The following is a 54984-nucleotide window of genomic DNA, read 5'->3' on the forward strand; positions in this document are numbered from 1 at the left end:
TCTGGTCAGAAGAGCTAAACTCACTGGTCCTTTTATCCAAAGAGGCCCAGAAATGCTACCAAGACCTACCACCTGATAAGGTAATCTTAAGAACAAAAATATGTTGAAAGGTTGTTGACGTGTCACTCCAGCCTTTTGGATACTGCTTTTAAAAAATTCTGATCTAGAGTGAACTCACAGAGACAAGTGTTTTTTGAGTTGAAGAATTGTAAAGTTGCGTCAACCAAGCTCATAAGATCCTATCCACAAGCACAGGAGATGGAGGCCTGCAAGAGAAGGTTTTCTTCTGTTTCTTGTGATTAAATATATTCTTTGAGTAACAGAAATGGGCAGCATGACTGTAAAAAGTAATCCCCAAAACTAATTGAAAAGAGACATCAAACCAGTATTTCTTTGCATGCACGCTGTGCCTATGCTTGTCTACAAAAATAATGACTTGGAAACATTACAAACACAATCAATGTACCAAAGTGTCTGGTTTTGAACTGACTGCGAGTCACAGAGGTAAATGTAATGAAAGACATTTAGCTTTCTCAACTACACACACACTCCCAAATGCATGCGCGTGTGCACATACGTGCATCGTCTCCCAGGGAAATAATTATTTTCCGTCTTGGCTCGTCTTTCCCAGCCAACTTCCAGCACTGAATCGGTGTCAGAGCAGCACAGGAAAAAGGCTGCGAGCTGTCTCCCTAACTTGCTCTCTTGGGCATTAACCGTAGTGAGTCGTGTCTGATGGACAGGGCAGAAACGGAAGTTTCCTCTGTTTACTTAAATAGCAGCAGGAGCAGTGGTCTGCAAGCAGGGTGGATGAAGGATCGACACAGTGTTGAGGAAGTCAGCAAGGCTACATGTCAGTCCTCAGTCGTGTTTCCATCACTTCAGAGGACATTACACTGACTTACTTTCATTTCCTGGAGACTTAGCCTAACCATAACCACTATTTGCCTTACCCTAACCTTAAACCAAGTCTTCACTCTCATTTAATGATTTACATTATGGGGACTTGCGTTTTGTCCCCATAAGGAAGGCGAGTCCCCACAATGTGACTATGTAAACAAAATTAGTAATACGCTCTCTGAGGCCCATGCTACTTACCTGCGGACCTTTTCACTGCATTTAGTCTGGACAAAGAGGAAAAATAGGATGAAGTGTAGGGAAAAGAATGTGTAAGTATTCAAAGTACAGGAGTACTATCGGCTTAATGTATTTAAGTAGCAACACTTTTGCAGCTGATGGAGCTACTTTTAACTAAAGCTTGACTGATAATGGATTAAAAAAAAATATTATGATGGGGTTTTTTTTAGGTTGACACTGATATATATTTTTGAAGTTTAAAAAATCTGATAACTATATTTTGGCTGTTTTTAGTTATTTTGACATAAACACATAATGTAAACAAACAATCTTGATACAGATTTTAAAAATGTATTAATTTTTTTTTCCTCTGGATTTTTTTTTAATGCTTAAACTGTTCTTTCTTTTGTTTAAAATGTCATTACTGCATTTATCTCCTAAAACTTAATTGAACGTGATTGCTCATTCCATTGTACTTAAACCTAGCCCGATAAATAAATAAATATTATTTATATAGATAAATATTTTCTGCCTTGTACAGATGACTTATATCCAATATGTTCCTCTACAAGGAGTCCTTACAGATTTCATGGCATGTTGCATGAAGAATAGCTCTAATACCTAATTTAATTGTTAAGCTTCAGCTCTCCCCAAGAAATTCTGAATATCTTAAAGCGAGGGACTAATTCCTTGTTTCTCCTGTTTTGTACACAAAGGAAATGCAGTGCATATATATGTCTATAACCGTTATCCACGTAAACCCCTGAGTCTTTCCAGCTGTAGGGCTTCTCTCAGATGTTGGAAATACAGACATGTAGAAGTGCAGCAAGGGATTAGTGGAAATGAATCCACATAGGATTTTCTGTATAAATATACACAAGGATGGGATTTCAGTGCTGTTTGAAATGTAAGTTTTCCCTGCTGTGTTCTCGAAAGCATGTCATTTGAAGATGCATGTTTTCTGATTTCATTCAAATGAGACAAGGGGGGGCATGAAGGTACTTTGACTTCTAGATATGATTAACATTTTATAAATTGAACAGCCTGGGAGCCTCTCTGACCTTCTTTGAGGAATTATCCATGGTGCATCAATGCTGCATCTTGACTCATGCAAAAAGGGTGGACATAGACTGACTTGTCATCTCTTCTCAGCATCATGTTTCGTTACATTTGTCCTTACATTGGCCATCTGGCTGCTGTTAAAGGATTGCCTGATAGAGGTGTGTTGTATGTGTAAAAAGTATCAACAGAGCTTGAATTCAGAGAATAAATCTAGTGTAATATTAAATGCAAGGGGAACAGCAGAAATGTTTGACTTTTTTCATTTGCATTTCTCACTATCACCGCAACATCCTGTCTACACGTTTCTCATCACACTTCTGTCAGCTTCAGGAATGTGGTTACAACATTGTTTCTTCATAACCTCAAGGCACAATTCATTATCTGTGGTTTTGAGTCACCAACGTTGGGATTGGTGGATCCAGTAACGGCAACAATTTGGATCTACTCAAGTGAGAAATTGGTTTATCAAGCTTTTACTGCATATATCCGATCCAAGGCTTGCTTTGTGTCAGTTTTAATGGCACAGTATTTGTGTTATCCGGTTTGTAAGCAAGCTACTGTATCTCAAGGTAACATTTCACATAGCGCATAACATTTCTGTCTATGCTCTAATTTCTGTCACTTTGTCTCACATTCCCCTGACTGTTTTGGTAGGACCTTGCTCTAGTTCACTTTTATCCAACTTTTTCCATCCAAATTTGTTGTATTCATTGAGCACTGTGTTTTAGAAATGGAGAAATCATATTCCAGTGTTGTTCCATTACCTTGTTTTAGACGAGGTACATGACTACAAACTCTCATACACTGTTTATTTGTCATCGCTCCGCTTAATATTTATTACCCACATCAGAACCGTGACATTACATATTTTTCAGGGCTGGGCCGGAGCAGTTTCACTCAACATGAAGCTAATGTGTAGCCAAATGTTGCCGATGCCATTTGAAAAATAGTTCAGAGTTCTTGAACATCCTACACACAGTAAGTAGAGAATGTACTCTAATGTAAATATAGTTCTGCAGAAAGTTATAATTAGGGCGGTATTAGTTCTCAAAATTCATTAACTGCCAAAGATTTCTGGATTCACTTTTAAATATACATAAACTGTGATTAGACAGATTAAGTTACCGACGGGAATTCCTGTACTGAGCAGTTTGTGATATTGTATGTGTAATTAATGTAATCCTGTTTATCTTGACTAGAGTTTTTAGGAGAGGTCTTTGTATAAGCTTGTAGCTTCCAACCTTTCCTGCATAAGTTTTGTGTTTACTTTGCATTCATGTATATGCAGGTAAGTGTGTTTGTATATATTTGAGTGTCTTTGTGTACATATCTTTTTATAATATATATATATATTTTTTTTTATGTGCAAATAAATACCTTACACCCCTAGTGTAAATACTACTAGGAACCAAACCAACACAAGGAGACTATTGCATCTGTGTCTAGCATTATAGAATTAGATCATTTAGCACCGGATAGACAAGACATTTGCATTAAACCTTTACACCACCCATGCAGTAGAAAAGGTTTTCAGGTGCTGGGTGACATTCACAAGGTTTGCATCCATAATGCTGTGTGGAACAAGCAGTTTCCTCTGTTTACACTCATATATTTAAAGGAGACATGCGTAGCATTGACTCATTAATACATCACTGTCAAAAGAAACCAATATTTTCCCCTTGGCTGCTATTTCTTCATTCAGCAGTCGTCACAGAGATGCAGGGATATTTCTAATGTTTGGTACTACAGATTTTATTTTACACCACTACTATATATATATATATATAAAATTATTTTACAGTTAATGGTTCTGGATAAAATGCCCTTAATGTTAATTTGTTTTTAAAAGATAATTCAACAAAAGAATTACTGTTCACAATACAGTTGCTGTAATAAGCCTCTGACTTCATTTAAGATGGCAAAGGACTCCATGAAAGAAAGAGAGAGGGGGGGAAAAATGTGTAATTAGAAATAGTTTGTCCTTTTCTAGGAAATAAAGGAAAGGGGGGGGGGGACTTAAAGCAGCCGAGGAGCCAATCACTGAAAGATAACTGTACATACAATGTAGCGCTGATTGCCGTTAAATTTCATTGAGTGTGAAAATCCTACACATAGGAGTATTATTTTTGTCTCTACGTATGTGTTTATGTGCTTGAAAGGGTAGGAAGTTGGTGCTCCAAGGGACAGCAGTATTGATTGCAGGCCTTAGGCTGCTCTCTCAAAGCTCACACATCAGTTTTAGCTCTGGCACCATTGACATTCAGCTGAAATGAGGAGGGGGGAAGCATGTTGATTATACCTGAGGGAGACAGCAAGGGCATGCCTTGGAAATGACCAGCAGCTACATCAAATGTGCATTCCTTTCTCTCCTGCTCATTGTATGTTCATTTATACACAATCTGATGACTCAAATGTATGTGTGTCATTCATCAACAAAGCATTCCTTAGAGTAGGTCCTCAAATAAGGAGCTACACACAACACAGCATCAGAGGCGTTTAAAGCCTGTGGGACAATGACTATTTAATGTTCTCATTTGGGTCCATCCTTCCATTGGAGGATTACTTTAAACAGTTTGATAGCTGTGGTTGTCTTTTTGGTGCCTTGGAGACAGGTTGAGGGTTGTTGGGGTGTATTTGTTAAAGTCATCACACTCTTGGGATTTTATGCGTAATTAAAGTTAGCGTGTGAATCCGGTTCCTACGTTATTGGAATCCATCAGTCTTCCTGTGTCCTTTCTTTAATATACTACACATTCTGAGGGGACAGGCTGTTTTTCTGGAAGAGGTGATGAAGTGTAATGTGCCAAAAATTGTGTGCCTATTTTTCATGTGTCAGTCAAGGTTTGTGGCTTTAGAAAAGCTTCTTATATTGCCACAAACGTGCTGCCTTTGCCATCATGACTGAAACAATACCATCACTGGGTTAAGGTAATGTTAATACTAATGATACTACTTTTTTTTTATTTGGGTCTGGGATATTTATCTTTTGTAGTGTCATTTATAGTGTTTAGAGCTTTAAATTGGAAAAATGTATAGCTCTAAACACTAAAAATGTTTTATTTGACATGTTTTTTGGTTGAATGTTTTTCGTGTTTCCTTAGTCTTCTACATTTGCAGACTGAATCTTTTTAGGTTTAGGACTGTTATATTTTATAGATATAATATTTATTTAATCAGGAAAAATAATCGAGAGATTAATCAGTAAAGAAAATAACCATTAGCTGCAGCCCTTATTTTGAAGCTTAGCTACATTTTTGGGAACCACTTTCTAATAAAGGGTTTACAAGTTTAGCCTCTTTTTTTGTATGTATAAATGATTCATAAATCCTTTAGTAATTATAGATAAGTTAAAAGATGTCTAAAAGAAGAAGGGTCCCCATGACCAACTAAAGAGATAAGACAATGAAAGTATCATGCTAAAGGAAGATAAACACCACCCAATGGGATTTTTCAAAGTGGCAACTCAAAAATTGCTCATATTAATGGGTTAAAACTGCTCTATAAAGCCTTAATAAATGTTTTGTTAACATTACTAAAATCATTATCTAAAACTTATAAACGTTTTTATAAAAAGGTGTATAAGTTGGAAAAAAATGTCTCTAGTCCAAGGTTTTCAATTTTGGAGTTGTTTGTTTATAGAACTGGGACTTAACTGATGGGGAAAGCAGTACCAGTGACAAGCAACATCCAGTCTTTTTGACATTTGCATGCCCTCACAATTTGTTTTTTAAATCTACTTAAGCTGTCAGTATGAAGGACTTCAGTGGATATGTCTAGCCACTCCTTATTCGTCCTTATTTGGCAAACCATCAGCTATCTGTGGCAATAAATCGGTTCCTCTTGTCTTTATTTATGCTCCAAAGATGTATATGCCATCAACCCTTATAAAATTCTGTACAGAACTGTCTTATTTCAGCTTTTCCTCCATTTTAGTAGGCTGAAAAAATAATTTGGAACACACACACTGGGTACATTTTAAAAATCTAACAGAGAGGATAAAATAGAAACAAAGGCATGCTTGAAAACACATACACTTTCCCGTGCATACACACTCTTTTTCATTACCTGGGGAACCATACAATACAGAGCAGTTGATTAGGATTGCCAACAAAAGGACAGTGGGCTCCAGCTCCCTGTCTGAATTCATTGTTATTAGCAGTAGAACACCAAGCCCTTCTCAAACTCATTAGTTGATAAAACAACCCTCTGATTTCCCATTTTTAAAAAAGAGAGAAAAAAAAGCTTTACAAAGTCCCTGAATCACTGATGTGAACTGATTACTTATTTTGATTTTTGCAGCATTTACAATTTGCTTTTATTGTAAAATTTCTGATTTCCCCCTTCAGTTTAAGGTTTTTCCCTTCCCTCTTGGGATTTCGAGCTGATGGGGTCTATTAAAGGGCTGAAATAGAAAAGTAATTGTGTATGTGTGTGTGATGCAGTTATTCTGACTGAATTTCTTATGCACTTAAATAAGCATTTCTGTGCAAGACCTCCTGCATACTTTTTCAAAGTAATCAACCTTAAGCTTAAAGAGGAACAAATCATTTCTGGTTTCTGGCAGAATAACATTTTATTTAAATTTAGACAAAAGGAAATACATATTTGTGCTTTGTGCAGTTAAATGAAGAGCTGTGTTTATATACACTGTTATATATTATCTGAATTGAATTATCACCACTTATTGAATATTAATATCAAAGACCCCCCCCCCCATTGGTACCCATCTGCTAATCTAAAGGTGTAAAAAAACAAAACTAAACAAAAAAATATTTTTGAATTTTCAAAAACATTCATTCAAAGATACCTAGTGTCAAAATTCAAGTCAGTGTCTCATCCAGCCAGGATCAACATCAACTTCTCTGAACTCTTATCATTTCAAACAAAAGTCATAAACCCACAAGTACCAGCAGTGTTCTGTCTCTGTTGTAATCCAGATGAATCAAACCTAGACAGAAACGAGAGGGCAATCCCAAACAACACCAGCCTGAATCCACGTAGCTTAACCTTGTCTTTCGGCTTAATCACTCTTCATCTGAGATCCTGAAGACGCACCTGAGCACAAAGTTTTTAGCAATGGTTTTTAGAAGCAGATATGCTTCTTGACACATTTCTATATTGTAATGTAGACTGACAGGCAGTTTTGGCTCTGAGAAAAAACCTAAAATGTAGCAACTGGGGTTGGAGAGAGTGTTTTTACAAATTTGCATGGATGTCCTCGTGTCGCAGCACTTTATAGGTGATCCAGTAGAAGATGTTGAATATGAGGAAGCTCAAGGGAAAGAAGGCTCTGGATATGGTGTCAATGCGCTTGGCCCGGTCCACAAAACGCTTGTGAAGTACCTCTCCGTTGTATATGGAAACTGGAGGTGGGGGGGTGAACACAGTTGCCCCTTCCACAGCGGTAGCATCCTTGATCTGTAGGGTGTGACCCAGTCCATAACCCCGGAAGTAAAAACCACGGCTCTCCCTCACCAGTTCCTCCTCCTGTGGAGTCAAGCATAGGGAAAACAGATTGGCCTCTCGCTGTCAACAAGAATTAGCATGCAGCTTTTTACATTTCCTCTCAGTGGCTGATTCCCAATTGCGTTCGGGGTGTAGCAGCAGAGTGCAACAGAGTCAGAACATCCGCAGAGGAAAAAAAAAAAAAAGCATGGGCCACTCTTGAAAATTTCAAATTTTGACTTCAGGGATAAATCTTATTAAATACAGTAGATGATTTGTCAGTGATCGTGTGTAAAACAGGCACTAGTCTCAGTTTGTGCCTCTCATGTGTTGCCATTAAAGTATATTCAAGTCACAGAGGTAAGCATTTGTTGAAAAAATGTGTGATGTGTGGAAAAACTCATATGGTCGTTCAGCTACGTTCACTTGCAGCTGTTCTATAGGTATTTCCAAAATCCTCAAAGACTCTTCTGACCATCTAGATGAAAAAATATTTCATCCACTGCAGGGCAAAAAATATTTTTTGACCTATTTCTCAAATTGCGACTATATTTTCTAATCCAGGTAGCTGGAAATGACACATGTCCTTGCTCATGTGGTACAACAAAAGAAAACACATTTTTTTGTATGAAAATACAAAGTAATCATTACACAATAACTGACAACAAACTTTATAAACTTTGTTCACGCTGTATAAATTAAGCAAAGACATGTAATTGGTACCATCTTTGTTTGAATTAGGAAATACAGTTGCAACTTCGGAAACGGGTTAAATCTTTTTTTGTCGTGTAGCAAGTGGTTAGAAGAGTCTTTGAGCATTTTGGAAATACCTTCAGAATACCGTAAATGTTGTTAAACAACCTTCAAACAACGCTGTGTATTTATTTTTCAGAAAAACGGCTGCTTGCATCTGTGATTCAAATGTAATGGTAATACATGAGAGGCAGAAACTGGGGCTAAAACAGGCACTAGCCTTAGATAAACTTTCTTTAATCAATTAAGCTTTTTGAAGTTTCGATGACACAAAGAGGGGAATCGGAGGGCATTATCATTAGACGTTAGAAAGGAAATTATAATTCTGAAAATTAATCAAAAAATTAACCTCCATCTCTCCTTTTCAGCTCTTTTCAAAGTTGCAGAATGATAGACCTTTCAAAATGCCTATTAATAAAAAGTCATGATCTCAACCCCACCAAACTTGTACTTGGCCTTATGCTTTGATGAATGGCGGGGCACTTTTTTTTTTTTCCTCTCAGTGAATGAGACACTGTTCCCGCCCTCCTGAAGAGAATATTAATAGACATGCAGCTTAACTGTGACATCCCTCTGACACTTTGAGAGATTCACTTTAGCAGGGGAAAGTGAAGATGTGGGATCTAAATTGGATGATTAGTAGTCAGTGTGATGTACCCTGAAAGCTCTGATCTCCCCCCCCCCTCGTTTTTCTCTCGCTGACCCTGGCAGCTCTCTGGCACTCACATCTCGGTGCTGGACAGATTTGGCAGTGAGACACTACCAACTCTTGTCAAAGGTCCAATGCTGCTAATGTATTTCAGACCTGCCTCTACTGTCTCGTGCACAGTATATTCATTTAGTCCTTAACTTGCCTTACCTCTGATCTCTGCCAACAGCCCTTTGCTTGCACCTTCACTGTTTAGCTGAAGACGAAGCTGCAAACTTAATTTACTGTAAACTTCCTCCTTCTAACAACTGCCTAGTTGTGAGTAACTTTATGGTTACTAACTCTGTTGCCCCAATGACAAATTGCACCATACAACAGGGGGACAGGGAGTTGTAGATCTTCTAGCACAGCTTAATTATCCCTCCTACTCCTTCGTAAATGATACAGTACGTCATGTACTTAAGTCTAATGGTGCGTTTCTCTAAAGATAATAGGTGCTTATCGTCTGTGCTCTCAGCAGCAGCTACACACTTTGTGATTGATCAGTTGAGACTGTTCTGATTATCACATTGTGCTCTGTGGAGAATAAAGTTACTGTGGAGGTGGTTGTTTTCAGGAAGTAATCAGTGGCAATCTGAGTTTGCCTGTTTTAGATATAAATAATGTAACACTAAACTAAAATAATTGTAAAAACTAAAAGGAATAGTTTGACAGTTTGGGAAATATGCTTATTCTCTTTCTTGCCGAGAGTTAGATCAGAAGATTGATACCACTTGTATGCCAGCATCTTAACTTAGCTTAGCATAAAGACTGGAAACAGGGGGATACAGCTAGCCTGGCTCTGCCCAAAGGTAACAAGTTTCATTTTTACACTTTGGATTTTGTGCAGATTAAACAAACTAGATGTAATCTGTTAATTGGTGATATTTAGAGGTGCTGGTAGGCAGATTTCATTACCTTCTGACAGAGCTAGGCTAGCCGTTTCCCCCTGTTTCCAGTCTTTATGCTAAGCTAAGCTAACTGGCTACCACTGCTGGCTGTCATATTTACCATACAGACCAGAAAGTGGTATCAATCTGGTCATCTAACTCCTGTCAAGAAAACGAATAAGCCTATATCCCAAAATGTCGAACTATTTATTTAAATTAGAAGATAAAAAAAAAATAAACAAACAAACGATTTCTCTGTCTTTAGTAAATGCCAACAGTCTTGGAGAGTGTTATGGAAAAAAAGGAGAATCAAAGTTTGATGACAAGGAGAGAACAAGAAGAAATGTGTGTTGAATTTAAATATAGCTTATAAAAAGGTTACACATTGGGAGAGAATAAAGGGGAAAGAATTCCAAGTTAGTAATGTTGGTGTAAAGGGGAAGAATGTCAGAAAGATAGGGCTATAGTGACATGGCGAGATCAGCACAAAGTGGGTTTGGTTGTGGGGGAGATGGCAGAATATATTCAAGTTTGAAGTGAAAGTTGCACGACATAATCAATTTAGAGGACTGGGAGCATAGACAAAAATTGTGTTTGAAGGTCAGGGTTGACACAGGGCTACATTTTTTTTACCCTGGCACAGGCGCTGCAGTGCTGATTCAGATTCCTGTAGGTTGAGTTGTTACCAGGGATGTCATTCGCTTTCCTCAACGACTCAAAACTCCCAGGTTGACTGGCAAACACCTCCATTGGAAAGGGAGGTAGACAAATTAAAATTATTATAATATCAGTTATTTCTCCTTATTTCATCTTTTTTTGTTTCGGGTAGTCTCTTGTAAGAGAAATTCATTTGTGTTGAATTTATATTTTGTTTTGGACACGGGCCTTCACATTGAGCTGCGAACAAAAATTCCCCCTGCATCATTTAAATGAAAAGCACTACCTGTGTCATGCCAAAAATAAAATGATTTAAAGATGCAAACTTCAAATTCAAACAACAAACTCAAGCAGGCGTTCTCTGCTTTTAATTAAAGAGGCACTGTGAGTGTGATAATACAGGACATTATCTGAGGCTGTTAGTTTAGGGAACTGGCTTTGAAGACGAATAAAGAATCCTCAAGGAGCCAGTTCAAGTTATTTCTGTAAAGACTATAAATGGAAGCTCTTTTTTTCTCTTTTTTTTGTAATTTTGAAGGCTGTGTGGATATACTTGCTATAACTGTTTTGGCTTAGAAGTAGAAAGATGCCACTAACACAAAGCTGGTAAAGTACATTGATTTAAACCTGGTCAGTCTGGGATTTGTACACTCCATCAGATTCCCAACCTCTCTCTAGTACAACACATCAGGTCATGTGTCAATATCTCTCAGATGGATAGTTTGCGACCTCAAACTCCTCAGTGGGAGTAATTGTGCAACTGATGTGGAAAGGGGAAGTCCTTTCCTCTACAGACCATCATTTTCTCTCTCCTGTACTGATGTAGGAGGGCAGACTGCCCAGTAAATCTGTTGGACTCTTCTGCCTTTACAGGGAACTCTGCCATGAGTCTGGGAAGCTGCCCAGCCTGTGAGCTGTTTAATGGGATTTTCAAGATGTCCTGTCTGTTTCTCTTGAGACAAACCTCTGTGTGTCACAAAAGGTTTCTCACCTCTCTGTAAATGCTTTTATTTGTCAACTTACAAGCTGTTTGCCTTGATAATTGTCAAGATATGGATCAAATTTAGGGGATGTATCTTTGGATGACAAATGATACCAAGATAAAAAAACAAGGGTTCCATTTTCTACTAAGGCATACTTTATAGGGTTTGAGTTACAACTAATGGCTTCTTGGTCAATTTTATTGATTAAGCCCAATATCACACATTTGCCTCAAGGGGCTTTACAGATTATGACCCCCTCTATTCTTAGACCCTCAATTCAGATAAGGGAAAAACTCCTTTTAACAGGGAAATAAAATGGAAGAAACCTCAGGAAGAGCAACAGAGGAGGGATCCATCCTCCAGGAGGGACAGACATGCAATAGATGTCACGTGAACAGAACAGACCAACATAGTAAAATTACAGTATGGACAACCAGGATGACAAAATTATAGATAGTCTGTAAACATATATGAAGAATTGATCCAGGAGGACGTAGAAGCAACTTCCAGGTGCCGCCAAACAAATAGGACCTGAGCCACATGACCTTCTCTCCACCATGGAAATGTTGCTGAAGGTCCGAGTGAAATTACATTAAAACATAATGTATTAATGCTTTGTTTTTCCTTTTCCAGGACAACTTGCTTTTTGTATTTTTAAGCCCTTTTCAGACATGGAATATGTAACAATGTTGGCTTCATCTATCTGTTAAACCGATGGGTTCTTGCCATTCAGACATAGGTTACTTTTACACCAATGTTTCTCACGGCTTCTTTCAGACTTAACAGCTCATTTACGGAAAGAGCGAGAAGCAGAGAGAGAGAGAAACAGAAAATGCATTGAGTTAAAAATGTTATGATAGCAAGGAAGAAGGTTGTCTCTTGCTCTCCCACAGGCTGCATCACTGATGGATTTCAGGGTTCTTGCTATGAGTGATAGGATCTTACATAAACATACAATTTTCTGCCCCCTCCTGTTTGAAAAGTCACATGTCACACATTTCGCTACTCTGATTGGTTGTAGGTCTGGGCCTACGTCCAGTCTGCAGGTCCGTCCACCATGACGTGCTGGCCAAGCAAAGGAGCACCTTCAGCGGAAGACTCATCCCACCAAAAAGCACCACAGAGCGCCACAGGAAGTCATTCCTGCCTGTGGCCATCAAACTATTTAACTCCTCCCTCTAAGGGTTGGTCTGTTTGACCCTAGGTCACTAAACTGGACATTGAGCATTACATCTCCGCCATAATTAATAAATTGTGCAATATTCTGTGTAATACCTCCGTGCAATATTAGTTTTCCCCTTGTTAGTTTTTTCTTATTTATTGCTACTGAAACTATATACCTCAATTACTCTTCGACAGTACATGCACCTCCGCTTATTAATATTATTTATTACATAAGGAGTTACATTGTATTTTAGACTGTACTTTCATCACCAACCAGTAAACCCACTTGGTACTTGACACTTAGTTTATCTTATACTTATACCGACAGGATACTTAATTTATTTCTGACCTGTTTTATAGTGTTTATTTTTTCTAGTACTTTCTCCTGTGTGCACTGACGTAAAGACGAGCTACTGTAACAAAGAGTTTCCCTACGGGGATCAATAAAGTATTTCTGATTCTGATTCTGATAAAACTCAGATCAAACTGTCAAACTAGGCAGTGCTGATCAAATATGAATCAATATTCTGTTACTGCATTGCTTATTTCCTGCCTCAAATGTTTACAGAAACACATTTTAATGTACTGTTTAGCTGTAATTTGAGAGTTTGTGACCTATCTAAAGAAAATACAGCTATCTGATTAGTGTTTGTTAGCTCGCCATATTAACTTACCGAACCGGATATATTATGGATAACTTGTGTTATACAACAGTAGTGAAAAATGCAGTCAAAGTGTCTCAAGCTGCTAACAGGTCAGAATACAGAAATGTATCAATGTTGCGGTGTGAATGCAGGGTTAGGGTATCCCAGTGCCATGGGGTTGGTAGTTGCTCTGTGTCAAATTTAGTGACAGTGGGAAAGGATCACGAAGGCTCTTCACAGGTCAGTGCTCACCATGGAAACGAGCTGAACTGAAATGAGCAGATCTTCCTCATGTAATATGACAGCCAGCTGTAGCGTGTTGATGTTGTCAGTTCCTGAATATACAGCGTTCCACAATAACAAGAGGCATAAGTCAATGTTATAGAGGCTGACAAGGGTGTGTGTGTGCTCCACATGCTTACTTTTTACAATCTGCTAGTGTGTGTGTGAGAGAGATTTACACTTACTATTCTTTGCTGCCGCTGCTTTTTCCTCAGCCTGATGAACTCCTTGTGTTGCCTCGAGACAAAGTTAACTGCTGCATACTCCAGCAGGGCAGCAAACACAAACAGAAGGCAAACCGCCATCCAAATGTCAATGGCCTTCACATAGGACACCTGAGAACAGACAAGGTCATAAACAGCCAATCAATGAGGCTAATGGAAAATCTTTGGGTTGCTCACAATCTACCCATTCCTCAGCTCTGACACGTAATGACACTTTGGGATGGCCAAGAATTGTAATGAGTCAGTGTGATGTGGGCAGTTGACACATAGCCCGGAGACAGGTCACGGCTAAGACTTAAAGAGAGCCCTGGCAGAGTCGTTCATGAGAGAAGATGTGTCACAGCAAATCAGTGCCAACGCCCACTGAGCAACATCATGTGGAACTTCACTCAATTGAACAGCAGTTTGCTGACTGTTACAGATACATGCATAGAAGTGGGGAGAAAACAAGAAATGACACATCAGTAGGGTACAACCATGTACCTCTTGTGAACACTAGAAACACACTTCCACTGTATTACAGTCTCATATTCCAGCTGTCTTTTTATTACTTTGTTAACATGCCATTTAATACCTACCAAACGACAAATCTAATTATTTACCCCTTCCTCCCATTCCATTATCCTTTTAAAAATAACTTTCTTTTTCATATTTCAGGCAGTTACTTCGTTTTTGGTAACCACTTGTGTTCAAGCACAGAAGTAATAGCCACTGAAAAACCACATGTTAACAAGAGTGTAGCAAGACTACCAAAAATAGTATAAGTGTACACCTGGAACCTGATTTCAAGGTTTTTTAATACAAGGACAATCTGTACTATATTCTCTTAGGTATTTCTAACACTTTTATTCATCCATGTACAGTCTATACCAATATGGTAGACAAAATATTACAAACACCTTTCCTTAGAATACAGTCCCATACAACAACACCACAAACTAGCCTCAGAAATGACCATAAACATCTTTCACTTACCAACAAATAAGTTTCACAGGTAGAGGTACCAGGTATTTAACACAGGAAAGTATTTGATATCTTTACACTGAACAAGCGTTCCTGCTGTATTTTTCTGGTTACTCACTTTTTGGTACTGTAAAAAGTTTGTGTACATTGGTAGTATTTATATACATTGTAGCAGGACAGGCCTATATTTTGATTTTATATGAGAAATACACAAAAAACAAAGCTCAAGCCATGGTGCTTCGTTGAAGTATAAAAGTTTAAAAGGCTTTATTATTATGGCTACATGATTAAGCACAATGTGTACTGACCGTATCTGGCCAGTAGTGACTTAAAATAGTGGATGCCCCCAATGGGTCCCTAAGACATATCTGAGGGGTCACAAGATCACTGGAAAAATCTCCTCCTTACCTAATCATTGTTGCCTGTAATTGGCAGGCAACAAGATTTTATTTTTAAGATATTATGATCTTAAAAAACTGGTGAAAAAAATCTCCCAGTGCAGTGAGGTTTCTACTTATTTCCAATGTAAATCTATTTGTTTAAAGTATTTTCTAAATATTTTTTTCTTAATTCTAGAGCTGCAACCTGCCTTCTGTTTTATCTATAGGAAACGGATTGAAACCGTCACTGTACCTGCAGATTTTCTCACTTGTGTTTAGAATTTAGTTTTTTCTTGTTACATACTGGGTACTTTCATTGTTATGCGGATGACACACAGTTGTACCTCCCTGTCAAGCCCACTGACCTTAGTACGCTGAGTTCTCTGCAGGACTGCCTGTCTGACATAAAAAATTGGATGTCGATAAATTTTCTTCAGCTCAACTCAAATAAAACTGAAATCCTTGTTATTGGGCCCCAACGCATCACTAAACAAATACTGCCATCTACTGGTAACCTGTCACAACATTTCAAGCCTGTTGCACGAAATCTTGGTGTCCTGTTTGATAGCAATTTATGTTTTGAGCAACATATCACTAAGCTTGTCCAATCATGTTTCTATCACCTCAGAAATATTGCAAAAATACGATCTATTTTAAATCTTAGTGATGCAGAAACTGTTGTGCATGCTTTTATCTCCTCACGCCTTTATTGTAACAGCCTGTTCACTTGTCTTAATCAAAAAACTCTGACACGACTGCAGACTGTACAAAACTCAGCTGCTAGGCTGTTAACCAGGACCAAGAAGTATGACCACATAACACCTGTTTTAGCCTCTTTACATTGGCTCCTTGTTGGTTTTAGGATTGATTTTAAGATCTTGTTGATTAATTTTAAGGCTCTTCATGGCCTGGCCCCAGATTATATTTTAGACCTTGTAATCCCTTATGAACCTTCACGTAGTTTGAGATCTTCGGGCAGGGTCTCTCTGTCTGTTCCTGAGTCCAGGATGAAAACTAAGGGGGCAGAGCTTTTGCTATCAGGGCCCCGAGGCTCTGGAACAACTTGCCCGAAGAAATTAGGTTGTCTGAGTCAGTGTCTTCGTTTAAATCTCGTCTCAAAACACATTTTTATCTGAAAGCATATCCTGATTTTACTTGAACTGGCTGTTTATTTTACTGTTTATTTTATTGTTTTTCTGTATTTCATGTGTTTTATTTCTTTATATTTCGTCATTCACTGTGGTATTTTATTTTTCTTGTTGTGAAGCACTTTGTACTTTGTTTTGATAAGTGCTCTATAAATAAAGTTTTTATTATTATTATTATTATTATTATTATTATTACTTTGTTTCATTGCAGGATTTTTAGAGGCCTGAAGAGGTCAATCTAAGAAGGAATAACTCTCATCCACAATAAGGCCAGAACCTGTGAGGAGGGCTATGGAGTAGATCTCTTCATTTTAAGGGTTCACAAGCCACAAAGTTTGGGAAACATTGGTTAAATCTGGGTGGGGAAAGTGAAAGAGCAGCACTCCACCTCCCTTATTACCACCACTGAGGTGTCCTTAAGCTAGGCGCTTAACCCCCACCTGGTCCAGTGGAGCTGCTCAGCGGATGGCAGATATGACTGTGGTTGTACTGGGCAGCTTCCAGGTGTGAATGTGTGTAGCTATGTGAATGTGAACAAGGCGTTCCTGAAAAACAGAGCCTGGCTCTCTGCGATTATTCCTCGGTTAAATATAAAGTTTAAAAAAAACTTCCTCAGGGTCAAAATGAACACAAAATGCAGTCAAACTCTACAGCCACCAGTGAGTGTTAACTGGTAATGTAGCACCAGCCTGAAGTGCTGTTGCTATAGTTACCAGCAATCTAATATACCTTGTGCACTGATTTAGAACGTTTGGTTAAACTGGAACTATCGTCATGGTTTTCTAAAACACATTTTTAATGGACGCCTACCAGTGTACCTTTGCCGTCCTCAGTGGCCAAAAATGTCTGTTACTTGTTTCATGGAGCATTTGGGTCAGCCTTGTCAGCTTGTCAGTAAATATCAGGTATGAAAGGTAATGGAATTTCTAAATCATGTATAACTTTTTGGGGGATATGTCAGAATAGTCTACAAGGTTCAAACGCAGAATCCTTTTTATTTGATTTTTTTTCATTTAGTCACTGACCTTTTTGTTCAGCTGACAGCATTATATTTCCTCTCATACATACTTGCTTATTGGAGGAAGAGAAGCATATGCTTACAGTTACAAAATATGTTTATTGGTTTTGGTGACCCATATTTCAAAGTTCTATAACAGAGAACTTGTGTTTTATTTGTGCTCCATTGATTTCCAGACACAAATATCTTAAATAGCCAAACATCAGGTTTTTAAAACTATGACTATGTGTAAATACCTCACTAAAATGAGGGGGAAAAAAGTGTGACTCTGACGGCAATTCATCCCCTGCATCTCTTGGTTCTTTCTCATCAGTTTTCTCAGTAAATAGTCCGCCTGCAACAAATAAAACACCTTCCACTACGTACAAACCATCATACATCTTGGTCACTAGTCTCCAGACCCACCTTGGGCAGTGAGGCTCTTGAACCAGAGCTCTGTGTGGTCATCGTCAGTACAGTGGTAATGCCCAGACCCACTCTGGCTGGTGCAGCATCCATGTTTATCCAGAAAGACACCCATGAGAGGATGACGATGAGGAGGGAAGGGATGTACATCTGGATCAAGTAGTAGCCCATCTGACGTTCCAGGTGGAACTTCACCTCAATGCAGGTGAATTTACCTGCAGACGCATTACATAGTACATTCAACTGTCTTGCTTAAAGACAGCGTTGTTATTTAATTACACATTGGGAGAATAGAATGTAGATATGTATGATAAAGATGTAGAGAAATTACATTTTGGTTAAAGCAACTGTTCTTTTAACCATACAGCAAGTCATAGGTTAAATCCTAACAAGAACCAACAATGTACAGTGTTGTTTTGGTTGTTCAATCTCTATGGTATACCTGACTCATTTTACATGCCTCCGGAGAAGAAATCAGCTGAAGCAGTCAATTATTATGGATTTTCAGCTTGGAGTCACTTGTGTCTCAACACTTTAAATGGAATTCATTATGTACCTGTGTTGTAATGCTTAGTGCAGTAGCCCAAATCCTTCTCCTCTTTTAGCACAAACTGGGGGAGGGTGAGATCATCAGCCACCTGAACGGGGTTCTCAGACAGCCACTCAAAGATCAAGTCATTCATGGTGTAACCAACTGTGAAAAAGGAACAGAGGAGATAAAGAGGAGAGAGAAGATCTTTAAATAAGGGAGAAATAGTAAGAAATGTGTAATCTTTTTTTAAACTTCAGCTTAGATTATATAGAATAGACTTCAAATTCTCTGTTATTTACTTGAAACTACACTCCAGCATTTTCTACATCATATTGATAATATTTCAGCAAAGAACATCAAAAAGAGGCTATAATGAAGGGGGAATCAGTCACAGGATATAACATTAACATTTCCTGTTGCTATAAGTATTACAAAAACAATGCTGTTTACTGTATATTTCAAAATACTGCATAAAATCAAGTGCACAACTGCACTACCTGTTAAATATTCTTATCACTTTTGCTGTGATCCCCACCCCCTTCCTTGTCCTTAACCTAATTTCGTTCCTACACCACAACTGGTAACAAGGTCCCAGTTATAGTATTAAAATCTGTGCATGAGAAGCATCAGAAACATTGGCTAATGAAACTCAGAGAGAGAGAGAGAATGAAACTTGGAAGGTTGTGGTCATGTAATGTTGCTTTTGCCCATCTGTCCTGCTACCAGCTACCCTCTGCCATCATGTTTGTCACAGTAAAGGTCATTCACCACAGCTACAGTCATGTTGTCGCAGTTGCTTGAAGGTTACAGAATAAGGGGGGGGCATGAGGAGCATATCTTCCTATGACAGTGGGATACTGTATGTGCAGCACACACTGAGCTGATTAATGTATGAAATATTTCCAATGCTCTTTACCATCCATGTGCACCAATAGTAATGTACAAACTGTAACATAATGGAATATATGTTTATTTTTGCAAGTGAATATACGGTTAGTAAAGCACTTAGACCACTCAGGATAAGTCAATAATTATTTTGCTTCCACACACAGTTGATTTGCCTGCTCCTTTTGAGGTTTGCACTCCTTCTCACAGCTGCCTGATTATAGGTATATTAAAAATGCATGCCACATGCAACAACAACGCAGCATTCTTCTCACATCTGAATAATACTGATGTCTACTGCGACCCTTTTTTTAAGGCTTGAGCTACAAAGACATCAATTATTCAAAACCTTATATCCTATCCTGCACCACACGCCTGAAGAACAACACCACTGAAACACACTTATCTTGTTCATGAGGAGAATTCACTGTCAATCACGAATCCTGCTTTAACAAGCAAGGGGAATACCAATGCTTTACTAAGATAATGAAATGGTCGTCTTTTCTTCTGCCTGCAACAGCTAAGAGGCTTCAAAACATAACTGACATAGTGTTCAAGGTGCAATATTGCAAAATTAAAGTCATGAAGCAGAATGTCTGGTATATCTTAGCAAGGTAGAGTAATGACTGTTAGTCACATGCCATCTTCTTTTTCATGTTAAAATCTATCTTAATGCAGCCACGGTTATGCTTCAGATTTACAGTCTTAGTCTTGCTTTTTACTTAAAGTGTTAGTTACAAAGTAGATTTGAGGTTACTGGACACTAATGGCTCAAGGCAAAGCGAAGTGGTATAAGCTGTATATATGGGGCTTTGATGTGTCAGAATAAGGCTGAATCTTATGGTTGGTTCTATTTTTATATCTATATAAGCCTGTGGCATGAAAGGCCAGAAAAGAAGATTGGCCTTGGCTTTCTAAAACCCCAAAGATAACTCTCCTCTTTTTTTTTTCCTTCTTTTTTTTCTTTTCATCTCTCTCTCTCTCTCTCTCTCTCTCGCTTTCTCATGTTGAACAGACAGTGTTTCCACAGCTCCCATAGTGGCAGTAAAACCTATAATGTCCTCTTAACATCGAGCTCTAGCCAAGGTGATCACATCCTTGGGTGGTGTACTAGCACTTGTCAACAGGAGGCCAAGTATCCTCACCAGGCCTTTAATCAGAAATGATTACGTCTCCTCTAATGGCAGTGTGATATGACACACACACACACACACACTCTGCTGCTTTAAGCACACATCTGTTTCTCCTTTCCCTTACATTCCTAAAGGGTAAAATGTCTTAATATTTTTGTTATGATGGCTGACATACATTCTGCACTAAATTTATTGGATTTTTTTATCTGTTTGTTCCTGCGTTAATTTGCAGAAATAAATCATGCTGCCTGCTGCACAAACAGGGAGAAACTAGTTCTTTACAAACCAATACCTTGTTCTTGGTGAATCAGATAAGGACACAGTTAGAGATACCAGCTTTCAGCTTGACTTATTTATTTGTGAGAAATGCTTCTGAAAAGGTGCAGTGACTTCATGGTACGAGTGCTCCTTCTGTTGCCTCCCTTTTTCTAGACTCAAATTCTTTTGTCCCTATGACGGGAAATTAGGTCACCTCGAGGCACAGGGGGTGGGTCACATAATAAAAGGGACAAAAAATTAAAGTTTTATTATTTATATCCTGGAAATTGGTTTCATGAGGGAAGTTCCTATCTCTGCTAAATGCTAGGGAAGACTGAAAGGGGGAGAATATTATTCTTTCTCTACGTTTTATCAATGTAATAACAAGGTTTCAAATATATTTTTATATATATATTAAACTTTTGGGTTTCAACAAATGTACAGTAAATTTGAAAAAGTAAAGAATAGTAAACAACTGACCGTTCGCTTAGCCCCACCACCCCTTACTGTTGCTACACCTGTCAAGCTTTCCACTCTACAGATGCAGTTTAGTTTACAGATAAAATGGTGGCAGATTTACCACTAATTTTTCTTAGTCATTTTTGAAACAATGGGTCCTTGATTTCAGACAGTGGTAGATAAAAGCAGGCTCTCATTTATAGCCAGCAACCGTTGATTTTTGTCTAGACACAGTCAAGCTAGTTCACTAATTAAGCTAACATTAGCTTCATAAGTTGGTTAAAAACACTGTCTCTGGCTAACTTAATGTTTACAGCTTACTCATTTTAAAATGAAAACCCTGTAAAGGGGTCTTAAATATGAAATATGCTTCAATTTTAACGTTAGACGATTGCCTTGAGGATGATTAAGGACTAACCAATGTGTTTGGTGAGAGCCACTAATGTTAGCCTACACTCTGATTTAGTAACATCCATAACTGGCTTCCACATAGTGAGGACATACTCCACAGTAGCTGTGCTTGTCATGAACAGGGCTTTTTTAATGTAGCCTGTAACCCCACAAAATAATGTTGCATGAAATGCTCCTGGCATTTGGAAGTCATACTGGGTTGCTGTAGGTAGTAAGCTAGTTAGCCTGACATGCTAATGTTTGCAGCTTACGTAGGAGCAGATGAACACACGGTTTAATCCATTCCATAAACTTTTTTTTACCCTCTCCAAAACTAAAAACATGAGAGCAAAACACCATCCGAATTCTTTATATATGGGTTACATTTACGATACTGTTCCTGTCTCTTGGAATTTAGCAAGGTTAGATACAAGCCAGGCAAAAGGTAGAAAATCAGGAAGAGGGGGGAGATAAAAGAGGAAAGTGAGACAAAAGGAAGAGGTAGAAGAGATGAAGACTCACAGCTTTCAAGCTGCATGGTACAGGTCTGAATGTCCATTGGGAAATTCTTCAAGTCCATAGGGCAGGACAGGGTAAGAGTCAGCCTGAGATAGAAAAACAGATTGGAAGAGAAAAGAGGAGCAAAATGGGATGTCAAAAGGCACAAAAGGGATCAAGTAAAAGACACCAAAAGACAAGGCGAATTGAAAGGATAACAGATTAAAAAGAACAGTGAAATAAATTAGTGCCAAGCTGCTTTGTTTTTACAAATTATGAAACCGGAGTCTTTAGGTGTTGCAATAAAAACAAAACAGATTTCCCTTTTTAAAAACTGTAGACTGGAAAACATATTGAGTTACTCTGCCATTTGATTACTCGTCGCACCACAGTAATGGCAAAGTAATTGGTGTAGGTATCCCTGCTTTTATTTGTTGTGATGTTGATGCATTAAGCCTTCAAGAATCCTCAGAAAAGAGAGCGAGAGCTATTTGGAAGTCTGTCTGGAGGAAAGCTGTGTAATTACCTGCTGTAATGCATTGCCCAGAGGCGAGACAGGAGCCGCCAGCAGTATACACACAGACACCCATTTGCTACTGTGTTATGATGACACAATATCTTTTTCACCAGCTGAAGAACAAACTACAAATACTTAAGTGATTGACTCGCCTAACGTTGCCTAAATTGGATCATGTATTTAGAGCACACAAAGATGTTTTGATCCATAATTACAAAACATAGTTAAACAAATCTAGAGGATGCAGTAAATCAGTGGAATGAGGTGGTGATTATCTGTATTTGCAAAATACAAATAATACAACATTTTTGCATAGCTTTAGTCCACATGTCGATTTGTTTACATTTCCAAGATGTATGTTGCAGTTTAAAGTTGTAAAATGGGAACTCATGTGACATGCAAGGACTAAAAAGGCATTGTGTCATTTAACAAATTTCAACTTCAAAGTTGCACACTTGCCACTTGACATTTTTTCCACGCCTGCACCGATTTACTTAGTATTTTGGTGACCTGCCATGAGCCTAAGTGGGTGGAAAGTGCTGTGTGGTATTGGCAATGCAGCAATCTGCTGCAATTGTGGTCAAGAGGTCATGTATGAGTGGGATTTGTTTGCCAGCTGCCTGCTTGGACCAGACCAAGTTGCACAAATTTTCTTCACTTTGTTTGAGAGAAATGTACCCAAATAGACCTCTCCAAAATAACACAAACTGTTTTTATGTATATTATGGTCACTTGTTTCATGTTGATCATATGAATTAAAGTACAGACATATTTATAGGCATACCAAAATTTGAAATGTTTGTCATTATGGCAATAATACTACCAAGGCAGTCTCATGCACTGAGATACAAATTAATGTCCATCTTCAGCATCAAAGTGCCGCTCATTTTCAAAAGAATTTTTCTCAGTTAAGCCCTTGATGTCATTCTCCAACTGGCCATAACAGTACTCAATGGCTCCAATCTTTTTGGGAATATTATTTTTAGTTACCTGATGCTGTACAGAACGCTGCCATCTTGGAAAATCCGTAGCAGCTTGTTATCAGTGGTGACCTCGTGGAAATTTGCCCCTTTCTCATTTGCAAAGAATAAATCAGGTTTCCAGATGGAGTCCAACATGGATGGATCCAGATCAAGGGAGTCATCTGGATATTCGCTGTACGCCAGACGAGGGTCATTCCAGTTTTGCCGTAGAAATACATTGAGCCTGTAGTCCTGTGGAAGAACTCAGGGTAGTTAATGGAAAATATATCATCAGTGAAGCTTGTAGTACAGATGGAGAGCTTAGAAGTGGATCATTCTGCAGTCGTGATTTGAGACGTTTCTGGGAATGTTCTGTTACTGGTCACCTCTGGAATCCATTCTAACAGATAATGAATTTAAGCTGACCAAAGCTGTTGTAATGAAAGATGAAACTATGATGAAACTTAACAGTCACCTATCTTGGATGGTATATCAGTTTATTATATATATTATTATTATATCACTTTTTTAGCAATTTAAAACTTTGTTTCATATGCAATGATCTACATGACAAAGAAATAGACTACAATGTACATGTGTCCATTGTGTTTTATTTCCTTATTGATAAGTACATGAATTCACTCAGTTCCGCTGTTTTCTTTTAGCTGGGCAGCATCATGATGTGGGGTGCAGTCTTCACATTGAACAATTGGTCTTGGAGGATTTGAAACAGCCAAATGGTTGATTGGTAAGTAGAAAAATGTCATTTTCTAAAATAAAAAGTGAAATTGTACCATTTAATGTCTACATACAGTATCTCCCAATCAAATTGATAGGTGCAAGATTATCCATCTTTGTAATATTACCTCAGTAGTTCAGGATAATAAAGGCATCACTCTTGTTGAAATGCCCCTGCTTAACCATATTCATCAGATTTTACTAAAGTAACTGATTGAATAAGATGGTGTACTGTTTGTTCAACCGTTGCAGCCATGTGCTGCTGGTGAACAGAGGGTTGGCAATGCAAGCCAGGTCAAGGACAAGTACTGAACACAATCACTCCTGCCTGCAGCCAGCATACATGACTGACTAAATTAGAATTCTAATCTGTGCAATTAATTCAGAATTCATTTTTGGGCATTGTAGATTGTTCCTTTTCTTGCTTGTTCACTTCATTTAGCAGAATAAAAAGCATGCTTCCCCATACAATGACATCATTAGTGTTTTCGTTCTCTGGGCTGACCTGACTTGGAGGTCTGAGCCTCTGGTCCTACCTCAGACACCCTTAAACAGTTCACTGCTGTATTGTGCTGACACAGCAGCTATAACACTGTAAATGCGGACGTGAGGACAGCCATTTTTCCCTGAACTCCTTGTCCTCTCTCCCATACCTCTTTTCATTTACTTTCTCAATTTTTCATTTTAATTGCAGAGTGGACAGCTCATTATCAGCATGTCAGTGACCCATTGGTCTCTGAAGGTTGCACTGTTATGCTCCAGGAAACACAGAAAGGAGGGAACTGCTTCAGCACTGAGTGGATTAGGAAAGAAGTTGGTAGGAAAGAAAGAAGATGGAGTGTTTCAAAATTTCTATATAAATCGTACGGAGATGCAGCTAAAACAATACAAAGCGTAATCCATAATCATGTCTAGAAACAAATAAACCAGTGAGATTTTTAAACATAATAATGCTGTTTTTTTAAAACACATTTGCCTCTCTAACATATGTGAAACATTTGAAATCTCCAAGATCTTCTTACCATTGTAGTTTCTGTGATGGACCCAAAGCTGTTGATGAAAATATTACAGGTGACATTCACAGGAGGACCTGAGGGAGGAAAAAACAGACTGAATTTACATGTTTTCCCTCAGATGGGATTCATGAAATTATGCTGCCGTCCACATCAAAAATGCGTATTATACTGTATATCTCCTGTGGTTTTTTAAGGTTTACAGCAGTTTAATGCATTACTTTTCATCCTCATTCAGTCATTGTGACTGAAAATGTTACTACAGTGCAAGTCATGCCAGTTCCAGTTCTGCTGTTGAAGAGCCTGCTCTAGTATGTGTTTTTCCGGCCTGTAATTCAATTTCCATTAAAGCCAAAAAAAAAAGCTGAAACCCAGGTCAAAAATTTTAAGAAAAGAATTCTAGAGAAATTACAGATGAAGGTGGGATTGTTAAAGGTTCTGTATACGAGATTTTGAACATTAATATAGCTGCAAACAACTATTTGCTATGTAAAGATATAGTGGAGTAATGGCGTCCTGAGCAGAGAATGACATCACACTCCGTGTGTGTGTGTGTGTGTGTGTGTGTTGGCTTTGAGGAGAACAATATAATGGCTGGTTCTTTTCTCATCTAATGCAGTGAATAAAGGATTGTTGGAACAGTGGAAAGACTAACAAAGATGGTTTTGGTGAGTTTTATTTAGTTTCTGTCCAGTTTGAATGAAGTGTGTTTTACAATGATCTGTGAGGTAAAATTACTGTTTTTCTCAATGGAGTCTGGTGGGCTGTAGTGCCCATTTGTTTTTGTCTGAGATGCTGGGGCTCTAGTGTGAAATTTCACGGCTGTGAATGTTGCATACAGCTCCTTTTTTTAAACTAAGAGCAAGGAAGGTCACAGATGTGTCTGCCCACATTTTGGTGTCTGAGAAAATTGTCAGTGTGCAACCCTGACTTTTGAAATTACGTTTATATGCTACAACTTTGCAACAGCAAATACATTTAGTGAGAAACGTCACCTGAATTCCATTTTTATCAACATAATGAAGCATTTTTGCAAGCGTATTTGCAAAATCTTCACTGACAACATATTTAGTCTACAATATACTGGTAGTAGCTCTCACAATACAACATCCGCTCACATGCAACTAACTATAGCATGGCTAACTTTTCTTATAGTTATGTTTAGGCACTAAGCACTTGGTTAAAGAAGGTCATGGTCTTGGTTTAAAAGCCAATAGTGACTTGAAGTATGACATAGGATGTGTGTATGTTATTAACATTTAACCAAAACAATGATTTTTTCCTAACCTTAACCAAAGTGATTTTGTTGCCTAAACCCAGAGATTTTCAAACTGAGGTGAAAGGGACATGTGCATGCCGGTTTTTGTAGTTTGGCTCATTGATTTTGCCCGCTTATAAACATGGTCAGCAGTTGGAGCAGCAGCTGTGACACAGCTCATAGAGGCAATTAATATTACTTTAAAACCCTTAGTGCCTTACTCAAATCTCACTCAAATCTATACACACATACATGATAGACACATAATTATAGATTCAGTTTGATGTTCACTTTCTGGTGTTATCATTATATTTGATAACCATCACGCATAAATGTCCATAAATCCACTTAGAACTCATAGGAAAAAAGACGCTCCTGAACGATTTTGAAGTCCAACTGAAACCATAGTTTCTGACAGAACAACATACAGCACATACACATGAGGATGGTCAGCAATTGAGCTTTCACAGCACAGATCCACTGGTCTTTGTTTTATTTTCTAGTGCTTGTGCCTTCTACTGGATTTTCTTGAGGGCTACTGTGATGGTCTGCCTTGGCATTTGCTGTACCTTTGAAGTTGGGTCTGATGCGGGCATCATATCCTGATGTTTTCCCCATGAGCTTGTCCAGGAAGTCAGAAGGCGACAGCTGTGGTCCTACCCTGCCGGGGGGCTTTATCTCCTCCTTACAGGAGCTCAGTCTGACATTACCCAGGGAGGGAGCGAGACGGGGAACAAATACAAAGAGAAAGAAGAGAAAAGATTTGGGAAACAGCAGAGGAGGAGGGTGTGTAAGTATGAGAGGTAGCAGTGGGGGATGGTGGGGAAAAAAATGAGAATGAGAAGCCAACAGCTATCACCAAGTCAGTTCATCATCAAAAAATACCCAGCGGTGGATGGGGAAATGAGGGTGAAAAATGACGACTGAATGGCTTGCCTCAGCTGGCAACTAAAGCTTATCTATTTCACATCATGTCTGAGACTTTCTGTGGTTGTTAGGCCCTAACTACAGAGAAGCAAAACAGAAGCAGAGGTAAACTTGTCCCTCCCCTGTGCTTCCCATTGCTCGTGGTTTAGCAGGGAAAAGGCTTGACAGATTGATGGCTCAATTGTAATGCTATAAATGTCACACTGGGGTGAGGGAGGAGTTGATACAAGCTCCAGTGAGGCTCAGGCAGCCACTGACAGGAATAACCAACAGGCCAGTGAAAGTAAGGAAGGAAGGGAGAAAAATCTTACAGAAAAAGAGAAGAAAGACAAAAAGAAACTTATAAAAGAAAACACTGTTTAAGCCAAGAAACCCTGGTTCATGATGTATTTGATTTATTACTGGCCCCTGCTGTAGCACAGCTGATTACACCCCATGCTTTTGATACAATTGTTAACAATTCACGATCTGTCATGATCTGAAACTCTGGAGTACAGATGGCAGGTTCAATCCCCTCCAAGGCACAGCTTTGCTGATGCCTTGTGTTCTCATGAGTGTGTGTAGCCAGTCACTGATCCACCAATCTTACTGCTTCTTAGCTGTTTTTAGAGTCACATAAACTGCATTGTCAGGGGCTACAGGATTGAGGACTTTGTGGAGAATATTTTTGGGACTTCAAGAGTAAAGCTGAGCTGATCCTAAGAGATCGTCCACTTTTAATAGTGTAGGCAATAATTAGAAATTGTTTGGAAATTAAGATATTGTGATGGCTATCATTTTGACTACTTCACTGTGTTATAATTATGAAGCTATGGTTAAATATGCTATTGCATGTTATAATAAAATATCCCAAGATTGGTCTCAGGGCTCAGCAGCTAATCGCACAATATTAGTCCTGGGGGGAACAGGCAATACAGAGGGATATAATCAGTGGATCTGCCCCCACTATCTGAGCCAAGACCTCCACTTCCCTGTACTGTTAATGTACTCTGGTTGAGTATTTCCCCACAGAATAAACTAGCTTTTAAGAAGGTTTACTTTCAAAAGATTTTTGGCCAATCCTTGTGCTTTCACACAGATTGCTTACTGACACACCTACATTTAAAGTGTCCTTGCTCACCCATGATTTGTCAATGCCTCCCAGTCTTCAAATGGAAAGCAGCATGCCATCAATTCCTCAGTGTTCTGAATTGACTGTGCCTGTCCTTTGATATCTGAATTTGATGAATGCAACCATCTGTATAAATCAAATGAGGAATACTGTAACTAAGTGTGGTGCTGGCAATGATTATACTGTAAGACACTAAGTAGAGTGCAAACCTCTGCCAGAACTGAACAATTCTACACCTTGCAAGGCTGCAGGTTGCGTCAAGACCACCTCTAATTTGTTAAAGTGGCCAAATTCCTTCTTCTTTTTTTTTCTCTCTTTTTTTTTGCTTTCCGTAGCACAAAACATACAATTAAATGCATACAGATGGGTCACAAATTAAAGGAAACACCAATATGAAGTGTCTTAGTATGGAGTCAGGCCACCACAAGCCTCCAAAACAGCTCCAGTGCTCCTTGCCAAGTTTGTGGAACTTTATTGGAGGGATGAACACCATTCCTCCACAAGATATTCCCTCATTTATATATACAACCTTTATTTAATCAGGTAATCTCATTGAGATCAAGATCTCTTTTGCAAAAGAGACCTGAGTACAGCAGATAGAAAGAAAAACAAACATAGCCAGACATAACTAAAGGACATAAAGCATCAGAGATAGTCACAGACATCACTAAATAGATTTGAAGATGAAAGTTTGTTATATAATTTGGTGTTATGGAGATGGTGGTGGAAAGCATTATCTTACATGTTGGTCTAAAATCTTCCATAGGTGTGAAACTAGGTTGAGATCTGGTGACTGTAAAGGGTGTAGCATTTTATTCACGTCATTTTCAAACTTGCCAAACCATTCATTGAGCTCTGGTGCACGGAAACATCAGCATTTGATGTTTCTCCATTCTTTTATCCAGGTTTTTCCTTTAATTTGTCCTCTGATTAGTGCCTCCAAAATGATTCATTAGGTTTCACATTCTGCATTCTGAACATGCACACAACCAGTATGTATGTTGCTGGCTTGTTACAGCTAATGTCTGTACACGAATACAGTACTGCAAAAAACAGACTGCAAAAAAATTTACTGTGCATACTTTACTATGAATTCACCTTTTTAGGATGTTAAGATACAAGACAATGGGATCTTGTCATTCTTGTTTTGCAACCAGCAGGTAGTTCAGACGTGATGTTGATCTTTCACTAGTGATAATTTTATTTCTTCCTGGCATCAGGGACAATGTAACTATGTTACTGTACTAATTAATTTTTACAGTATGTTTGGTCTCTATCTAACTGATCATTACCTGATCTTTTTCTGGTTTGTAATGACTGTCATTGAATAGTTTTCATTTTATCCAATGCTTTGCACAGTTTCAACCTTTTTATTGGAAGCAATTTTAGCCTGCTGAATAGCCGTGCACACATAATGAGGGCTGAAGAATTCATCATAGTAATGTACCAAATCTCATTGCTAACCATCCAATAGTTTCCATACCTGGAGCCACGCTGCTAGTACAGTATGGCTATTGGCTAAAAATAATACAAGCACCCAGCATCTTTCTTGATTTGTTATAATCTGACTGTACTTCACTCCTTCAGGCTAAAGTCCACTCTATAGTGTTGCTGATTTTACAGTATATTGGTACCCCTTTCATTCTCTCTCTGTCTCTCTCTGTTTCTGTCACACACTCAGTTATAAACTCACACAGGGAGATGTATTTATGGTCAGACTCTTACAGTAAGCCATTGATAACAATATGTCTTGGGTTGTGCTTGTTTTGTGGATTGACACAAAACTAAATAAAAAATAAATAAATAAATAAATAAAAAATAAATAAAACCAGACATGGCAGATAAAATGAGAGTAAGGTAAAAGAATACAAGCAAGGAGGCAGTCAAAACAATAAAATAAGATCAAATAAAAACAGACATATCAAACATTTCCAAAAGCTTTCACAAAGAGAGAAAGAGGCTAGAGGCTTAATGTGTCTGAGTTCAGTAGGCGGAGAGTTCCATTGTGTGGGGGCTCTAATAGCAAAAGCCCGATCACCCTTTGTCACAAACTGTGACCTGGGAGTAACCAGCAGGGCTCCAACCGCGGATCTTAATGGTCAAGAGGGAACATACCTAGTCAATAAGTCAGAGGTGTAATTAGGAGCAAAGCCATTTAAGGCCTTAAAAGTGAGCAATAAAATTTTAAAATCAATTCTAAATCTAACAGGGAGCCAGTGTAGGGAGGCAAGCACAGGGGTAATGTGATCGTGCCTCTTTGTCCTGGTAATGAGTCGAGCAGCAGTGTTTGACAGACCGCCAAGATTAGCACCAAAAGAGCTGATGGAATTTCGGGGACTGAACAAAATAACCTCAGACTTAACATTGTTTATATTTAAGGAAGTTTTGGGACATCCAGGATTTAATATCAGGTTGTGAGATTAGCTAGGCTGCTAGGATCTGTGAGTTTTAACAGCATGTATAGCTGAGTGTCATCGGCATAAAAATGGTAATATCTTATCTTAGTATCAAGATGGATAGATCAGATATGGTTCTGATGACAATATATTCTAAACATCTGCAGAATTTCTTTTTTTCTGGTTCTGGATGGATTACTCATGCTCAAGTTTGCATTAATTTCTGTAATTAGCAAAAACGGATCAAAGGAGGAAGTCAGATGAGGAAGTCTAAAGAGCATCAAAGTCCATGTTGGGAGGTGGACTGGGTGGATGGATGAGTCAAACACAGGACTTTCACCTGCAAGACCGGGGTTTGTGTCCTGTGTGAAACCACAAGTTAACATTGAGTTATTTTATGTTATGCTTACTTTATTTTAATTGATGTAGGTAAGTTAAGTTATGTAACCTACATAAGTCTAGTCACGTGATTTACGTCACGTGACTTACTTCGAGTTCATAACTTAACTTACTTATTTTAACTGTGAGCTTTTCCTAAACCTAACCAAGTAGTTTTGGTGCCTAAACCTAACCAAACTATGACCATTTCACAACATTAACCACATGTTTATTGTTACCATGACAATGAAGGTCCAGTACACCTGTTGCTGGTTGCTGGATATTCGTAGGATTATGCACGGAAAATGGTGCATTACTTTTCGTAAGATATCTACGAACCATTGTATGAGAATAACTTGTATAGGAACTTTAAGAACAACAGCAAACAGATTGTTTTGGTTTGTGAATAAGGACTATTTTTCTTGCATAATGCTATTCAGAGAGTAATCACAGTTTAAGTCTCTTTTTAATGAGGTATATAGCTGAACTTCTCACCCTGAGCTGTGGGAGGAGCTGTGGATTTCTGCTTTCCCTCTGGGCCTACATCACCTCTCCATCAGCCCTTACTATTGTGTATGGTGTCATCAGTGCTTCAATATTGGCTATCATATATCACAGAGAGGGTAAAAGAAGAAACAGCCCAAGTCTGTTTACAAGCATGTCAAAAGTGCTTGATCTTTAAGTTTTTGGCACAAACACATTTGTTTGAAAATTTGCATCTAGAGATATGATGAGGCAGTGCAGCAAGTCAAAAACAAAAAACTGGACGCTTACCAAAAATGTATGTCTTTATTGGCAAACAATATAGTATATGTCTTATGCAGTTGTTTTTGGATATTAAGTCTTTTGAGGTTAATGTACTGTACAACAGTTAATCTGGTATATCTACAGTTTCTAGTGACTATAAAACTACAAGTGGAACTGCAAGTGGCTCCTCAGACCCCTTCAAAGCTAAATTATGTGATTCTTTGTCTGAATGATGCAATTATTAAGATGCTCTTTGCTGACATTTAATGAGCCTGACCTTTTGCTTCCCCTTACATCCCTTTCATCCGTGCCAGACTGCTGTCGAGAATATGCAACAACTTTTTCTTTCCTTCCATTATAGAGCAAGTTTTGGCACTCTTGTTAGTGACTCTATTAGTTTTTGAAAGCAAATCTGAATCAAAGCTGAAACGTAATTGTATACACACACTTTTAAGTACTAGAAAAACAGAGGTGGTTATACAAATGTAGAATTCAAACTGCTGCTCAGAAATGATTGAAAGGCTTTCTTTGTAATTTCAGTTTCATTGGGGTTTTTTTGGGGGATTTCTTCAGCTATGAGAGGTAAACACTGTTATGACAAACAACAGATAAACCATGGGAAGCCACTGTATGTGCAACTCATCTGAGGAGCTACTTGGCATTTCATTATTGTTCCTCCCCACCAGGCTTTTCAAAAAAAATTTCAGTCAGCCATTAATTTTAATCAATTTATACACATGACCAACAGTTCGGGAAAACTGAATGTAGTCATTTTCTGCAAACATGGATGCAGCATGGTTGCATTGTTTTCCAATTTTTCTCATGTGCAGAAAAATGCTCCTTCAGCAATAGCCAGCATTGTCCATAATCATAGTGACCAACATTGTTTATGATGGGTGTTAATCCAAAATCATTATGTTAAGAGTTCTAATCAGGGACACACTATACAGTGCCAAAAAAAAGAAAGCAAACCCTTTGGAATTCATCCATAAAATGTCATCTGATCAAAGTCACTGTAATAGACACATACACTCTATGTAAACTAATAACACTCAAAAAATTGTTTTCCGAATTGACATATTTATTAAATAATCTCAATAAAAATCTGAATAGGTATGTGAACCCCTTCACAAATTACCTCTAAAAAAGCATGTACATACAATACAATTTTTGTTAATGGTTCGTTGTGCCTTATTCTGTACAAAATACATGAAAAATATTGGTAACTGACACTCATCTCAATCCTGGCCTCAAATCAATTGGGATTCTGTAACATGAACTGAAGAGAACCATTCATGAAAGACTTCTTGAATATCAATATAATTAAACAGTTTTGTACAGGGAAATGGTCTAAAATTCCTCCCGGCCAATGTGGAGATGTGATCAACACATGGAGGAAACATTTGGTTGAGGCAGGGTTGAGGGTTTACTTTCTTTTTCCAACCTGACTTAAATGTTCAAGCAAATAATTCAATAAATACACCAAATCATGCAATTGTTTTTATGTTACTATTTCAGGCAGATGTAGCTTGTCCATTATTGTGACTAAAGAATATCAGAGCACATTTTATGACTAAATTATGCAAAAATGCAGGGAAATCCAAGGGGTTCACTTACAACTTCTTGTCACTGTACATGTGTTCAGCCCAACCCTATCAATGACAACATTTGTTTGTTTGCTTTTCACATTCAGTGCCAATGTTTTTGTCACTTTCTACAATATCTGGGCATGGCAACTACCGTGTGGTGAAAGTTAGAGAAAGATCATGGTGATTGCAAATAAACTATGGTGAGGGTATGCTTAACAGAGCTTGTCCTCCCAGGAAGAACGGCTGATGCAAGTGGCCCAAAACAGCATGTGTTTATGTTCAAGTGACAAAGCCCTCTAGTGGCTGTAGTAATTGTGACGGGAGCAAGGGAAGAACTAAGGTGACGAAGTGCGGAGGTCGGGGTGGATGGAAGGGTCAACAAAACATCTGACTTTAACACAGGAGATCACTGTTTCCTGTTTCCAACTGACAGTCAATGTTGTTTTTTTAAAGTATGGCCACAGTCGTTCCCTAACTTTAACCAAGTGTTTATTATTGTAGCCATGACAGCGAAGGACCTATAACCTTAACAAAGTCATAATTTTAACCCAAACCATGATCTTTCCCAAACCTAACCAAGCTGTTGTCAGATCATAAAACAGATTAATTCTTCCAACAGTGATTGACTTATGTCATCCTGCCGATAGGGACGTCAGATCAGAAAAAGCTTGTGTGTCGATCTAGATGGCATGGGCAAATAACATATTTTGTTGTTTAATTTGAAGGACTAGGGCACACTACTTCCTGTATTGGCATTGAATGTTGGCTCTGGATTTAAACTGTGAGGTGTATGGAGAATCGTCCAGTATGGATATAATTCCTAGGGATACTGGGCTGTTGCAGCTAGTGTTTGAGACGCATGTTGAGTTCCAGTTATGATTATAAAGTCGCAAAGTGGGTAAATGGATTGTAAGCCAATTTTAGCCGCTGACCATTCACAAGCTTCCATTAAGGTATGAAAAGTAGAAAATCCTGTATATAATATCTAATGTTTAATTTCAGTGACCAGACAGCTCAAGCAAGGAATAAGAGGCAGTTACAAGGAATATATATAACCATACACAGTAAAAGAAAAGAAGCTGGAGCTGTCATTCTGTATACAGTACATACGGCTCAAATGTATGAGGACATAAATGGACTGGGGAGAGGTGGGTAGGGAGGCAAGTTCAGCAAGAGACCAACATTTCTGCTTCCTCTCTTTTCTTACAACATAAAGTCTCAGTATATACTATAAATATGGACAGACAAAAATGTTAAATGCTTGCCTTTAGATGTATATATTTAGTCCACAAAACTGGTTGAGTGCTTTTCACTTAGAAACAACAAGAAGCATTTTTGTCTGTAAGTTATTGTTTTAGTCTGTATGGCTTTAACCTCGTTGAGCCTCAGATTTAGAAGCAACCGATCAAAATGATCTCTAATTAGATGGGATGGGATTCTGCTCATGGAGTGCAAACATATTCTGTTAATTGCTTTTTCTTTAAGAAGCTGGTGATCAGAAAAACACATCATACCACAATATGGCTGTTCCCTGGTTTCCTACAAGGAAGCACTGGGGGATATCAGGGCCATTAGACATCCATGCATGAACATACTAACTTTTTAGTGCCATTAGCATAATGGCAAAGAGAATAAAACTGCTCTCTCCGCCTGTTGAAACACATCACTAATTTCCTACTTGTCAAATTGCACTTGACATCCAATTGAGCCTTAGGTATTGCTCTCATAGAAGGGCTCTCATTGGAAGTTGAATGAAGGGCTTTTAGACAATCAACACAACTTTCTATCAGGCCCACCAAACCATATGAATTGACTCATGCCAGTGACAAGCCTTTGATCAAAATACATCCAACCACAGCATGCTTTATGGTAATACAATGACATGACATTTTGTTTTTGTCTTTAATGACCTGTGTAGCCCTTATCTTCACACTACTGTATATGATGGCCAATGGCTACTTCTGTCCCCCTTTGACAAATAGGCTCTTTGGGAATGGGATTTGGAGCACACTGCAATTTACCCTTGCACATTTATCTTCAATGACATGACCACTGCCACTCCTGCACAGTGACACCTCTAGGTATGGAAACATAGATATAGACAGAGCTTCCTGCAGTAGACACCTTCTCACTGAGCCTGGCTGACGCTGACTAGTAAACCACATCTGGATGTCCGATGAAAAGTGGAGACATGAATGGAAAAACATACTAAAACAACCCATAGAGGCCCAAATGGACGCAGTCAGAATGTAAAACTTGGTGACAAAATACATACTGACATACTACACCACACATTTTGTATGTCAACAAAAAGCTAGAGTTTAGTAGGGCTGAGGTGAAATGAAAAATTGTACTGAATACAGAGGTCATTGCATGGCAGATTACTAGAAATTCTTCCGTTGGCTTTATGATGTCATTGGAGAAACCTACAGGGCATCCATGCATATTCTATCTACAGTAGATAAAATATAAGATGGATGGATTTGAAATTACTCCTGAATTTTTCAGACAGTTAATTTTTCATATGACCTTTATCTGTCTAGCAATATCTGTCATTATACAGGAGGAGGTTGATGAGCAAAAGACTTATTAATGATAGATAGATAGAAACCAACCATGTGTTGGTCTGTGTCTTAATACTTTCTAACTTATGTAAATGTTTAAAAATGTGTCACAAATATATACTTTCATTTTTTTAAAAGGCTAAAAAACAACAACAGTTTTTTTGCCAATGTTAGTCAATAATAGCACATTTGTTAGGGACTATTTCCTGCTGCAGATTCAGTGCACTTGCACGTATTTATGTACTTGAAATAAATTACCCATGTGCATCCTAATGAAGGAACATGTCAGCCTGCAACTGTGTGGCTTATTAATGTGTTTCTGAACAACAATGGAGGTCTATGGTACAGACAATTACTATTTCAGGCTTTGGCTACACATGCAATACTCATTAGTAGGATCAATTCATTGTTGCTTTTGGTCTTATTCATGGGCTTTGTTGACTATAAGAAATGTGGAATATCACCAGACTTGTAGTGTCTGTTGTGTGTATACATACAAAATATAGCATACCCCTGTCCCCATTTCTCAGTTTGTACATCCTTGATTCCTTTCCTCGCCTGAGATGCGAGTGGAGGGGGCAAGGAAGAAACACGAGGAAAGAGGAGTCAAGGCAACAGGCATTTAACAAAATGAGACATCCCTGCTTCAGAGCCATCAATTAAATATGACAGGTGGCACAGCTGCATCATCTGTCCATTGTCACGTCTCTTTTATATGTCAGAGGTGCCCAAAAGACTTCCGCAAAGGATACACCTGTGCATCCTCGCTCATAGCTCCTCCTCTCTCCTCGCTCCTCTCTCCTCGAGATGCATTTTAGGAACTGAGACATCCTTCAAGATGGCATGCGGAGATCGATTTCCGGGTCACAGGCAGGAGGACGAAGGAGAAAGGAGACGATGTGGCACAAAATAAATTAGATGAGCCTATAGTGTATATTACATTGCTTCAGCAACCTTATCATTATTTATATACATCTCAGTATATGTTTGGATAGAAGGGTTATACAGCTGAAAGAACAGAAGAACAAAGATAGTTGGTGGATTAAGCATACTTTAAACAGTGGCAGAGGACTTATTCCCATAGATATTGTGGTGTTTACTGGGCTTGCTTTCAATTCCATCCCTATCTTTGAACTATTTCTCTTCAGTGTTATCTTTGATCTTTTGTTTGTAGTAAATATAATTAGCTCAGCCATGAGCCAATGCTAATGGTAGAATCTACTTGTTAAAGTATATTTAGCTGTCTCAATGCAAACCCCAGGGTTTTATGATTTAGACTAATCCATGCTAACCTAGAGTAAATCGTGCCATCGCTCATGGGAACTAATTTGCAATGCAATCTTTAATCTTGTGGGAGTGAGGCTTGACATCTCTGGAGTACCCAGCAGAAATTATGTTCTAGGCTTGTGCCACAGTAATGAGAAGGGCACAATGAGCTGCAGCTTGATGACAGATTTATGTTCATGATGGCCTGTTTCTACTACACTGAACTCCAACTACCACCCTGGGCTTTTCCCATGCTGCCTTAACTAATCTTCAGCACTCTAATACATTCTAGTCTAGTGACTTAAAATTCATATTTGTGTGAAATACAATATCTTTGTGATATAATTCTTCTCTCTGATGGATTTCTGAACATTGAAAACTGAAGAAAAAGGTCCTACACTACACTCTCCAGCTCCTAATTGTTACATGTGCTGTTAAATGTCATGACAGAATGAATTGTTCAGCACACAAACACTATCTAGCAAATATTTAGCTATATATATATATAAATAATAGCTCATCTCAGAAAATATTCTTACGCTTAAAATTTGGGAATTTGAGGAACTTAATTTCAATTCACACATGCATGTCAAATGTTCAAGATCAAAGATCCATGAGAGCTCTGCGATTAAAATGTATGCTTACTTTAGATTACATTGTATGGGAACTGTCAAACAATGGTGATACCACGATTGTAGTAGTGTAATCTCAGCCTTCAACCTATATTTTGATCTGGTATTGTCACTGCCACTGCTAGGTGGTTGTGTGCTTTTGTGCCTGTTTCATTGCACCATAATCCTTGGAAACCATGTAAATGGAGCCCTTAGTGGACTAATGTACTTCAGTGCTCATCCTCATGCCCCATTCGCCACACATACAGAGACTGGAGATGGAATGGGATGCCATTCATGGTGAATTTAACCTTGAAAAACATGCTGGTGCCACCCACCACGACTCAAACACTCAAAAGAAACTCCCAGCAGAGTGACATAGGGAAGTTGAGAAACGTTCAGTTTTATGCAAATGACCTCTGATGCCTGGGACAACAACCTTACGACAAACAACTGTGCTCATTTTGACATCCCCGTGAAACAGAATCACTTAATTTGTTTTCTTCACTCAACTACGATAATTAAAGAAATGAAGGAAAAGCAGATTATTACTATATCTCTACGATATAACTTTAACAAGCTACTAGGATTTGAATATGATAAAAAAAATATGCATTGGAGACCCATAGCACAGGTGTAGTGGCAATTGGAAAAATAGACCTGTCACTTTAAATGGGTATGTGTGAACGTGCCGTTATAATAGCCAATTGGTTGAACACTTGGTTGGCTAACCACATACTTGTCTTAGAGGGGAGCCCCTCTCGTTTAGTCCTTTTGTCCCTGTTGTGTACTATAATTGCACTGCACATGGTATCAAATGTATATTCTTAGCTAAAACCTAAAGTCATCGGTGACATTTGAATCAATGGTGACTCAACCAAGGCTCCTTTCCAACTGCCCATTAGCACTGAACTTTGAAGGAAAAATATGTATTTAACTGCATGTGAAGTGTTCAGCATTTACCTCCTGTTAGCTCTCCCCAAAGCAAAATCAAACAAACAAGGTTTCCAACAGTGGCAGTTTAAATGGCAAGCTCTGTGATAAACCTGAGGAACTGACCTTTCTCCCCAAGGGAGATGAATCTAGCGCAGAGCTCCCTCAGTCCTACCCATCCTCCAGATATCTCTCCAAGCCTCTCTGTATTCAGGCCACCTCTTCCACATCTAAGATCTGATATCAGCACGGATTGCCTCCTGTCAGTCTCTCTGAAACAGGGCTAGCAGGATTTCTGATAGAGAAGAGACTATACTGACTGCAAAAGATTGCTTTGATGTGTCTGCTTAGGGGCATGAGATGGACTGTGGCTTTATCCTCGTACAGTAGTCAGCTTCTCACCACATAAGCTTTAGGTTTTTTTGTCATGTTTCTGGGCACTATAATGTGCTAAGATAAATACAAGATACAGCACATCTAGATTCATGCAAATAGAACAAAGTGTATGTATACTGTATATATATCTCTTTCTTTGTGTCAGCTGCACATTCAACACTTCTAGTAGTTTATTTACCCTATCATAGCTGATGCATGCCTTCATACCAATTTATGCTGTCGTTATGAGCCGTGCTGTAAGCTGAACAGTCGTGTTCACATGCAGGGGGTATAAACACCATGATCAAAGCAGGATGTTTGTCTCTCTCATCTTCTCCATGTACTGTAGTCAAGGTAATGAAGTAAGATTGGATTTTTCGCAACCAAACTGGGATGGTAATGGGATGGTAATTGCATGACATAACGAAGCACTACGGTGTGTGTGTGTGTGTGTGTGTGTGTGTGTGTGTGTGTGTGTGTGTGTGTGTGTGTGTGTGTAAAAAGAGGGTTTCAGCAGCTGTGTGAGCCTCCACATGTTGGGCTCTGCATCCCACACCCCTCCCATCCTTCTTCCCATCTAGTTTTAAAGGCCACTGGGAAATCTCTCCAGCTGGATTCTTACAGAGGTAGTACAGTCTGTGTACAGTGAACATGTAATTAGAAACTGTGGACTGCTTGACTATGATGATTAATGTCTTCCATTTGCTACATGCACCTGTATGGATAGAGGTGTCAGCTCCCATCAGTCACAGTGTAAATCACATCCTCTGATAGCATATGCTTGTTTTCCTGTTACCTGCAGTTAATTTGTCGCTACCATAATCTTTTTCTTCTATTAGCCATTTGCAATCTGCTTTAAGCGGCTTATGCAATGGTGTTTTCCCTTCTATATATGATATTAACCCTTGGTAAGTCTTCCACATTTATGACTTTCCTCTGGCTACTCCCTCATGGTTATTAACTGCTTATGGTTGCTGCTTATGGAAGAAGTAAGGTTTGGTGGCTTTGTCATTTTGCCCCAGGGACCGTACCACCAGTTACTGCATTAAAAGAGAGACATGAGAAACCCAAGGGCCTGTGGGTGAATCAGTGTGCTTGGCCCCAGTTATGGTCCACCTGTGCCTTTAACCAAAGAATAAAAGCTACTGGGGTTTTGCTGTCAATCTGTGAAGTGAGGTTTCATCCCTGAAGAGGTAAAGCAGATACTCATTTAGAAAATGATTCCCACAAACACACACACACACACACACACACACACACACACACACACACACACACACACACATACACAAAGACAGCCACTGCACTCTACATGACCCATATTTTGGATAAGACAGTGAGGACAAAGGAAGTTGTAGGCATAGCCGCTGGCCTGTTTCGCTTGATCAAGCTGTTGGCTGGAACCAACAGCGTCATGACAAAGCCTCCATAGAGCTGGGTCTACCAGGGATTTTCTGAATCATACCCATAAAGGAGGCAGCCTAACAATGTTTTGTGAAATGCTAGTTTCTCATTTCACTCATGCTGCTAATGTAGAATTTCTTCTAACGGTAGAAGTTTGGTTGGTTGGTAATCTTTGTTGAGAACTTTGACTGGATTGCTTGAGAACATTTTGGGTTTTGTGTAATTATTCTGGTACATTTCTGGCCACTAACAGATGTGGACTGTATTGTTACAGTTTTGGAGGCAAATGTCAGGTAAGCCATATTATTCATGTAATGCTTACGTTATCCTTATTCAAGATAATTACTTTTGCAACTGTTATATTCTGCTGCTTTTGTAATATTTCCAAATATAATAATTCCTTTATTGTTGATGAGCAAGATATATGTATTTACCCACTTCAAGTCATCACTGAGAAAATCATTAACATTTTTATGCACTGTTTTCTGTTTCCTACCATGAAAACCCCATGCTGGTTTTTGTAATTATCCTGCCTCAGAAAAATAAAGCTGTCAGCTCTAACAAGAGCAAAAAATCCTTGGCCAAATCATCAAATGTTTTATGTAAATGTAAATCTTTCTAACTAGCTAACTCATACCAACATCTATTTTATGTTAACAGGTGGATTTTTAAAATCAGTGCAGTGTTCCCCCTCCTGAGCACCAAAAGAATGCAAGTGAAGTTATTTAAATATTGAATAGTACACACCAGTTAACACGTTTTCTCAGTGTCCCAAGTGTTTTGGAATGAAGCGATTTTGTTCAAAACCTCTTCCCAAGTGGTTCCTTCCACTACCACTGTATTGGGCCAAATATACAGTGATATTTAATGTTTGAAAAAGTAGAGAATTTGAGGACTAGACATTTACAGCAGATGTTCTGTCTGAAAGGAGCAAGTTCCAGCTTTTGTGGAAGAGCCAGTTTTTTTAAAGAGCGTGATATATTATGGGTTGTTTGTATCCTAGATCATGTAGTTATTACAAATTGGTCAGCTTAAAAAAGTGTCTCACTTTAACCAAAAGAAAAGCTTACTTTAACCAACAGAAGTTATTTGCTATCTGGGGGGAATAAATTCCTAATGAGTAGAAAGTGTTTCCTCACATTTTTACCGCAATGGTGGAAAAATGGTGACTGAAAATGTCATGTTATGATGACAAGCCCAAAAAGATGCTGACAGAGTAAATTAGAGAAAGGGAAGGCCTAATCCACAGCTGTAATTCATCTGAAAACATTGGAAATCACAGCTGAATTCATTGGGTAATGTCGATACTCTTTAAGATGTTAAAATGTAGAGTTTCAAAGTTCATTCTTGACGTTGAAAAAACAGCCGTTATAAACGATGGTATGCATATGCCATTTCCCACACATAAACTGGTATTTATAAAAGAAGACTGTGCTGTAAGAATGTCAAATAATATTGCTACAATAAAACCCCCATAATCCATTGTATAAAAGTGAAGCACATCCTTCCAGGTTTCACTGGAATATTTTTTTTTGTTGGTGTAATTTGCCCTACACTGCAGACACATAACAAAGATCAAATTACATATCCTAAGTGTTTCAGGAATTACTGGTGGAATTAATGACAATAGCACAACCCAGTGTTATCAACAGAGTTCATGACACATTTATCGAGCGTACCACCCATTTATTGAAAAGTAAACATTTCTCATCCAAAGAGAACCACAGGACTTGACACACTATTTCAGGAAACAATGTGGGCCTCTCATGGGGACATACAGACAAATGGAGGGAGTCTCAGTGGTCAAGCACCAAAGTGAGAGAAAGAATACATTCAGGACTCGCAGTGTCTGTTCAACATGATAAAGAGATGTGTCTCCAGCCCTGTTATGGATGGTCTGAGCCTAGTGTGTGGCCTGAGATAACCATGAACAAAGTATGGCCATGCATGACTAATAGTGTGCGTCACCAGCTACAAAAACATGATAAAAACATCTTTTGAAGATCAAGACAGATATCCAAGTCGTGTCCTCCAAAGAGCCATAATAAAATATCAGAAGACGTTCTTCTTGACCGCAATATCTACAACTGGATTACCTTGAAATGACCATTTCAACTGACCAAACAAGAGCTTTAATTGAATTTTTCTGACAGCTCAATACAAGAGTTGCTTGTGACCACTGAAGCCTCTGTTGTTGGTAAACAGCATTTCTGTTTGTTTCATATAACCTGTATGTGGCAGTAACAATATGTCCAAAATCAACTGAACTTCACTAACTACTGTATTTGATAAGCAACTCCAAAGTAAAGTGGAACATGTCAGAAGTTTGAGTGAAGACTAACTTTTTGTAGAAAAAGTCAAAATTGACACATGTACTCTATGTAACACGCAGAATTAATTATTAATTAATTATACAAGCCTTTACTATTACTCCCTAGAGATCTGCAGCTGGACCAGAGCCTGACAGGACCTGATGGGATTGAGTTGAATGTCAGGTTGGGTTTGGCTATATTTTCACATGCATCCTAAGAGTTTCTGTGAGTCTGATTTGGGCCTAAAATATAAATATTACTATTAAACATTAAATGTTACTGTTAATTAATAAAATGATAGCCAATAGGATTATTATAAGCCTGGCCCCACTAACATGATTTCAACAACTAACTGTACTTTCAGGGGAAGACAAATGCCTGGTAGGCCTTTGATTGAATCAAGAAAAGGGGGAAGCGTTAATTAAAGGCTCAGGATAGGATCTAATAGACATGCATACTTTGTGATAAATATGGCTCAGACCGTTTTCAGTGTGAAACAAAGCCTGCCATACTGGTAATATGTTTAGTATCCTTTTTCCATCCACTTAATTAGAAGAGGTGCAAAACAAAGGTGTATGCTTTTGCCCCAGACATATGATCATGTCTTGAACCATTCATAACTGGCTATTAACTGCATTTGTAATAGAAAAGCATAGCAGCAAGAACTTAAAATCTTTTTTACAATGACATTATCCTGCTGGTCTCAAATAACCCACAAACTTCCTGTCAGCAATTTGTGCTCTGTAAGTGAATAAGCTCACTAGGTTTACTAAATTGGTTTAACAGTTCTATGTTTAACGTGATGCATATTAAATGGTCTTTGTCCAAAATGAGGATTACTTATCTCTTTCTCAGGTCTAGGAATCCACATGGACTGAATTGTTTTCTATTTCAATGATAGATAATGAAATAATAAGACTGTGAGGAGCTAGAATGTCTAGACTTTTACACCTAAATAAGGTTTATTTTACAGCAGGTCCTACCTGTACAGACAGCAATTATTATGAGAAAACATCCTTGGTAAAGTTATAGTCAAAGCTACATCCTTTCAAAATCATCTCAGTATCCTTGGGCTTAACAACAGCACATTTCAAAGCTCAAATTGTTGTGTTCTCCTCTATAGGAAAACGTGTTTTGGCTCCTGTTAGGATTTTTTTTTTATACGAGCACACTGATATCATTAATACTGCACTTCACCTGTCAAGGACAACTAGTCCTCTCACTAATGTGGGGATAACAGTCTGTCAGTGATCCAGAGGTCAGAGCTTAAGGGATTTATGGAAGAACATGATCTGTGGTGTTTTACCCTTGAAGCAGTTTTGCAGTTTTGTGTATAAAAGACACCTGCTGGCCACTTATGGTAAACAGCCCACTTATATCACAAAGTGTCAGGTAATGGACACCTACACTGTGTCCAACCATAAATACAGAGCTATTTTTATGGAAACTGATAATTGGAGACCCTACTGGATCTATTGCTGTTACAGTGGGGACAGTTAAATGTCAATAAGGAGAACATCTAATTGTATAGTTACTCTGCCTCATACACAAAGCAACCCATGGACATCAATGCATCTGTTGTCTTGGCATGTCATTTGGTTCTTCCTTACTGCCATTGTGTTATTTTACGAACACAGCTGTAATCCCCCTCAACAACCCTCTCCACCCCCTTTACCACCCGATAAATTTTGCTTCACTGGTCATGTGTGACCTCGGCTGAAGTAAAATGGAGGACGAGGAACAATTTGTTTGTTGTTTTGACTTTTATTTTCACTGTAGCTAGGCCTCACTTTCCATATGAGTAACCTGGGTGTTACTATGTGCCATCTTTAAGAGGATCACCGTGTGTACATGAGCTATCTTATTTCCCTCCCAGCTCCCTTGGACAAGGCAGTTTGTTAAAGTTGGGCTGCTAGCTCTATGTAGACCTTTTACGAACTGCTGGTACTATAAAAAGTCACATGAATATGAACATGCAATATATGAATTTAAAGATTAGACTGTAAAATTCACAGCTGAGTATACCAGTGAAACACTAAAATCATGATGTCTCTCTACATGTACCTTCAAAGCAGTCCAAAAATGAAATAAACATGTCCAAATTCATCACAAGGGTCTAGCATTAAAAAATAGTATTTTAATAGTGTTTTAATTTAGGCAGACTACCCCCCAAAAGAGTGTGGGTGTTAAAGAGTTAAAGATGGGTTCTAAATGAATCAAAACTGATTATTTTCAAAAGTCCATATTTGTTTATCAGATATCTCCCTTCTCTATTTTATTACTTTTACTTGTCTAATCCTGAGTCAAAATTGCAATGTCTCAACCTGAATCCTATCATACACTGTACATGCCTAATGATTTTATCATTCACTGATTCAGTCACTATACTGTAGCAGGAAATTTAGGACAAATTTAGATTTCTTACAAAATGACCAAAATTATCACCAATGGGTTTGGTTGAGGTGAACTTAACTTTGAGTTAATGATTAACAAATCCAGTGTGCTCTACAACTTAGCTTAGCTTTAGCCTGCAGTATATGGCTGATAAATTACAGGCCTGATGGAGGGTTTCATAGTTTTCCCCCACTTAATGTTCTTAATTGCAGAGAACATAATAACCTACAGCAGTGGACCTCAGAGCCAAAGTGCTGCTCTAGTCAATAAGTGGCCATTTTAATCTGCCAGGGCTAGAGAAGAGGAGTGGAGACGTCCACTTAATTGCATTACCACTGTGTCACATATTTTGTTACCTGGATATTTATGCGACTCACATAGTATGCTGAGTTGGTTTTATCTGTGCACAGAGTGAAATATGTTGAAACAAAGAAGTACATGTGTTTGTAGGCACAGCTGTGGTTTAATAACCCCAGTGAAGCCACCTGAACCCTGCACATCTACAGTGCCCCCACTTCAGCTAACTGCCTGGTCTTCCTCTTGTAGCCAGAGCAATTAAATACATTTTTGACTACACTGGTGACTACAGCAAGTGCTGAAAGGTATGCTTACACACTGGCAGACTGAGTTTGGCCATTGTATTGATAACTGACAAGCTTGCAGTACAAACATAAAAGCTGTAGTATGGGACTTTCCTCATAGGCATGCAAATATGTGTCCACGTACATTTAGCTGAAAGCTTGTCAAAGCCAACACCTATGTATACTGATCCAACATTATTTGTTGTGTTTGATTATCTAACAAAGCCATGTGAGGAGCAGAAATTAAAACTGAACCTTTTGTATAGGTGATATGGCGAATGTGTTAGCAAACAGTACTTATTTACACATCCAACAGACACGGAGCAACATTAGGATTCATTCAGAGTTGTGTCAATATAGTACAATATTCACTCTGTTTTGGTCACGACTACCTCCTGAGGGAAACACATAGCATCTCATAAGCTGCTAAATGCTCCACTATGCTCACCAGCTAGTCACTATTTTTGCATTACAGTGGGTTTATAAGAGCTTTTTAACTGAAAACAGGTGCCTGCGCCTGAAAATGATGCTGGTGAGAGTGAACCAAAACAGTAAAGTTACAGGCTATAAAACGAAAACGATAGACGGTAAAAAGTTCCACAAAGCTGAGGGGAACTGCAGGGTCAGGTGATAATTCACTGTGGGTCTGTCAATATGAGTGACCCCTTTCACATTATACATAGTAATTTAATCCATTATTAATGCAGAAATATTTATTAGAGTGACTTTAATTTTCTGATTTTTTTTTTTTGCCATAGCAAAGACCTACATCCCTCGCCCTCATTCTTCAGTTTATGTTGGATTAAATCTACTTGCATTGCAGTTGGCAGGCTAGAACAGTTTGTGGCCTTGAGGTGATACATTTAACTCAATGCTTTATTTTACCTCTGGCATAACTATTTTCCCTTTTTCCCCTGCATGTGTGTGAAGTGAGCGATATGCAGGAAGCACAAAAACACACTTAATTTGAACCTCTGTGAATGCATGCCTGAAAGGTTTTGGTGATTCCCTGCATGACCAATGGACAATGTTGCATTTTAATGCTCTTCCAGCTTAGCATTAGCTGGCTACATTTCTGCAGAGATTAAAAGTTTACCCTGAGCTGATGCTCATCAGTTACACTTCATGATGCATTTATTATTCAGTGGCTTGGGGGTTTTGATTTTGGCTGGCAGCAGAGGCATGTCACAAACACATGGTTTGGTGTGGGCAAGGAATTGGCTGGGAGAGACACCTTTCTCTTCCAGGATTGAGAAACAACATTTTTGTGAGATGTCAATGATTATAGCTTTTAAACTCATGGTGTGCATCTTAATAACAGAAAACATGATTGGCATATTTCAGGGGATATACACTCAAGACACAGACAAAGACACAAAACTGATGTTTATATCCTCCAGCATCAGGATTTCTGTGAAAATTACTATGTCTTAAGGTACAGGCACATAGAAACAGAGAAAGGTCTTATGTGGTTTGACTGAAATGGGCAGAAAGCTATCAGTCACATCTCTCAGTCTAAGGTGTCAGCCTAACACTGAAGGCGCTGACTGACTGCTAGACACCATCTGTAAGCTGTCATCTCCACCATACATCCAAACACAAATCTAATGCCGACTGAAGCAATGGGCAGATCTGTGTCAGACACTACTTTCTTGTCAGGGATTTTAGATTAGACTGTGTGGCTAAGTATGTGTGCTCACAAACTCCTTTTTTATCAAAAGTTGCTCATGACAAATATATCAGGAGGAAGGTTAGTTTAATTTTGTGAGTGTTTCAGGGACTTTTTTTCTGGCTGCAGAGACAATTACAATGCAAAATGAAACCAGTTGTAGAAAAAACAAATCCAGACATTCCTCAAACAAGCAGAATAAATAATGACTTGTTTTTGTAGTGGTTTTTTTTTTTTTGATGAACTACAATTAAATCTTCAACATATCCTCAATTTTTTGAGGAATTTAAAGCGTATGAGCGCAAAAATATAAACTTTGTTTATCTTTTGATGAATTTTTGTATCCCTAGTCTTCATATTTCATTGATAAGTACTACTATCACTACTGTTCATGGTGGTGCTGGCTGTGGAGATCAAACCGTCTGTTCGACTCTTGTCTCCAGCTTGGGTTTCATTTTTTAGTCATTAACTCACGTAAACATCCCATCTGTCCTCTTTCACGCTTCCTTTTTCACTTCCTTTGCACTACTCGCTGCTCTAGTCTGTTTCAGCCAAGTGTGTGGGGATTTCTTGTGTTTTTGGAAAGGATAAGAGAGCCCCAAAAGTGTCTGACAGTCCTCAAGGTGAAATCTCAGTAACATTCAGTTGATACTTTTTTCCACACTACTGTGTTTAAAAACAAAAAACAAAAACAAATTAAACCCTGCATGTGAATTCAAAGCATATCTGCTTTTTTGCACGTTTTCTTTTTATGTGAGCACTTTTTTTCTTCTTAGTTATCTACAGGTACATGTGACACTTGCTGCTTCAAATGCAGTAATTGCAATTCAAACTGGTATGCAAAAGTTTACTCCGCTTGAGGATTTTGTTTTTAGTTTCACCCCATGTGAAAACTCAAATTCAAACAATTCACAGTTGGAAATGGCATTTTTTCACGTGCAATTTTTTGTAAGGGACAAGTCACATTTTCAACTCCTTGTGGGTTGTGAAACATTTAAATTGAAGGCACACAATCTTTGCTTTCCTCTTCCCTCTACTGTTTACTAGCCTCCAGATACTTCTATACCAGCTGGGACCACCATCAGAATTTAATTAAAAGCTATCACAGAAAGATTTTGTCCTTACCCAACAACTGAGCCTTTGGTTTGGACTGGCTAAATTGTGTTTACTACTTTTCCAGAGTGTTTCCTGTGAGGAATGCCACAGCTACGTCGCTGAACTGCTGCGGCTCGCAAACGTGTGGTGTCCACACAGACAGCGTTGCAGCTGCGGTGCTGCTTCTGTCAGCCCTATCTTTCTACATTGAGTTTGCCTTTGATAAATGCAAATACAATTTTTAAAAAAGCCTAACAAATGAAGGGATTCTGTCCACAGAAACGCTACAGGGCTTTTAATCTGAAACGGATACAGAAGATGTTGAATTAAAACTGTGTTTCTATTTTTTTCATATCTGTGACATATACTACAGTGAAGGTGTAATGTTGCTGGTACGATGTCCATATGACTGTCAACAGATCATTTTCATTGACTATTTTTGTAATCATGCAGAAAAAATCTCTAGATGACATGCCACTGCAGCGGTTCTGCATTCCTTTTTAAAGGTGAACCGTGAAGTCAGTTTGCTATTGGTCAAAGGCTTAACTTTGTGCGTCAAAGTTCACAAAATTTGAACTTAATACGAAAAATTTGAGTGGGTTTACTTCGCCCCTGCAAGTGAATCCACTGATTGCACACATGAGTATCAAGTACAGCCACTGGAAAAATGTTCTGCCGCTGCATGTATCCCACTAAACCTGTAACCATTTGCCCGTCAGTTCTTAAAATGAGAAGTTGGTGTTCAGGAAAAAAGTTAACTTTGTTCAAGGACAGTTGTCCTAAGAGACGTCATTTGGTAACTGAGCAGTAGCTGGGAAAAAGCTCAAACTGGGAGTAAAATGACTGCTATGTTCTAAGATGCCACTGATATAATGCCGGATAACAGCTATAGGCAGCTGATTTGGGGCATTGAAAGTGCATTAAAAGTTGTTCAGCTTCCTGCTCACCACAGTTTACAGTAAACAGGGATCTGAAACTGAAAATAATGAGCTCTCAGCCTGAAGCACAGATTCTTGGAGATTGGTAGAAGACTTTGTTCTTTGATTCTAAAATTTGACATTTAAAGATTATCATTTAGATATTATTATCATTTAGATAACATTTTTCTGGTGTTTCTGCAAAATTGCAGTAACACTAGAAGTATCTCAGTGACATATAAACTACATCATCTTAATTAGGCATCCATGGGGATACAAGAAACTACCAAACAACAAAATTGATCCCTGAAATGCATGTGCAGTGCTCATACTTTTGAGTAAGCCCAGTGACAGTACATTAAAACAATTCCACATATATTAAACCAAATATGAGAAACATGTCTCTGCAAAAAAGTGAGGATTCTCACAGTAAAGTCGACAATAACTTTCCTTGTTATATCCCTAACTGGATTAGAGCATTTTTGGTAATGTTCATCTCCAAAGATGTCAATCATATAATTTGTTTATTTTGATAATTCTGCTACTGACCCACTTTCTGAAGATGCAATGACTTAAAGTAAAGCCATTACTTACTTGAATTAATTCATTACAGTTAAGAGGGAAAGACGGTAGGTCTCCCTGAAATCTACCTCTCTTTCTCACACACACACACACACACACACACACACACACACACACACACACACACACACTATCAAAAGGACACCCAATAACCAGTCTTATGAGGACCCAGCTCGATTGGATAAGATTTATTCTCTGATATTTCCAGTTCTGACTCATCATCTCTCACTGACTCGAGGCAAGGGCAGCAGGGATCCTTGGTGCAATTCTCTGCCCTACACGTCAATGCAGTTCACTACTCACTTTGCCAATGAGCAGATACACATCAGATGACCAGAGGACATCATGCATTTGGACAGTTTGTGTGTCCAATGTTGTGATCTTCACATACTGGTGAAGTCAGCGTGTGTGATTGTTTTTGAGCTAGATAAAACATCTCATAATAGAGTGAACTCCATGTATAGTTCATAGGTGTGTGTTGTGCCTAATAAGCCTTTTCACAGCCAACATTTTGAATTGTCAGAGCAGAAAAGCGCAGGTGTTACTGAGGTCTAAATCTCTATTGGCAACAAACAGTTTAGTGGCTACACAAGCCAACTGACACTGTGGTAAATGGATGGCTAGAGTTTGTGGTTTACAGTGGGCTTGCAGTGCCATGGACATAAGGTATGACTTGTAGCTAGGGCTGAAACGATTCCTCGAGACACCTGACTAACTCGATTACTAAAAACCATTGATGCAAATTCTTTGCATCGCAGCTTTGTTTAATCCATATAACTATGTACAGCGCACTGTGTTTTGCACAGATGATTATTAAGCAAAACACACAACGCACTCACGCTGTGTGTGATTTGATGGTGCGGATTGCAAAATGGAGGAAGAGAGAGAATAGCAAGCGGCGAGGAGAAGAGACAGGCCAGAGAAAACAACAAAGTGTCCAAAGTTTGGGATCATTTCAAGCTGAAACAAAACAAAAACTCTGTATAGTGTGTCTATTTTAAAACCAAACTAGCCTACCACAATAGCACAACGTCAATGCTTCAGTATCTCAGCAGGAAGCATCCAGTCTACACATCCAACCCGACACAAGGTATATGAGGCTAGTAAAGAATGTATGTTAATTATGGCTATATATAATGGCTAGTTAAGAAAGTAAATCAATATGGCTGGTTATGATGTCCCTAAGTTAGCTAAGTTTTGCTCAAGAAAATAACCACAGAAAATAAAATGCTGCAGTCAATTTGTGAAAGCCTGAGCTTCATTCATGTTATTTGTTATTATGATAGTCACAGTTCCTGTCCACTTGTTTTTGCCTCCTACAAATGCCACAAAGAAGACAGTAAAGGCTTACGTTATGCCTGAGCTGTAGATTCAATTAGTTGCTTATTTTAAGAGACTTGTCTTCTTTTCTCGTTTGTATATTAACTATTGCTCTTTATTACTCTTTTAATAAAGCAAAAGTATTTGTTATCCGATTACTCTATTACTCGATGCAATAATTGTTTGAATACTCAATGACTAAAATAATCAATAGCTGCAGCCCTACTTTTAGCACAGTCTTGCAGTGCATGGATGATGCCTTCCCGCCATTCAAACACACCAATTAAGTGCACAGGTGTATATTATATTGTGTAATAGTGAGTCCCACCACCACAACCATGTTGTTGCATGAAAAATGCAACCAATCAGGAGCAAAATTTCAAGCAACTGCAGGCAACTGGGAAGAAAAAGCTAGTTCGGCTTTGCCAACAAGCCTGAGCACACTGCAACAATGAAAGCCAATGCAACAATATCACTTTGGTCGTAAAATGACCACTTTGCCTGTGCAAATGCTGTAACTTAAAATTATTTTGTATCATATTTCTCCCTTGAAAGGTCCTTTAACGAAACCTGCTGAGAACCCACATGCAACTGCCCTGGGTAGCGGAATAGGTTCAGGAAACCAGATTCTGGGTTGCCTTTTAAGCTGCCATTCAAGTTGAACAGACCTCAAGTGTTACAAGACACAACACTGTCTCTCTTTTCACATACACACATCCACACACACATCTCAGATCACAGATCTCCTAACCCCTCAGCCATCTCCCTCTCAGACTATGATATGAACTTTGTTATTTATCACTCCCTTCGTTCCTGGTTCTCATTTCCTCTTGTCGACCGCCATCCAGCTCGAAATCATACCTATCCAGCTTGTGGATAGTCTTGCACTATTTTACATGACAATCTCTTTTTCAAATCTCTTACAACACTTCCTGTCTCTCACACCCACTCTCCCCTCTCTCTCCATCTCATCTCTTCTTTCCTATCTGAACCATTTCTCTCCATCTCCCAGCCCCATCTTCCACTTTACTAATCTCCCTGCCGCTTCCAGCTAAATGAATCACCCTTTCAATTTCTTGTTTGCATTTCTCTCCATCCCAGTTTGCTCAGTTCCCATTTTCACCCTCCACCTCTCCACACCTTCTTCAGATTCTGTCTTTTACACCTGCCCTCCTCAATCCCTTCATTTTACCTCTCCCACCCACCCTACATGGCAAGCAGAGAGGCTGGTAGACGAGCATATCATTTCTCAGAGGAGGTGCTGTCATTTGACTGCTCTCCAGGCTAAGAGCTGCTCTCCTCGCCCCTGGGTTCACAGAGTCACGGCTCTGTTCCGCTCCAGGATTATGCAGAACTTAATTCCCTTCCGCTCACACCTGAGGTTGGCAGGGCATGAAATAAGGAAAGTGTTCACTGCAAATAAAACTTTTTGCCACCAAGAAGGATAAAGAGGTGGAGGATGAGAGGAAGGAGATATGGAAGGAGAAAGGAAGAGAGAAAAGGGAGCATGGTTGCCGGTAGAGTGAGTGAATGAGGGAGGAAAGAGAGACATGAGGTGTGTGTGGTAGGACAAACTGAGAGACTAAAGAAGGGAAAGACAGGAGAGAGACGGAACACACTGACTGAAGCTTGCCCCCTTTTCTTACAGTAATCTATCGACTTCCGTACATGTGTCAAACACTAAATTCTTAGTATGCATGCATGACATCGCATGGATGTTTCACAATCAGCTCTTTGTTGACATGTTGTTGGTAAATTGTTAATCACTCGATGAATATCATATCATACACTGGAATCGTAACGTCACCCTTAACCAATCAGTCCTGCAATACAAGCGGGAATTCCACAGGTAGTTTGAGACCAGGACAGGTTTTCTCTGGGCACTAAGACTGAGACTTGATATGGACTAGAGATAGATTAAACTGTTTGTACATGACTAAATTTGCATTTGCTGCCACTTTACAAACTGCGACCATGACACGAAACTGGGATTTTCAGAGTTGGTGACGAGAGATCCCAGTTTGCTCTGCGCGTAAAATGCTAGATAATTTTTTTGTTAAATCATGCCCACTTCCGATCGCATGTAGCCTACCGATTTGTAACAGGCTTTTTTCTCGTTCAATTCCATGTTATTAAAGGGCAGCAACACCTGATACATGGATATTTAGTTGAAGGTAGCTTTAAACCGTTCCTTCACCTCAACAACAAAGAAACAATGGATATTATCTAGAGAGCTGCATACAACTGGAAAGTGGAAAGTCTATGAAATGACAGATGTGATGTGAAAAGCAAGTATAGCGTCGACTCTAATGGTCAAAAAGTTAATGTCAGGCAGTTGATGAGAGAGAAAATAACTCGCACAAACACACAGATGATAATAAATGTAAGTGCGCCTCACCTGATAAAGCCTCCTTGGAAAAAGCAGAAAGACAAGACATACAAAATCCGAATGACCTGTGGGAGCATCCTCTGGCTCAAAATCTCTCCTCAGTCCCGTTGAATAACTTGCAAAAAATAATTTCGGAAATCAGCAAATCCACTGAGCAGCTTGTGAGACTGGGCTAGAGGAGGAAGGCATCGTCTCTTTCAGTGATCCAAGCTTGTCTTTTGGGGAAACTTCTCCCCCTCCCACCAAGTCCAGAGGGCTACACACATCCACACAGCAGGCTCTCTGCTTCAGGCGGCTGGACAGCACTGGTCAGTAAGTCAGTCTTTTGCTGGTGCTTGTTTAGAAGGGGAGTGTCGGTTTGCGTGATAGTGTGTGTGTTTGTGAGAGTGTGGTCTCGCCTGCTTTTTAAAAAAATTATTATTATTTTATGCTCATGTATCCCCCCCCTCCAAAAAATTAAAAAGGGGTGAAGATTTAAAGGAACAGTAGCTTTTGTTTTGATGGCTGCCTCATGTGTAATTAGGCTTAATTAGGATGAACTAAGGGAGTGATGGCTGAGATGATGAGCTAAATTGCAGTATTTTCAGTTATGAGGAGACTTGGAAGAGGAGGTCTTCAGGAAGATAAAGTGCACGTATGTGTGTAATACAGCCTAGAATAGAGTTTTTGTAATGAGCTGAAAATGGTGCTGGAAAGTTTTAGATTTTTGTTGATTGAGTACACACCCAGTCAGTATCTATTTTGGGGTTCTCAAGTCTTTTCCCTTTTTATAAGCGTTGTGCATCTCTTAGGCCACTAGAGGACAGAGCATGTTAAAATAGTTTGTGAAAGAATGCAATGGACTTCAAAGCTGCACTTACACAGTATAATACAATATTTCAAATAAAACATCGATCAAATGACTAGGTGTTATGTGAAAGCAGTTTAACTCTAGTCTTTTAGCTTTGGTTTTCCAGCTTCTGGGTGAAAGTCCTCTGGGTGAAAGTCACCTGACTTCC

General features: G+C 38.7%; 1 protein-coding gene across 4 annotated transcripts; it reads right to left on the reverse strand.

Moving 5' to 3' along the window:
- Positions 1-6909: 6909 nt before the first annotated feature.
- glra4a (glycine receptor, alpha 4a) lies at positions 6910-54626 on the reverse strand. 4 transcript variants are annotated; one of them, XM_044205851.1, is made up of 12 exons: positions 53996-54626; positions 36893-36969; positions 36650-36696; positions 26996-27126; positions 25178-25245; positions 23446-23669; positions 21963-22045; positions 18340-18477; positions 17784-17998; positions 13831-13980; positions 10549-10659; positions 6910-7626 (listed from the first exon to the last, which is right to left on the reverse strand). In XM_044205851.1, the coding sequence occupies exons 2-12, from the start codon at positions 36908-36910 to the stop codon at positions 7336-7338; spliced, it is 1476 nt and encodes a 491-aa protein (XP_044061786.1). In that variant the 5' UTR covers positions 36911-36969; positions 53996-54626; the 3' UTR covers positions 6910-7335. The 4 variants fall into 4 exon arrangements, with proteins under 4 accessions (XP_044061786.1, XP_044061785.1, XP_044061787.1 ...); XM_044205850.1 differs by lacking the exons at positions 36650-36696; positions 36893-36969 and having other exon boundaries at positions 53996-54618; XM_044205852.1 differs by lacking the exons at positions 36650-36696; positions 36893-36969; positions 53996-54626 and adding an exon at positions 28474-28828.
- Between the last annotated feature and the right edge of the window lie 358 nt (positions 54627-54984).

Source organism: Siniperca chuatsi, linkage group LG8, assembly GCF_020085105.1.
Source record: "Siniperca chuatsi isolate FFG_IHB_CAS linkage group LG8, ASM2008510v1, whole genome shotgun sequence".
NCBI lineage: Eukaryota > Metazoa > Chordata > Actinopteri > Centrarchiformes > Sinipercidae > Siniperca > Siniperca chuatsi.

Coding starts and splice junctions, on each gene's coding strand:
- glra4a (XM_044205850.1), bottom strand. CDS start 54,063: ATGCTCCCACAGGTCATTCGGATTTTGTATGTCTTGTCTTTCTGCTTT. Junction 22,046..23,445: donor AGCGTTCTGTACAGCATCAG/GTAACTAAAAAT, acceptor TTTCTATCTCAG/GCTGACTCTTACCCTGTCCT. Junction 13,981..17,783: donor CAAGAGCCTCACTGCCCAAG/GTGGGTCTGGAG, acceptor GTCTGTTCTCAG/GTGTCCTATGTGAAGGCCAT.